The sequence below is a fragment of the Salmo salar genome, chromosome 01 (assembly GCF_965601325.2).
Source record: "Salmo salar chromosome 01, fSalSal1, whole genome shotgun sequence".
Lineage (NCBI taxonomy): Eukaryota > Metazoa > Chordata > Actinopteri > Salmoniformes > Salmonidae > Salmo > Salmo salar.
The window spans coordinates 95798058-95853033 of NC_138291.1; the positions used below are offsets into that span (position 1 = coordinate 95798058).

General features: G+C 43.3%; 2 protein-coding genes and 1 non-coding gene across 3 annotated transcripts; 1 reads left to right on the top strand and 2 right to left on the bottom strand.

The window, feature by feature from the left end:
• Positions 1–5876: 5876 nt before the first annotated feature.
• On the bottom strand, positions 5877–5947 carry trnag-ccc (transfer RNA glycine (anticodon CCC)). The gene has a single exon. It is a non-coding gene; the product is annotated as a tRNA-Gly (tRNA).
• Positions 5948–6144: 197 nt separating this feature from the next.
• LOC106610521 (histone-lysine N-methyltransferase PRDM9) lies at positions 6145–13757 on the top strand. Its single transcript, XM_014209909.3, has 7 exons — positions 6145–6297; positions 6613–6717; positions 6839–6937; positions 7132–7403; positions 10968–11035; positions 11134–11324; positions 11491–13757. Exons 2-7 carry the CDS (start codon positions 6624–6626, stop codon positions 13101–13103), a joined length of 2337 nt encoding a protein of 778 aa, XP_014065384.1. The 5' UTR covers positions 6145–6297; positions 6613–6623; the 3' UTR covers positions 13104–13757.
• Positions 13758–15639: 1882 nt separating this feature from the next.
• On the bottom strand, positions 15640–47431 carry LOC106610511 (neurabin-2). Its single transcript, XM_014209897.3, has 10 exons — positions 45300–47431; positions 23436–23568; positions 22554–22674; positions 21303–21407; positions 19639–19771; positions 17729–17881; positions 17496–17549; positions 17126–17355; positions 16792–16885; positions 15640–16453 (listed from the first exon to the last, which is right to left on the bottom strand). The coding sequence occupies exons 1-10, from the start codon at positions 46761–46763 to the stop codon at positions 16403–16405; spliced, it is 2538 nt and encodes an 845-aa protein (XP_014065372.1). The 5' UTR covers positions 46764–47431; the 3' UTR covers positions 15640–16402.
• Between the last annotated feature and the right edge of the window lie 7545 nt (positions 47432–54976).

Here is a 54976-nt window from a genome sequence, read left to right on the forward strand (position 1 = left end):
CATAGAAAATGCTTATTGAAATTCTCAATTATAGTGGGTTTATCGGTGGTGACAGAGTTTCCTATCCTCATTGCAGTGGGCAGTTGGGAGGAGGTGTTCTTATTCTCCATGGACTTTACAGTGTCCCAGAACTTTTTTGAGTTTGTGATGCAGGAAGCAAATTTCTGCTTGAAAAAGCTAGCCTTGGCTTTTCTAACTGCCTGTGTACATTGGTTTCCAACTTCCCTGAAAAGCTGCATATCACGGGGGCTGTTCGATGCTAATGCAGAACGCCACAGGATGTTTTTGTGTTGGTTAAAGGCAGTCAGCTCTGGAAAGAACCTAGGGCTATATCTGTTCATGTTTCTAAATTTCTTGAATGGGACATGCTTATTTAAGATGGTGAGGAAGGCATTTTTTTTAAATAACCAGGCATCCTCTACTGACGGGATGAGGTCAATATCCTTCCAGGATACCCGGGCCAGGTCGATTAGAAAGGCTTACTCGCTGAAATGTTTCAGGGAGCGTTTGACAGTGATGAGTGGAGGTCGTTTGACCGCTGACCCATTACAGATGCAGGCAATGAGGCAGTGATCGCTGAGATCTTGGTTGAAAACAGCAGAGGTGTATTTAGAGGGCAAGTTGGTTAGGATGATATCTATGAGGGTGCCCGTGTTTACGGCTTTGGGGTGGTACCTGGTGGCTTCATTAATAATTTGTGTGAGATTGAGGGCATCGAGCTTGGATTGTAGGATGGCTGGGGTGTTAAGCATGTCCCAGTTTAGGTCACCTAGCAGCACGAGCTCTGAAAATAGATGGGGGGCAATCAGTTCACATATGGTGTCCAGAGCACAGCTGGGGGCAGAGGGTGGTCTATAGCAGGCGGCAACGGTGAGAGACTTGTTTTTAGAGAGATGGATTTTTAAAAGTAGAAGTTCAAATTGTTTGGGTACAGACCTGGATAGTAGGACAGAACTCTGCAGGTTCTCTCTGCAGTAGATTGCAACACCACTCCCTTTGGCCATTATATCTTGTCTGAAAATGTTGTAGTTAGGGATGAAGATTTCAGAGTTTTTGGTGGACTTCCTAAGCCAGGATTCAGACACGGCTAGGACATCCGGGTTGGCAGAGTGTGCTAAAGCAGTGAATAAAAGAAACTTAGGGAGGAGGCTTCTAATGTTAACATGCATGAAACCAAGGCTATTACGGTTACAAAAGTCATCAAAAGAGAGCGCCTGGGGAATAGGAGTGGGGCTAGGCACTGCAGGGCCTGGATTCACCTCTACATCACCAGAGGAACAGAAGAGGATAAGGGTACGGCTAAAAGCTATGAGAATTGGTCGTTTATGACGTCCGGAATAGAGAGTAAAAGGAGCAGGTTTCTGGGGGCGATAAAATAGCTTCAAGGCATAATGTACAGACAAAGGTATGGTAGGATGTGAGTACAGTGGAGGTAAACCTAGGCATTGAGTGATAAGAGAGATATTGTCTCTAGAAACATCATTGAAACCAGAAGATGTCATAGCATGTGTGGGTGGTGGAACTGAAAGGTTGGATAAGGTATAATGAGCAGGGCTAGAGGCTCTACAGTGAAATAAGCCAATAAACACTAACCAGAAGAGCAATGGACAAGGCATATTGACATTAAGGAGAGGCATGCTTAGCCGAGTGAACATAAATGTCCAAGTGAGATTCAGACAGGTAGCAGGGCCATAGGTAGCAAGCTGGCAGAAGATGGAGGGAGGTCTGTTTTTAGCCACCTCGTACGTTTCCATCTGTGGGTTAGTGGGGTTCCGTGTGGTAGGGGGGGACCAGTCCAGTTGGCAAAAATAGTTATAGTTATAGTGGCCCAAGAAAACTGTCCGATAGACCTATTAAGATAGCAGCCGATTAGACAGCTAATGATTAGCGGGCCGCAGATGGGCGTTCAGGTTACGTCGCGACGGAGGGGCCAGTTGGATAACTCCCTCGGGCAGGTAACGTCGGTAGTCCAGTCGTGAAGGCCCGATGGGGCTCCGCATCGGCAATAAAACGGGTCCGGATAGGTGATTGTAGCCCAGGAGGGGCTGATGGAACTCTTCAGCTGGCTAGCTTGAACAGCTAGCTCCGGAATAATTGATGTTAGCTCCGGGACCGACATTAGCCAATAGTCACTCGGGTAGCAGCTAGCTAGCTGCAAGATCCAGGTGTAAATGTCCAGAGCCTGCGGTAGAAATCCGGGGATATGGAGAGAAAAATAGGTCCGGTATGCTCTGGTCTGAGTCGCGCTGTACAAAACTGGCGATAGCTTTTCGAGCTAAGGGATAGCTGATGACCGCCAACCGTGGCTAGCTGAACTCCAACGCTAGCCAGTGAACTGGCCAGCCTCTGGCTAACCTCTGGCTAGCTTCTGTTGTAGATTTCAGATTTTAGGTAAATAATATTTTTATTTTTTTAATTGGTGAGGCGGGTTGCAGGAGAGTGTTTTGAGGTTGAGTTTTTAGAAAAAAATATATAAAAAGATATGTGAAGAAAATATGTAAATATATATATATACGGGACACGACAAGAGGAGGACAATGGACGTCTGACTGCTATGCCATCTTGGAAAAACTATCATGGTCCAATCACACCAAGAAAGTAGTGAAGAGGGCACTACAACACCTTTTCCCCCTCAGGAGACTGTAAAGATTTGGCATGGGTCCCCAGATCCTCAAAAAAGCTTCTACCCCCAAGCCATAACACTCCTGAACAATTAATAAAATGGCCATCTGGACTATTTGCATTGACACCCCCCACTCCCCTTTGTTTTTACACAGCTGCTACTCACTGTTTATTATCTATGCATAATCACTTTACCCCTACCTACATGTACAAATTACCTCGACTAACCTGTACCCCAGCACATTGACTCGGTACCCCTAACCCCTGTATATAGCCTAATTATTGTTATTTTATTGTGTGTTTTTTTAAGGGCTTGTAAGTAAGCATTTCACGGTAAAGTTTACACCTGTTGCATGTGACAAATCAAATTTGATGTGATTTGATACCCTACAAGACATGCCACCAGAACAGACTATGGGAGGCGCACAGTACTACATAGAGCCATGACTACATGGAACTCTATTCCACATCAAGTAACTAATGCAAGCAGTAGAATCAGATTTAAAAAACAGATAAAAATACACCTCACAGCGGGGACTGTGAAGCAACACAAACATTCACACTATACACACACGTACACATAGATTTTGTGTTGCAGGTCCGGGAAGGACTGCATGTTGCACATAAATAGCATGGGCTTATTGTAGACCCACCCTGCTTTTCAGAATGGGAGAGTGTGAGAGTTTAGACACCTACCAATTTGCTGTAAGTCGTTCTAGATACGAGTGTCTGCTAAATGATTCAAATGTAAATGTTATGTAAGTGATGATCACTGCAGACTACATGAATGTCAGTTGTGACACACCTGTACATGTAATGAAGCTTTAAATTAAATAATGTGAAGAAATTAACATCAACATTTATCTGTTCATTGGGAATGCATTACATTGTTGCTATTGGTCAATCATTAAAGGTCTAATCACAAACTTCAGGTTCTGCTGTTTTTAAAGAGGTGACTTAATCTCCGCCTTACCATTGTGTTTCAGGAAGGGTTCAAATTCATTCTGGACTGTCTTTCTCTGCAACTGGAACACAAACCACTGCCACATGGGCATAATACTGTGTACAAGTAGATAGGAAAACAAGCACCAAAGGATATCACTATTTGATAGGTTACATTTACATGAGGTTATAAATAACATGGAACTCGGGCAGTGAACTGATTTGCACTTGAACAACGTGTCCACACCACTACTCAGCCTCATGGCATACAATACACTTGACATAGCTGCTGAAATTATATTTACAGTCATTTCACATACTGTTATCTGACATCAAAATAGCATATATATATACTGGCAGCACAATATTCCTCCTCTTACTATAAAACTATTTAATCACTGGTAAGTTCTCTAAAATATTTATTATAAAACTAAAATTACAATTTTCTATAGGATAAGTGATCAATGTAAATAAAAAACAGCTTGTTGTCAAATTGACAGGAAGCATTGCGAGCGATCAAGATGATTGTGACTCAGTGTGAGAGAGATTGCAAGAAGCCGCTCAGCTTGTCTTTGTTTCTTTTGGATTAACTTTAGTTGGGCCTTTTTCTAGTGTGGTTTATGTACATATTTATTTAGTCACCATGAACATATGAACAACCTGCTTGGACTGGCTGACCATGGGAGTCATAACTGAGCTGGCCCTGGACCTAAAGTAAGGTGTCTCCTGGGTACATGCTCATTCAACACCTGGTCACATACGCATCCTTCTCACATTAAGGCACACATTAAACCAGGTGGTCAAGAACATGTTTAGGGAATAGGGTGCCATTTGGGATGCACACCCAGACTTTACACTATAGGCCTTGTTACTGTATTAATTGCTAGCAGCGGGTGCTGCAACGTTACAAAGACACTGTGGTTACTGTTACTGACCTATCCAGAAGCAGCAAAACGTTGTACACTCCACAGTAGACATTCCGCTCTTCCATCTGCATGGCTGCAAACCTAGGGCTGGGACCCACCGCTACCCATGGAGCTGCATGGAGTTGGCAGCTATTGGCTGAAAAAAGGAGCGGACTGGAAATGGTGAACTTTGAAAAGTGCACAAAGTTGAGACCAACCAAAATGTCAATAATCTGATTGAGAGGGGGTCAAATACTTATTTCCCTCATTAAAATGCAAATCATTTCATAACATTTTTTACATGCGTTTTTTCTGGATTTTTTTGTTGTTATTCTGTCTCTCACTGTTCAAATAAACCTACTATTAAAATTATAGACTGATCATTTCTTTGTAAGTTGGAAAACGTACAAAATCAGCAGGGGATCAAATACTTTTTTCCCTCACTGTAGGTACTTTTTTCACCACTAGATGTCAGTCTCATTGTGCATGTTGACAGCCTCATAGAAGTAGCTGGCTTGGATGAGAAAGTCCAGGTCTGGATGATCCTCCTGGGAGCTGAAAGGGGGACCAGTATGAAACATTTATGAAAAATGTATGCACTCACTACTGTAAGTCGCTCTGGATAAGAGCGTCTGCTAAATGACTAAAATGTAATGTAAAATGAAAGAGTAGGTTGATTCTGGAATAGAGGTGTCAACCTCAGGATCATCATTCTCCAGCATTGAAGATAAACTATAATAAACTCTAAAACAACATCAGTTATTACTATTACTATTAGCATGATCAAATCTAACACAGCGGATGCATGCACACATCAAACTGCAAAACTGCTCATTTACATTTCCCCTTGACCTTCAACCTCAACAGTGACACTGATTGACTCTAAAATACAAGGGAGTTATGGACTGTCATTAAATGTGTATAGCTCTATATATTATGGGGGACACTTATCTTTTCAAGTTTCCAAGGATGTGAAGAAGCTCTGTATTGCATAGACAAAGAATTCCTAAAATATAGTTGGATTTTTGGCCAGATTTTTGGCCATCAACCATCTCAGTCGCAAATTTGGTGTTAAGTAGTCATATCTTCTGGAACACTTGGCTTCTGTCATGACCTGGTATAGGTGACGTCTTTCTCAAATGTCACTTGCAGTACATTTTGGATAGTTTCGATAATCTCGACACTATGGCACCGCACGAGAATGCCAGTGAGTAAAAGTTGTTTCCGACTGGCTCCACTGCAACCTGTATGGAACTTCAGTGTGTCTCTGTTGCTTGGTTGTTTCCATGAGACACAAGCGACAACTACTGAGGTAAAATGTTGCCTACTTGGTTGCTGAAAAGGAAACGCGAAAACAGAGATTATTAATAATGCTACTGCAGTTTTGTGTCAAGATTGCAAAAACAGTGCGCCGCCCGGGAATCGAACCCGGGTCGAAAGAATGGGAATCTTCCATGATACCATTACACCAGCGGCGCAGTTAAATATGGGACAGATTGTTGATTATATAAAGAAAGTGTAAATCAGTTTCGACATTATATGCATGTTTTATAGCGTATGAATAATACTCTGGTCATTAAAGCGTCATCGATAATTTAAAAAATCTATAATAATTGTAAAAAGTTCACATTTAGAGGCGATCGTTTGCAAGGTTTTCACTTCCGGTTCATGAAAAGGGCAACAAACATCCGAACATTTGTTACAAGCTACCCATTAACTTTTACCACAAAAGTCAAATCAGTTTTCCAAAAGTAACAAACACACTAGTACCTTAACAGATTATTACCAAGTAATTAGATACAGGTTTCAGGTGGATTCATTTGTACAGGTTTGTCCTAACATCATTGTAAACACAATATTATGATAAAAATGCTAGCGAGCAATGTGGAATTAGCATTAACTAGCATGTTTTTCTGTAGCTAGCTAGCTAACAATGTGTATTATGACAGTCAGATATATTTTGTTTTCGTTAGTAGCTAATGTTCATTACACAATTAAATTAATACGTCAATTGGTATAGAATCAGGACAAAATGGCTGTTGCCATAGCTTAACACACAGGGTGACGGGTTTTGTCCAGATACATGGCTGTTGTGTTGTGCTTGCTGACTCTGTCATGTTGCTACCCTACTAACCGACTACAGAGCCTGCAGTCATGTCTGAAGAAGTGATCATCGTGGAGTGGGCAGAGACTGGTGCATCAGAAGAGGGATGTCAAGCCCAACTCATTACAGACAACGCCTCTGCAGGTGTGGTACTCAGGCTACAGTAGCCTAATTCAATCAGTTTCATATTGTGTTTGACATGTACTCCTGTGTCAGGAATGTTTGTCATGTACTCCTGTTTCTCACTGGATCTGTGTTGTCACAGTGTTGCCCGACAGCCTGGTCCAGAATATATTGGTGAACACTGTGGTACAAGGCCAAGAGGAGGATCATCCACTACCAAATGACAACGGCAATGACCTCTGTGAGTGACAACAGATTCTGTGTACTCTGACTATCTTGAATTCAAAGGCCGTCAATGGTTTTTGCATGCATCTTTCAAATCATAGTTGCTTAGATCTACGGTTAGTAAGTGTAAGGCCTTGTTATGTCCAGTTTAGTTTACCACATGATTGTGTCATCTTACTTAGTTAGGCCTATCACTTTGTATTTTTACAGATTGTGAGGAGTGTCATGCCTCCTACAAAGACCAGTGTGATATCCAAGGTGGTCTGTCCTTCATGCTGGACTCTCCCACTCCAGTGGGCTTACCCCAGAGGGCCCTCCTCACCCTACCCCACGGGCTGGTGGTGGGCAGGTCCAGTATCCCTGGGGCTGGTCTGGGGGTTCTAAACCAAGGAGCAATTGTGTCCCCAGGAATGCACTTTGGCCCCTGTGAGGGGGAGGTGACTACCAGGGACAGCGCAGTAACAAGTGACTACTCCTGGGAGGTGAGTACTGATGGATGCTTTTTTCAAATTGTATTTATTTAAGATTTATTTAACCAGGCAAGTCAGCTAAGAACAAATTCTTATTTACAATGACGGCCTACCAAAAGGCCTCCTGTGGGGACGAGGGCTGGGATTAAAAATAAAATAAAAATATAGGACAAAACACACATCCACGACAAGAGAGACACCACAACACTACATGAATGGTTGAGTCGTGCTTAAGAAAAACCCTTAGCCGTGTATATAGGCCATATACCACACCCCCTCTGGTCTTATTGCTTAAGTATATTGAGTGAGTTAACTTCAACTGTGCCTCCAAATCTTTTTGAAAATCGGAGCATATGTACCTGCAATTCTACATCACAAACATTGTAATATCGGCAGCTTCACCCGGGACATCCATCATCTTTCTGCCACAGCACTGTGAACTACAGCAGATTGAAGCTTGTGATTGGTTTAGTAAGGGACCGGGACCAAGGCGATTGGATGCGTTTGTAAAGAAATGCCCCTTATGATTAGAGTGGACTGCAGACTGGACAGCCACGTTCATTCTACGCGCTGATCAAAGTCTATGAACTCAATTGTCAAAAGAGCATCACGGCAACTTGAGTGCTGTTTTGTAAACATAAACGTCAAGAAATACATTTGGTTCACACCTGTCCCAGAATGCTTCCTTATGACAGCATGTGATAATAGGCTATAGCATACTACTACTGATTTTAATATAGGGTTGGGTGGTATCCAAGAGATCCTGAGTGGCGCAGCAGTCTAAAGCACTAGAGGCGTCACTACAGACCCGGGTTCGATATTTGTTCTTAACTGACTTGCCTAGTTAAATAAAGGTTAAAAAAATTTAATAAATCCAGATTTTCATATCGTCATACCGTCCTTGTCTTATGCCGGGATTTATGGTATGAGACAAAAAAAGGGATATTGGGCGTCTATTACCAGAACGCTACCAAACTTATCACAAGTAATAGCACATTTCCAAGGAGGCTGCTAGCTAAATATGCTAAAGAATGAAAACGAAAATAAACAAATTGCAAAAACAGGCAATCCAGCTACCGAATGTCATTTTTGATGAGTCTGGACATTTTACAAGCAAAATGGGAATGAGAGACACTGCAAATGAACGAAGGTTTTGACGCATGCTGGTCTGAAGGAAGAACAGTACTGGCTCTGGAGCAGCATATGTACAAGCTGTGTCTGTGTGTAGTCTAGAGTTGCTAGGGTAACTGGCCTGCCTGCTCTGCTCGAAGATGGGGGAGGAGCAGACCAGCCAAGAACTGAGAGGAGAAGATGGGGGAGGAGCAAACAGGGCGAGAACTGAGAAGAAAAAAAACGCTAGGAAATCAAGATAACTCATCCAAAGGGCTTTGACTTCTCAAACATTGCAGAAAGCTAACACAATATGATGCCCCATCACCTTATTAATTCAGCCACTTATTTAGATACAGTGAGGGAAAAAAGTATTTGATCCCCTGCTGATTTTGTACGTTTGCCCACTGACAAAGAAATAATCAGTCAATAATTTAAATGGTAGGTTTATTTCAACAGTGAGAGACAGAATAAAAACCAAAAAATCCAGAAAAACGCATGTCAAAAATGTTATAAATTGATTTGCATTTCAATGAGGGAAATAAGTATTTGACCCCTCTGCAAAACATGACTTAGTTCTTGGTGGCAAAACCCTTGTTGGCAATCACAGAGGACAGAGGTTTCTTGTAGTTGGCCACCAGGTTTGTACACATCTCAGGAGGGATTTTGTCCCACTCCTCTTTGCAGATCTTCTCCAAGTCATTAAGGTTTCGAGGCTGATGTTTGGCAACTCGAACCTTCAGCTCCCTCCACAGATTTTCTATGGGATTAAGGTCTGGAGACTGGCTAGGCCACTGTGCTTCTTCTTGAGCCACTCCTTTGTTGCCTTGGCCGTGTGTTTTGGGTCATTGTCATGCTGGAATACCCATCCACGACCCATTTTCAATGCCCTGGCTGAGGGAGGTTCTCACCCAAGATTTGACGGTACATGGTCCCTTTGATGCGGTGAAGTTGTCCTGTCCCCTTAGCAGAAAAACACCCCCAAAGCATAATGTTTCCACCTCCATGTTTGACGGTGGGGATGGTGTTCTTGGGGTCATAGGCAGCATTCCTCCTCCTCCAAACACGGCGAGTTGAGTTGATGCCAAAGAGCTCCATTTTGATCTCATCTGACCACAACACTTTCACCCAGTGGTCCTCTGAATCATTCAGATGTTCATTGGCAAACTTCAGACGGGCATGTGTAAGTGCTTTCTTGAGCAGGGGTGCTGCAGGATTTCAGTCCTTCACGGCGTAGTGTGTTACCGATTGTTTTCTTGGTGACTATGGTCCCAGCTGCCTTGAGATCATTGACAAGATCCTCCTGTGTAGTTCTGGGCTGATTCCTCACCGTTCTCATGATCATTGCAACTCCACGAGGTGAGATCTTGCATGGAGCCCCAGGCCGAGGGAGATTGACAGTTCTTTTGTGTTTCTTCCATTTGCGAATAATCGCACCAACTGTTGTCACCTTTTCACCAAGCTGCTTGGCGATGGTCTTGTAGCCCTTTCCAGCCTTGTGTAGGTCTACAATCTTGTCCCTGACATCCTTGGATAGCTCTTTGGTCTTGGCCATAGTGGAGAGTTTGGAATCTGATTGATTGATTGCTTCTGTGGACAGGTGTCTTTTATACAGGTAACAAACTGAGATTAGGAGCACTCCCTTTAAGAGTGCGCTCCTAATCTCAGCTCGTTACCTGTATAAAAGACACCTGGGAGCCAGAAATCTTTCTGATTGAGAGGGGGTCAAATGCTTATTTCCCTCATTAAAATGTAAATTAATTCATAACATTTTTGAAATGTGTTTTTCTGGATTTTTTTGTTGTTATTCTGTCTCTCACTGTTCAAATAAACCTACCATTGAAATTATAGACTGATCATTTCTTTGTCAGTGGGCAAACGTACAAAATCAGCAGGGGATCAAATACTTTTTTCCCTCACTGTAACTAGCCAGTTAAACTTAGGGGTTAATGCACAATTCTTAATTTTTTACAGAGGACAAAAATTCAATGCATAACATATATCTTGCTGTGTTTTGTAAACGCAGATGTAAAATGCTTTTATTGTAATTTCTCCTCAGCATCAGACTAATTTTGTGCTTAAGTTGCACTTCTCCACTCAGATGAGAGTTCACGACCATGCTCTGACTGATGTATATCTACTTTTCTCCAGTGCTTTTCTCAGTCTAGCCAGCTTACATTTCTCTGATAAAATGCAAGATTACCTTTTAAGAAAAACATTAGAAAATGTACCTTACATTGTTTTCTATGATAAACATTAGAAATATGATGGCCATGCATCGTTTTTGCCCCAAAAAAGACCTTGCTTTTTAATTGTATGCTCACTTAGTGCCTATGTAGGGAATGCGGTGCCATTTGGGACACAACACTGTTCTGGAGCATTGTCTCTATGCTCTATCTATCGGAGCATGGTCAGCTGACATTTTTTGTCCGTATTGTTCTGTTTAAAGCGCTTGTCTCTTTTCAGGTCTGGAACAGTAAGGGTGAATCTGAGTACATTGATTCTGCAAGAGACACTCATTCCAATTGGATGAGGTAACTTGTGTTGTAGAACGTACCTTATTTTACACTGCATCTGTCTGTCTGTTATGGAGTGCTTAGTCCCATTGCACTCTCTCTCATCTCTCTTTTAGGTATGTTAATTGTGCTCGTAATGTAGAGGAGGGTAATCTCATAGCACTCCAGTACAGGGGGACTGTTTTCTTCCACTGCTGCCGCTCCATCCTCCCAGGAGATGAGCTCCTGTTTTGGCCTGGGGGGCGATTCATCGACAGGTTTAGGGACCCTTCTGACCAAATCTGGCTCCGAAAGAGCACCCCTTCAGGTACTTATCCCTAGTCTCTTTTTACAACCTTGCTCTGGCATTAGGTGTCTAGAAGGCTTCTGTGAGGGTGTATAAGGGATAATAATACATTTCTCCAAAAAGTTGAAAGAACGTCACTTTAGTTTAATAAGACCTAACTTTTCTTCTTCTTTTCTCTCCGTTTTAGAGGTTAATACAGATTTATCGTCTCAGGTTTTCCTCTGCTGTCAGTGCCAGCTTTCTTTCACCACTGAGACCTACATCCAAAGACATAAAGAGCAATTACACCCTCTGGACCTATCACCTGCGTCTGCACTGAGTGAGCTTGAAAATCACCTTTCTAACAGTAACATGAACCCAGACCCTATGTCGTCCTCTGTCCGTGAGTTGGGCTACCGGTGCCCTCAGCGTCCTAAGAGTTTTAAGCAGAAAGGCCACGTCCAGAGAACCATGCGAGCTGTCCACTCCAACGTCAGACCCTACTGCTGCCCCCAGTGCAGGAAGTGTTTCACTCAGGGGTACGACCTGGCAAGTCACCAGCTACGAGTTCACGGAAGGAAGAAGAAGCCTGGAGTGGTAGAGGTCAGCGGTGAGAGTTCGCTCCCGCCTCCTTCTGACAGCACCTGGGAACCCGAGCCTCTGTCCAATGATCAACCTACAGAGACCCAGACAGGAAGAGCTTCCTCACAGAGACTGAGGAACCTCAGGGTAAAGTTCACCAGGAACTCTAAAGCCAAAACTAAGGCAAACACACCGAAACAAAGAGAAACCAGTACCAAGAAGAGGTTCCATTCAGATCCCAATCCAGATGCTCTGGACATGGAGGAGGAGAGCAGAGAGGCTGTAGGAGAGGCCCAGTACAGCTGCACTGATTGTCAGAGAACCTTCGGCAACCCAGAGTCCCTTAAAGCCCATCAGTGCATCCGGGTCGTGGTGGGGCCACCTCCGTACTCTTGCTCTACATGCAGGGTTACCTTCAAACGGTACACCACCCTGAAGAAGCACAAGGTCAACAAGCACCCGAAGGAAAATATGCTTTATTGCTGCACCCACTGTGGAAGGTTCTTCAGTCAGGCTGCTGGTCTACAGCACCACCTGGATGCAGAAGTATGTAAGGACATCCAGCTGAGCTCTAAAGAAGCTGTCCCTTGCTCCTACTGCCAGTTCTCCTTCACCGAGGAGAGGTACCTCCGGAAGCACGTTAAGAGACACCACCCTGATGAGCATGTCTCTCAGGCCACAGGCCTAGGCTCAGGGATAATTCAGTCGGAGCAGAAGGCCGGAGAGGCAGGAGAAGTCCACCTGTGCTTGCAGTGTGGAAAGAGCTACGAGCACGTTCAGAGGTTCAAAGCTCACCGGTGTTTCCAGTCAGACGCAGCCAAACTGCACTTGTGCAATGACTGTGGGAAAGGTTTCTCTTGTTTCTACAGCCTTAAGCAGCATCAGCGGATTCACACGGGAGAGAAGCCATACCGCTGCTCTTACTGTGAGAAGTGTTTTAGCCACTCTGGACATCTGAATGTGCACGTGAGGATACACACAGGGGAGAAATCTTTCCTGTGTACTGAGTGTGGAGAGAGTTTTCGTCAGTCTGGGGATCTGAAGCGCCATGAGAGAAAACACACTGGGGTGAAACCATGTACCTGTCCTGAATGTGGGAAAAGCTTCAGTCGACCTCAGAGTCTGAAAGCTCACCTGATGCTGCACAACGGAGAGAGACAGTACAAGTGTGATCAGTGTGGGAAAAGTTTTTCACGAAATTATCACCTGACGAGACACCATGAAAAGACACACTCATAATTTGGTTGCACCACACACACACTATTGACTATTGTGTTTCTTTGAAAACACTTGGTTAAGTTGATACATACCCATTTCAACATTCACAGCTGAGAATACCAGTACATTTTACAACACTTCATGTAAAATAATGTGATTGTTGTTCATACTTTGGTTTTCAAAGAAAATGTGTTAAAAAACAGTACAAATCCTTACACCATGGCAACCCTGCCTCCCTACAAGCTATGAGTATTGATCATGTTCCGGCCTCAATTAGCTATGTTTAGACTGTTGTGGTCCATTTTTGCTGTGTTCTAGTGTACTATAAAATAGATGGCTCTCCTATTCTTAACACCTAGCCCAGTCATATTCAAGGTTAGAACTACCTTTCTAGGGGTTCTAATGATTCTAGCCTTGAGATGCATTTTTGATAGCATATCTACAGTATTTCACTTTTTATTGTGTATAGTATTGTTTACTAGGTGTTGTCCAATGAATTCTGTAACAACTCCCTCTTCAAATCAGGGTTGATTGGAAAAAGCTGTTCAAAATTGGACATTGTATTGACATATCTTTGTACTCCCTGACGAAGGCTATGCAGCCGAATGGCGTCAGAGTTTGTAAACTGTTTCCATTGAACATGCCATACAAATAAAGGCTTTTTAATTAATTATATGAGGAGTGCCTTGGTCTTCCTTTCTTTTTGATGACCAATGTGTTTATTATTCATAATATGCCATTTCCAATTTAGAGTAGAATATATCTCTATTGTCCCTGGAGTATAATTCAGTTTGTGATCTGAAGATGAGGGAAATGTAAAATGGAAGTTATAAAAAAATAACTGACTTCAGTATCACAGTTCACCATTTATTGCACAAAACAATGCAAAGCATGTGCCCTGTCCAAGCCTAAAATCTGATAAACACTCGAAACATGCCCATGAGATACAGTATGTGTTCATTTGATAACATTATCTAACACTGTCTTCATGAAATCCCCCCGGTCTAGCCTCTGAAATTCATTCCTGCTTTCATCAACACTTGTTTCTTTGCATTGCTTTTCTCCAATACCTCACATATGTTTACAGGGAGGAATGTTTCATCACCTTCAAAGTCCATGGTTGTGTTCACGATGGACAAGTTCAGTTATGCCTCGTCCCTCTGTTTCAGTCCATCAGTCACCAGTTCTTGTGTCTGCCATTCAGTCGGTGTTGAATACATCTTTGATAATATTCACAATAAAAAATAAAAAAACGATAAGATTCCAATCATGTCATGTCCCTTTGTGGTACAGCACATATGGAGGATTTCTCTCCTTTTTATAAGGAGTTATGTAAGTTTAGTTAGTTAAATAAGAAAGGGGTTATTACTGAAGGTTTAGTATACTCTTACTGAATCCCATCAGTAGCCATTACTGCGTAGCGGAGTTGACTAACAATACACATACTGTATGGCTGTGGCAGCAGTTGACTGAAGTCTCAAACTCCTGCAAAAGTTGGTCTCCTGATGTAATTGTAGGAGATAGCCCACCTCTTGCCACTTTCATTCCAGTGAAGCACCAAACGTTCAATCAAGCTACACTACTGGTTCAAATGTTTGGGATGACTTAGAAATGTCGTTTTTGAAAGAAAAGCTATTTTTTTTGTCTATTAAAATAACATCAAATTGATCCGAAATACAGTGTAGACATTGTTAATGTTGTAAATGACTATTGTAGCTGGAAACGGCAGATTTTTTATGGAATATTTTCATAGGCGTACAGAGGCCCATTATCAGCAACCTGTGTTCCAATGGCACGTTGTGTTAGCTAGGCAGAGTTGCAAAGAAAAAGCCATATCTCAGACTGGCCAATATAAATAAAAGATTAAGATGGGCAAATGAACAGACACTGGACAGAGGAACTCTGCCTAGAAGGCAAGCATCCCGGAGTCGCCTCTTCACTGTTGATGTTGAGACTGGTGTTTTGTGGGCACTATTTAATGAAGCTGCCAGTTAAGGACTTGTGAGGCGTCTGTTTCTCAAGCTAGACACTCTAATGTACTTGTCCTCTTGCTCAGTTGTGCACCGGGGCCTCCCACTCCTCTTTCTATTCTGGTAAGAGACAGTTTGTGCTGTTCTGTGAAGGGAGTAGTACACAACGTTGTACGAGATCTTCAGTTTCTTGGCAATTTCTCGCATGGAACAGCCTTAATTTCTTAGAAGACGAATAGACTGATGAGTTTCAGAAGAAAGTTATTTGTTTCTGGCCATTTTGAGCTTCTAATCGAACCCACAAATTCTGATGCTCCAGATACTCAACTAGTCTAAAGAAGCCCAGTTGTATTGCTTCTTTAATCAGCACAACAATTTTCAGCTGTGCTAACATAATTGCAAAAGGGTTTTCTAATGATCAATTAGCCTTTTAAAATGATAAACCTGGATTAGCTAACACAACGTGCCATTGGAACACAGGAGTGATGGTTGCTGATAATGGGCCTCTGTACGCCTATGCAGATATTCCATTAACAATCAGCTGTTTCCAGCTACAATAGTAATTTACAACATTAGCAATGTCTACACTGCATTTCTGATCAATTTGATGTTATTTTAATGGACCAAAAAAAATTGCTCTTCTTTCAAAAACAAGGACATTTCTAAGTGACCCCCAACTTTTCAACGGTAGTGTATATCTTCTCCAGTGTGGACATTTGACTAGTTACACATCTTCCTCAGTCACATAAGCACCAACTGTTGACTCCATTATGTCATACTGTATATGTTAAATGTTATACATATATTAATAAAAATACAAAGCAAACTTTTGTTTTATAAACCACATACAGTATTACAGCTGTACAATGACAATCCAGAAAATGAAACGGCACTTACAAAATAGGCAAATAAAAGAAAGAAATTTGATTTGTTTTGGCAATTGAAATCAAAAGCCCGGTCTTCTAATTCACCCAAAAACACGATTTGTGATCAAATTGTAAAATACTGAACACTGGGAATGAAAAGTTAGGAACAGCAACGGTTAGAGTTCCATGGACGTTCTTGTCAGTATTTTGGAATGTTAAGAAAATGGTTGATTAAACTGTCAGACAAACCAGTAGTTATTGACAATATTACCAGCTGGGAAATCTAAAAACAAAACGGGATTGAAAGAGTTGTTACATAAAGAGATTACATAAAGAAATACAAAGCCTGAGGGTACCTGTATTCGACCGCAAACCAGGCTAAAGTTTGAGACAAGAAATACCATGGGTCCACTGCAAGTACAATAACACTATCCTCGTATTCACTTCTGGAAATTCTTGAAGAGACTCTTAGAAAACAAGGCTTTTATAAAGGTTCAGATTTCAGTACCTCAACCCTGCATTCCAGATCTGCTATCTGCAAACAAACACAGAAAGTTATGGTTACATTTGTGTACTATAGATGATGGACTACTAGAAACTTGAATTGTTACCATAATACATTCAATCAAGTTTCTCAATCACAAAGTTGTCTGCAACTACCAACGTTCTGTGTAATCAATGGTCTCCCTGATGGCTGCACACGATGACATTTATAATATAATAATAATAATAATAATAATAATATATGCCATTTAACAGACAGTTTTATCCAAAGCAACTTACAGTCATGCGTGCATATATTTTTCATATCGGTGACCCCAGCGGGAATCAAACCCAGGAACCACACATACAACCATCAGTCTCCACTATTACCTGTTCATGGAGCTGTCCTGACTCCTCCCTCAGTGATGCCTCGGCCCCGTCCTGAAGACAGCGCTGAGTCTCCTTCTTCAGGTACTCAATCTCTCTGGAGAAGAGCCATCACAGAGACACCAATCACACCACTCTAAAACCACTTGTATTTCCACTGTAATGAATGAGCTCTGAGAAAAGCCTTGGGGCTGAAACATTGGAAACATTGCCGCAGACTGAACAAGTTCTACTTTCTTTTCTATTATTCACTGTAATTAACATACTTTTATATTGACCTCTTATGTACAACCTTACCACACTCTCAATGCAATGTGTGTGTGTGTCCCGGCCTTACTTCTGCTGGTACTCCTTGATGAGGCGCTTGGCCTTGCTGTACTTGCGCTCCAGAGCCTGGTACTGGGCCTGGGTCTCCTTCAGGTGCTCGTCCACAGCCTGACACAGACTCTGGGCCTCCATCCAGTAACCCTCCAGCTTCTCCATGCGCTCCTTGTTCTCCTGCAGGGTCTGCTCCAACTGGGTCTTGTCCACACGCCAGCGCTGCTTGTCCTGCTTTGCATGGTTCAGCTGGGAGTGTGGAGAAGCACACAAACACATGTACACAAACAGACAGGCAGGGGATGAAAACTGTAAAGGCCACTGTATATCAACTGCCCATATTTACAATTAAACATTAGGACATAATAAGAATGACATAATATAACAACCTTTTTTTTCAGCTGTTGGATCTCTGCCTGTGTTACAGCATGCTTTATGTGAAGCTGAGGAGAGCGAGAGAGAGAGAGACAGGGAGAGACAGAAAGAGAGCGAGAGAGACAGACAGAGGGAGAGAAAGAAAGAGAGGTGGAGAGAGAGAGTAAGTGAGTAAGTAAGTAGTGCACTACATAAGGAATAGAGTGACGCAGGCCTTTGTCTTTAACTTGTCTTTGTCTTCTCTCACTTCCTGGTACTTATGGGCCAGCTTCTCAGGGTCCGTCTCCAGTGGAGAGATGTCCTCGTTCTCAGCCAGTTCAAACACCTCGATGGCAGAGGGATGCGTGGGGCTGACCTCCTCCTCATCATCCTCCTCCTCATCAGTACCATATTCGCCACCCTGGGGGAAGAGCGGACAGGTGAGCCTGAAGTCTCGATTGGGTCTGGGGTTTTCCACAATGCCTCCAGGTTTTAACTGAGACGGCCAAAGTGTCTGCATATTTGAAAAGGTTCAATATAGTTCCATCTGTCCATCCATCCATCCATCCATCCATCCCACAGCATTTTTATAATTGCCTGTGACTGCTGCCTCTACAAGAGCTTCATGGTTGGTTCTCTATTGGTATCCAGACTGGCCACTAGATGGCATATAACACCAGTAAAGCGGGTCCCTAGATAGGGGGTGAGAACACACCAGAACTAAACCTCAGCCATAATGCTATCATTCTGCATGTCATTGTAATAAGATGGAGAATATAAGAATGTCCTGCATCCTCATAGGATTTTGATTGCATAGAGGTCATCCTCGTTGTGATAGGTGATGACATTTACAATTGAGTCATTTAGCAGACACTCTTATCCAGAGCAACTTAGTGATTCATCTTAAGATAGCTAGGTGAGACATCAACACATCACAAGCGTATCAAGTACATTTTCCCTCAACAAAGTACTCATCAGCAAAGTCAGAGCTAGTAGGAAAAGACAACTGCCTTTTTTGTGGGGGAAGTGGGCATCTGGGGCACCGTGAAAGTTATTTAAGATACTCTTCAATAAGGTTTCAGACATTTTCAGAAGATGGACAGGGGAAGCTTTAGTGGGAAGCTGGTTTCACGATTGGGGTGCAAGGATAGAGAAGAGCTTGACTTTAGGGGGAAGCTGCTATTGGGGTGCCAGGACAGAGAAGGGCTTGCCTTTAGGGAGAAGCTTTTTCAACCAATAAGGTGCCAGGACAGAGAAGAGCTTGACTGTAGGGGGAAGCTGGTATTAGGGTGCCAGGACAGAGAAGAGATAGACTTTATGAAGAAGCTGGTTCCACCATTGGGGTGCCAGGACAGAGAAGAGATAGACTGTAGGAGGAAGCTGGTATTGGGGTGCCAGGACAGAGAAGCGCTTGACTTTAGGGGGAAGCTGGTATTGGGATGCCAGGACAGAGAAGCGCCTGAAGTCCTATAAAATGTCTACCCCAACAACCCAGAGAGGAAGTGGCCAGAACGTTATAAACAGATTCAAAAAGGAGTCCTAGGGGGACATCATTTCATTTATCTTATTTGACCTAGGCTCTCTGAACTGACCTGTTGGCGTGCATCACAAATGGCACCCTATTGTCTATATAGTGTACTACTTTTGACCAGAGTCCATAGGAAGAATAGAGTATTTTGGGAAGCAGACTTGTGTTTATACTGTCTGCAGGCTACACTGAACAGTAACAGCGTACCTATGGACACACGCCCATTCAGCTCACTCAATACAGGCACCGGCTTTGGGTCCCTTCTGACAAAGATGCGATTGGCACACATATCTTAATCCTAAAGCTGAGGGGAAAAGAGAACACACAAAGGCAACGATTGACCTAAAAAGCTTCATAGTCATTTGAAAAATTCAAATAGTGACCAGGCTTCCATTTCTGTCTCTAAACTGGCCGTGTTCAGGGTCGTGTTCTTTTGGGCACACAGTAGCAAAATCTTTTTCAACATAAAACAACATCTGTTTTCTTATTGGACTAGTCTTTCTGTCCATCTGTACTGTACCTCTTGGTTGTCCGTTCAACGGCTAATTTGGTTGTAGACCTACCTATGCTGGATGTAGACTGGTTGGAGACTGGTTGGAGACTGGTTGGAGACTGATTGTAGACTGGTTGGAGACTGGTTGGAGACTTACCTCTTGGTCCTCCATGTACTGGCTGTAGCGTTGTTCCATCACCTCTCTCTGCCAGCGCTCCTGTTCCAGGGTCTGTTGGATCAGCTGGGCCACCTCACTCTGTTCGCCCGGCTTCTCTCGACCAATCAGAAACCTGCATTACATTACACAGCTTTTGAAAATGTCTTCCTATGTGGACTGCAATAAGAGGAACCTCTATGATATGGTCCCTTAGCAAGAGGTTAAATAATTATACAGCCTGTTTCAACATTTAGATTATTTTGACTCAATATATGCTCTGTTTTTCAGTGTAATACCCTCCTCAGCTATGTAAAAAGAATCTGAGCAGTGCAGTTCAGAATGAGTAGCCATAGTCAGTCAGTTATCAAGACCACCATAACAGACTTACAATTCCCTCTGCTAACTATCATGTAATTAAATGCTAACCAACACAGTTCCCATCCTCAGCCATCCATCCATTCCTCTGGCTGACATTTTTATGAATAGGACTGACCGACTGACCACCTGCCTCAGCCCTTCCTTCCACGTCTACCCTGTTCTATAATTCATGAGCAATCTCTGAAGAGGGCTCTGATCTTCGACAAGTCACACAACACTAACAATTACACACGCACACACACGCGCACACAGAAACACACACACACAGGAACACACACACACCACACGTTAACAATTACCCCCATAGCTCCACTGACGACTAGTTCCTGAATAATTAATGAATGAGCCTATAGGACGACAAAGGAGTGTTGGGGATTGGGGAACTCTGGTGCCCCATTCAGTCAGCCACAAATAGACCCCTCTGGCATTTCGGAATGATAATTGTGTTGATGACTGCTGTGAGGATGATGGTGATGTTTTTATGCTCTGCTATGGTCCAAATGTAGAGTTTCAGCTTTGTCTGTGGTTCTGCTGTGGTTCTGTTGCTATATCTATGAAGGGAAGTGTTGGCTCTTCATCATACTATCATCATGGCCCTATTTGGCTTCTGATGACTACTCTGCGTGACCTGATCTATGCAGTACGTATGTGGGAGGATGTGATAACTGACTGACTAAGGGTACTAGATTGAATATGGGTACTAGACTATGGGTACTAGATCAGCTGCTAGATCGAATCCCCGAGCTGACAAGGTAAAAATATGTTGTTCTGTCCCTAAACAAGGCAGTTAACCAACTGTTAACTGCCGTCATTGTAAATAAATATGTGTTCTTAACTGACTTGCCTAGTTAAATAAAGGTTAAAAAAATTATATTCTGAACTGCAGATTCTTCTTACATAGCTGAGGAGGGTAATACACTGAAAAACATGTCTCTCTCAGAGCATATAATGAGTCATTTTGACAGTCTCTCTAGAGTCTAAAGCTGCTGCAAACTAAGAAGAACATGTCTCCAGAAAACCTTAATGGTGTCTGACATCACGCTGTACAACACAAAGAAGAGATCAGACTTGATGAGCCCAACTTCATACAGGGCCAAGCAATTTAACCTGTCTGTCTGTATTCAAGTGTTTGAGAGTGACATCCATCAAAACAACTCTATTCTTTTTCATTAGCTCATTGTTTTAAAATTGCTTTAAAAGGTGCAGTAGTTGGGCCCTGGTCAAAAGTCGTGCACTATAAAGGGAATAGGGTCATTTGGGATGAATCCCCAAAACCGTATCCTCACTTGACGGTGCCTGTGGTGTTCCTGAGGACGGAGGCAGCGAAGGTCTGGGTGACCCCCACCAGACTGGTCCCATCCACCTCCACTATCAGGTCATTCACCTGGATCCTGGATGGAGAAACACAAAGTAGCACAACAGCCTCAGTCAGGACTCGTATAACATGCTTACTTTTTCAGACATCTTTTATTCAACTTTTATTTTATACAGGTTTGTCTCATTGAGATAGAAATCTATCTTGCAAGCGAGACATGTTCACACAAGGAACCATATCAAATCAGCTAGCTAGACCAAGATGTGAATACTACTACTAGATACACTAGTCTGGCTCATCTCAGATGGTTGATTGCTTCTTACATTATTAAATCATCATTAATCATTCAATTCAAGGACTAGCATTTCGCCCAATTATAAATTGGTTTAGACATGACTCTTCTGCTCCCTGGCTGAGAATAGAGATAAATATTATGGCTCCCATTGCCCTGGAAGAAGTGGTATTCATTTATCTCTTAAACCAGGGTTTCTCAATATTTCCTAAATTGGCTCACCTGATTCAATTCATCAACTGGGTGGGAGGGGGACTGATAAGCAACCTCAGTTGCTGGGCGGGATGGGAAGGGGTGGGTGGCATGCTTTCTTCGGGTCAGGGAGGTGGGGTAGGGTAGATGAAGATGCGGGAGGAGGGGGGCTTGGCGGGGTGGGAAGGGCTGGAAAACATGGTTTCCAGTGGGTAGGGAGGATGCAGGCGTGTGGATGGGGACTGAGGGGGTTAAGGGAATGGGTTGGGGAGGGGGACTGAGGGTTTTGAGGGAATGGGTTGGGGAGGGGGACTGAGGGTGTTGAAGCAATGGGTTGGGGAGGGGGATTGAGGAGGTTAAGGGAATGGGTAAGGGGAGGGGGACTGAGGGGGTTGGGGGAATGGATTCGGGAGGGGGAGACTTTTTTTCTTTATCTGTGTATGCATTATTTTTGTGTTTTTTGTTTTTGTGGCAGCCCACAGGTACAATAAATACTGTTTGTGAATATATGAAATGCAAATATGATAACTGAATATATGGATATAACTGAATTAAAATGACTTTCAATGTTAAACCTGTACCTGTAACCCCCTTCTGAATAAATGACTAACTAAATTAAAAGTTGGTCACAAAAAAACTAAAAAAGATGATTAAATCATGCAGAACTTGTTCAGGTAAATCTGCCAAGAGTATAGATGGACAAGCCGTAGATGGAAAGGACACCATTTTGTGACATACCTGCCGTCCCGGTGCGCTGCTCCTTTATCGGTAACCGTCTTGACAAAGATGCCCAGTTTCTCCAGGCCCATGTCTGCCCCCGCCCCCATCCCAATGATACTGATACCTAGCCCATCACCATCTGAAGACACAGTGGATATAGGAGAAATACTGTGAGAAGAAAATACAATCATAGTTATCTTAATCCATGATGAAAATGAAATGCTCTTTTGTTTCATAATAGCTTTTCAAATCAATGTTTTCCTGTGACAGTCATTTTACCCTATGTTAACATCCTGTCAATGTGAAGATGGAGTGATTTAGAATTCCCTCTTCGGAGGAGGGATAACTGGAAGCCAGATGGAATGATTGAGAATTCCCATTTAGGAGGAGCGATAACTGGTTGGCAGATGGAGGGATTGAGAATTCCCTCTTGGGAGGAGGGATAACTGGAGGGAAGATGGAGTGATTGAGAATTCCCAACTTGGGGGAGGGATAACTGGAGGGAAAATGGAGGGATGATGGAGAAATGATGGATGGGTGCTAATGGGGATTGATTGTCTGATTGTCTCAAGAGAATGGAGATGGAGAACTCTTCTTTAGAGTACTGTGAAATATAAGTACTGTGAATGAGTTTTCTTGAATGGGCAATCTGGGAATGATCGTTGTTGTTATTCGAATCCCAGATTGACACATTAAGGTTATGGGGATTACTGAATCCCAGATTGACACATTAAGGTTATGGGGATAACTGAATCCCAGATTGACACATTACGGTTATGGGGATAACTGAATCCCAGATTGCCACATTAAGGTTATGGGGATAACTGAATCCCAGATTAAAGTTATGAAGGTAACTGAATCCCAGATGAAGGTTATGGGGGTAATTTGGCTGAGGTGTACCTTTCTCCAGCGCAACGGGGAACAGATCGAGCCTCTCCACCCTCTTCTCCAGCTCGTACTCGGCAGATGCAGCCATGGGGTCCACGTCCTCGTTCCGACGGTCATAGTCCTCGTTGGGGTAGGTGGCAAACACCTGAGAGATGGACCGTTCACAATGAAGTTTATTACAAAACAGTTTATTCAGACTGATTTTACTTAGGCTAGGTGTCTGATTGACTGATTGATTGACTGATTGAGAAGTAGTTGCATGTTTATAATTCAGGATGTCTCTATCCATGTTGGAAGAAGGCCTTAGATCCAATATGTTCAGATGGGTGGGTGGAGGTGGGACAGAGGTGACAACATAGTGTTGTCTTTAGTGCATTACACTGACACGTCATTCACCTCTAATAATGAATACAAACCATTTCCATCACCAAATTTGCCTCAGTCAGAGCTTGCTTTAACTACCAAAGTGCTACTATATTTCGGTAACAGGCCTCAAATCAACCACAGTATAAAACAAAGCACCTCTCAAAGAATAGATAGTGGCCCATTTCAGAGCAGAGATTCCCACATTGGCCCAGCTCCAACAGCATGGGTCCATCCCAGATGACACACTATTCCTTACATAGTGCACTGCTTTTGACCAGAGCCCTATAGGTGTACACTTTATAGGGAATACGGTGCTATTTGGGACGTAGACCATGACAGTTTACATAAGCACCTTCAGCATGCTAATGCAGGCCTGACCACTGCAGCTGCTACACACACACACAAGGAGAGTTGGAGCTGCCAACATGGCTTAACTGTAAAAGCCTCCTCTCCTTCACGGCCACTGCCACTCTCCTCTTTGGTCTTCCAGGGAGGGTTAATATCCCTCTTCCTCCATGTTAAACTGTCTTTCTGTTAATATCCCTCTTCCTCTCTGTTAACCTGTCTTTACGTTAATATCCCTCTCTGTTAAACTATCTTTATGTTAATATCCCTCTTCCTCTCTGGTAAACTGTCTTTATGTTAATATCCCTCTTCCTCCATGTTAAACTGTCTTTATACTAATATCCCTCTTCTTCTCTGGTAAACTGTCTTGATGTTAATATCCCTCTTCCTCCATGTTAAACTGTCTTGATGTTAATATCCCTCTTCCTCCATTTTAAACTGTCTTTATGCTAATATCCCTCTTCCTCCATGTTAAACTGTCTTTATGTTAATATCCCTCTTCCTCCATTTTAAACTGTCTTTATGCTAATATCCCTCTTCCTCCATGTTAAACTGTCTTTATGTTAATATCCCTCTTCCTCCATTTTAAACTGTCTTTATGTTAATATCCCTCTTCCTCCATTTTAAACTGTCTTTATGTATGCCAGCTTTTCTCATTTTCTTACTCTAGATCTGTTTGTGCCTCAGAGTAGTCAGTACGGACATATACAATAGCATCTCTTTGCTTGATCAGCGCTGTCTAAATCACATGGTCTCTGTCTCCGTAGCAACCGCACAGTGAAGTGCTTGTCAGATTTGACATTGCCCCTATGATTCAATCAACCTCCCCATGAGAGAAGTAGATAAGAGTATTATCTGTGTTTCCATACATCATTGAATACTGGGAAGGTTGAGGTGAGGCACATTTCTTTGACTGTGTTAAACTGTACCTAGGTCTGTGCCGTTGGATCAAACATTTTCCAATAGAACACTAGGAAGAGAAGGCCTTGCATCAAAGCAGCCATCGTACAGTACATACACTGTTGATGACACTTCCCATGGCCATATAAATGCCAGCTCAGAACTATACAGTCATGCGCACGCACGCGCACACACACACACGGTCTTAATGGGTTGTGTGATTTAGGTTGCCTTTGTATTTAGGCGGATTAGGATAATATGGATTATAGGCAGACAAAAAATATGTTTCTCCTTCGTCTGAATGGATGTAGCCTGGCATTAGCACAGGGGTATTCAAATCTTACCCTACGAGGTCCGGACTGGTATTCTGTTCTACCTGATAATTAACTACACCCCACCTGGTGTCCCAGGTCTAAATCCCTGATTAGAGGGGGAAAATAAAATAAACTAGTGGAACTGGCTTCGAGGTCCAGAGCTGAGTTTGAGGGCATTAGCACATCAACAGTTAAAACAACTGAAAGTGGTCCTACAAATCTGTCTTACTCTCTGTCACTGTGTGTCCAAAATAGCACCCTATTCCCTATATAGTGCACAACTTTTGACCAGAGCCCTGTCTGTTTGCGTCTGTAGCACCACCATAGCACTAGCAGACTTGGCACAAATGGAGTTCTCAATTGAATTCAAAAGTAGTGCACTACATAAGAAGTAGGTTGTAATTTGTGACTGTCTCACATGGAAGTTCGCTCCTTGAGTTTAATGATCAAGAGGCCACAGCTGGTGCACCTTCCTGCCCCATTTCATGGCCTTGTGAACAGAGACCAGTGTATTAAAACATGTAGGAAACCCTACATCCAGATGTGTCTGTAATACCTGTCTGTGTTGGGCTTCAGCTTTGCACACTGACTGACAAGGCAAACACACACGCACACACACACACTGACTGACAAGGCAAACACACACACACACACACAGACGAGGCAAACACACACACAAACACACAGGCCAATACTTTCTTCTCCAAAATCAAGAGATTTACTTCTTCCTTATATGGATTATCCCACTAAGGGTCAGACACACACTGATTATCTAACATGATGCCCTCATATCCTCCCTGCCTCCCTCCATCTCCCTCCATTCATCCATCCTGCCCTCTCTCTTCCTCCGTCCCTTCCTCCCTCCATCTCCCTCCATTCATCCATTCTGCCTGCTATCTCTTCCTCCGTCCCTTCCTCCCTCCATCTCCCTCCATTCATCCATCCTGCCCTCTCTCTTCCTCCGTCCCTTCCTCCCTCCATCTCCCTCCATTCATCCATTCTGCCTGCTATCTCTTCCTCCGTCCCTTCCTCCCTCCATCTCCCTCCATTCATCCATCCTGCCCTCTCTCTCTTCCTCCCTCCATTCAATCAACCATCCATACCTCTCTCTCTTCCTCCGTCCCTTCCTCCCTCCATCTCCATCCATTCATCCATCCTGCCCTCTCTCTCTTCCTCCCTCCATCTCCATCCATTCATCCATCCTGCCCTCTCTCTCTTCCTCCCTCCATTCAATCAACCATCCATACCTCTCTCTCTTCCTCCGTCCCTTCCTCCCTACATCTCCCTTCCATCCTCTCTCCCTCCTGTACTGTAAGTAAGACCACAGCAGATGAACGCTGACTGGGCGGGGCGGATAAGCTGGCACTGTGGCAATCAATGGGCTTGTTTGAGTGGTAAGGCTGACACAACCGACTGCAGACGAAAGTCAAGGAATGAAGTCAGGGGAGGTGCATCTGCAACAGCCGAAAGTCAGACACTGATGTAGTTTTCCAACGGCAAGGCTCAGTGCAACACGACAGTGTGTTGCCATTGTTTCTAGAAGTTTTTCTTTGTAATGTCGAAATAAACATGTCTCCAGCTCCCATATCACACAGTCACAGACTGAAAATATACACTGAGTTCACAAAACATACACATATGCTAATATTGATTTGAGCAGAACAGTCTCAATTTGTCAGGGCGTGGATTCTACAAGGTTTCGAAAGTGTTGCACAGGGATGCTGACTCCAATGCTTCCCACAGTTGTTTCAAGTTGGCTGAATGTCCTTTAGATGGTGGACCATTCTTGATACACACAGGAAATTGTTGAGTGTGAAAAACCCAGCAGCGATGCAGTTCTTGACACAAACCGGTGTCCTTGGCACCTACTACCATACCCAGTTCAAAAGCACTTAACATTTTTGTCTCAAGGCTTCAAAATCCTCCTTTAACCTGTCTCCTCCCCTTCATCTACACAGATTGAAGTGGATTTAACAAGTGACATCAATAAGGGATCATAGTTTTCACCTGGATTCACCTGGTCAGTCTATGTCATGGAAAGACCAGCTGTTCCTAATGTTTTGTACACTCAGTGGATGTGTGTACATTTTACAAAAAATTGGTTAGAGAGACAAAGTTGGTTCCTGTTTCAGTCATGTCTTTGGTCACGTTCACGTGGGTCAACCAACAATAACCTCCCACAATGCAGGCAGGACATTTCACGTTTACATTTTAGTCATTTAGCAGACACTTTTATCCAGAGTGACTTACAGGAGCAATTAGGGTTAAGTGCCTTGCTCAAGGTCATAGACAGATTTTTCACCTAGTCAGCTCTAGGATTTGAACCAGCAATATTTCGGTTACTGGCCCAACACTCTTAACCGCTAGACTACCTTACGAAGATGATGAAGAACAACTGCAGAAACTTACAGTTGACTGGGGAGGCTGGGGCAGGGCTGGGGCAGGGCTGAGGGAGGCTAGGAGAGGCTGGGGAAGCTGGGGCAGGGCTGAGGGAGGCTAGGAGAGGCTGGGGAAGCTGGGGCAGGGCTGAGGGAGGCTAGGGGAGGCTGGGGATGCTGGGGCAGGGCTGAGGGCAACTAGGGGAGGCTGGGGAAGCTGGGGCAGGGCTGAGGGCAACTAGGGGAGGCTGGCGCTGGGGAGGCTGGGGAGGCCGGGGCAGGGCTGGGGGAGGATACATGCAGCACTGCACTCTCCTGCTGCTCCAGTTGTGACAGATAGTAGGTCACAGTGGCTAACAGATGGCCAGGAACACCCGTCCCTCTGTCCCTGCCTCCCTCTCTGCCACCAGCTGACTGACTGGGATGCCCTATAAAAGCTCTGTGTAGCTAGTAGCTAAACGGGAAACCACGTATTCAAATTCCACAGCAAGTGACAACCACCTTTTTTTTTTACAATGTAGTTTGCCTACCGTGAGTTACTGACAAAATCACACTAATGACTAGGTTGGCACTACAGAGGTATATAGAGGCATGCCTTCTGCCATTTTTTTCCAACAATTACCACAATGGCTCCTTGGCAGCGCCCCAAATGGCACCCTATTCCCTATGGGCCCTGGTCAAAAATAGAGAACTATCTAAGGGATAGGGTGGCATTTGGGACACAGCCCTTGGCTGGGAGGGATGTGGTTGGATAACAGTGTGGGCAAGTGGTTACATCCTCCCAGTAGAAAGCAGTTTACCCTGTTCCTCCTCTTCTTGCTTTCCCAAAAAACAAATGGTGGTGGTGACGGGTTCTATGGTTTCACACAACAGGAGGTGTGGAGGTGGTGGTGACGGGTTCTACGGTTTCACACAACAGGAGGTGTAGAGGTGGTGGTGACGGGTTCTATGGTTTCACACAACAGGAGGTGTGGAGGTGGTGGTGACGGGTTCTATGGTTTCACACAACAGGAGGTGTGGAGGTGGTGGTGACGGGTTCTACGGTTTCACACAACAGGAGGTGTGGAGGTGGTGGTGACGGGTTCTACGGTTTCACAAGTGGTTACATCCTCCCAGTAGAAAGCAGTTTACCCTGTTCCTCCTCTTCTTGCTTTCCCAAAAAACAAATGGTGGTGGTGACGGGTTCTATGGTTTCACACAACAGGAGGTGTGGAGGTGGTGGTGACGGGTTCTACGGTTTCACACAACAGGAGGTGTAGAGGTGGTGGTGACGGGTTCTACGGTTTCACACAACAGGAGGTGTGGAGGTGGTGGTGACTGGTTCTACAGTTTCACACAACAGGAGGTGTGGAGGTGGTGGTGACGGGTTCTACGGTTTCACACAACAGGAGGTGTGGAGGTGGTGGTGACGGGTTCTATGGTTTAACTCAACAGGAGGTGTGGAGGTGGTGGTGACAGGTTCTATGGTTTCACTCAACAGAAATAGCATGCTCCTCTCCACACAGTCTCTCCACAAGCTCTGCTGCTAACCTGTTAACATAACCACAGGGGCTTTTCACACACTTTTATAACACTCTCACTCTCTTCCTATTATATTGATTTTGTTCCATTTAAAAAAATCTTCACTCTCTATACTATTTGCTCTCCCGCATGGGAGAATCAACGGTCCTGACTTCCTGCTCCAGAGGTTCTCCCCTTTGACCTTCTCCTCCAGTGAGTTTTGAAAAGGAGGTGAGAGGACACAAGGAATCAAGGCAATGCAACTGAGATTCTCCCCATGTCAAATTGAAATGGCACTTTGGTAGTTGAAGAAAGCTCAGACTGAACTAAAATTATGGGGTGGAAAGTGGTACCCCATTGGTGAGATGGGGTTGAAAGTGGTACCCCATTGGTGAGATGGGGTGGAAAGTGGTACCCCATTGGTGAGATGGGGTTGAAAGTGGTGCCCCATTGTGAGATGGGTTGAAAGTGGTACCCCATTGGTGAGATGGGGTGGAAAGTGAATCCCCATTGGTGAGGTGGTTGTCCCATTGCCATCTTTGCAATAGACTGCCTGTTCTGAACAATCTGCTACTCTCAGTCTCAGAGCGTTTCATGTCATCTGTTGCAATTAACCCACTCAATGTGGGCTAAATTGGTTTCAGAGAGCTGGCATGTGGCATAATGAAACTGCAGCAGCAACAAGCTTAGCACAAAAACAGAGACTTAACGTCCCTCCGAAAATCACTCAGGCTACCACCAACAAACACTCAATCTCCCACTAACTGTCTTGATGACAATCAAACCATAATCAAACTGCAACAAGCTCAGCATGTATAACAGAGACTTAATGTCCCTCCAAGAATTATATAGACTGTCCTTCTGAGGATATAGACGTAACTACAACAAACCCTCAATGCCACTAAGTCTCCTGTTGACAATTGAACCTTAATTAAGCTGCAGCAACAAGCTCAATGTAAGGAAGGGATACCTCCAACAAACACTCAATCACAGTCGGTAAGTATTCGATCGCCACCCCTTCCCCTTGGCCATAACACGTTGATGTGTGCAGATCTGAATGGTCTGGAAGGTATAAGCAGTGTAGTGGTGGAAGTTCCACCATATACAGTTCAAGTCAGAAGTTTACATACACTTTGGTTGGAGTCATTGAAACTCGTTGTTCAACATCTCCCCAAATTTCTTGTTAACAAACTATAGTTTGGCAAGTCGTGCATGACACAAGTAATTTTTCCAACAATTGTGTACAGACAGATTGTTTCACTTATAATTCACTGTATCACAATTCCAGTGGGTCAGAAGTTTAAATACACTAAGTTGGCTGTGCCTTTAAACAACTTGGAAAATTCCAGATAATTATGTCATGGCTTTAGAAGCTTCTGATAGGCTAATTGACATCATTTGAGTCAAATGGAGGTGTACCTATGGATGCATTTCAAGGCCTACCTTCAAACTCAGTGCCTCTTTGCTTGACATCATGGGAAAATCAAAAGAAATCAGCCAAGACCACAGAAATACAATTGTAGACCTCCACAAGTCTAGTTCATCCTTGGGAGCAATTTCCAAGCGCCTGAAGGTACCACGTTCATCTGTACAAACAATAGTACGTAAGCATAAACACCATGGGACCACGCAGCCGTCATACCGCTCAAATAACCTGAAAGGCGCTCAGCAAGGAAGAAGCCACTGCTCCAAACCCGCCATAAAAAAAGCCAGACTACGATTTGCAACTGCACATGGGGACAAAGATCGTACTTTTTGGAGAAATGTCCTCTGGTCTGATGAAACAAAAATAGAACTGTTTGACCATAATGGCCATCGTTATGTTTGGAGGAAAAAGGGGGAGACTTGCAAGCCGAAGAACACCATCCCAACCGTGAAGCACGGGTGTGGCAACATCATGTTGTGGGGGTGCTTTGCTGCAGGAGGGACTGGTGCACTACACAAAATAGATGGCATCATGAGGGAGGAAAATTATGTGGCTATATTGAAGCAACATCTCAAGACATCAGTCAGGAAGTTTAAGCTTGGTCGCAAATGGGTCTTCCAAATGGACAATGACCCCAAGCACACTTCCAAAGTTGTGGCAAATTGCCTTAAGGACAACAAAGTTGAGGTATTGGAGTGGCCATAACAAAGCCCTGACCTCAATCCTATAGAACATTTTTGGGCAGAACTGAAAAAGTGTGTGCGAGCAAGGAGGCCTACAAACCTGACTCCGTTACACCAGCTCTGTCAGGAGGAATGGGCCAAAATTCACACAACTTATTGTGGGAAGCTTGTGGAAGGCTACTCGAAACGTTTGACCCAAGTTAAACAATTTAAAGGCAATGCTACCAAATACTAATTGAGTGTATGTAAACTTCTGACCCACTGGGAATGTGATGAAAGAAATAAAATCTTAAATAAATCATTCTCTCTACAATTATTCTGAGATTTCACATTCTTAAAATAAAGTGATGATCCTAACTGACCTAAGACAGGACATTTTTACTACGACTAAATGTCAGGAATTGCGAAATGTATTTTTTAAATGTATTTGGCTAAGGTGTATGTAAACTCCGACTTCAACTGTAGATCTGCACACATTGAAAGGCCAAAAGTAATGGGTAGGAGTCAATTGGGACTGGACAACCACAAGGCTCCAGACTACAGTGTAAACAGGTTAGACTGACTGGTCTCAGGCCAAAGGGGGAGGTGGATAATTATTCCGAATCCTCTTAATGAAAATGAATCCCAGTTCCAGAAGAGAGTCCTGTCCTGCCTGGTCGTGCAGCCATGATGAACGGAGACAGAACCCTGGGATGCATGTGGCCCTACCAGTGGCGACCAGTCAATGAGCCCCACCTGTTTTGAGCCACACCTTAACAAAAAATATATTTTTTGTTATGTTATTTCGGCTTTAATACGTGTCACATATCAGTTTGCAAACAATGTAAAATAAATGTGAGTTAATAAAGCTGCATACAAACATGGTCTCTTTTTTGCTTTCTTAAGTAAGGCAGCTCCAAAATGCAGGTGTTTCAGCCTAGCTCTGTGCTTTTTGTGGTGGTGGGGCAGCCAGCAGAAAATACAGAGCATAGTGGTTGGTAATGTTCTCTAGCTGCACTGTGATTGGCTCAGTGTGCTGTCACTCATGTGGACACTACGTCACCGCAAAATCTACAGGGAGAGCTCAAAAATGCAAGCACCTTGGGAGCTGCAATAGCTTTACATTAGACGTGCATATCCAAAAAGCCTCTAGGTCATTGGCCACAGATACAATTATAATGGACTAATCATGTCAACATCAAACTTAAAAAATCTTAGCTAGCAAGCTAGACAAGCAGTCATCATCATGAATCAAGTCGACAATCTACTGGCAAATCCTTTTCATATGAAAATGAATTAGATATAAAACGTATCGGGGCTCCTCGGCCATTGGATATAAACAATAGACAACAAGTTGGAAATCGCAAATTCAACTAGGAGTGGTTTGGAAGGAATCAGTGGCTAACTTCAAGCGTTCCAAAGCAATCACTAGCCTGCTATTCAGTAGAGAGAGTGTGTGGTCCAAGTCTGGGTTTAAGGGTCTCTTTTCCAAGTTTAAAAGGATAAACATTCACATGCAACACCATGGGCCAGAAATGGTTGAATACATTGGCATGCTGTCAATCCATCATGACTTCTGCTGCATTCACAACAGCTGGAAACTCTGAATTGGGAAATCTCAGACTTCAGTGAGTTCAAGACAACTGGGAACTCGGGAAAAAAACGAGCTCCGAATGGGGAAAATACATTTTGAATGGTCATTCAAATCGGAATTCCAAGTCGGGAACTCAGGCCTCTTTTTATAGCCCCAACCTGAAGATCACTGACATCATAATTCTATCTTGTTTTTTTTCCAGAGTTCCCAGTTGTCTTGAAAGCACCATAAATCCAGAGAATGCTGGACTTTGATGACAGAGTTTCATGACAAAATTTGCCCACAAGAAGGGCCACCGCGCCACCTTCCTGTTCAAGCAAGCACAGCACAACAAGGTGAGTCAAAAAATGTATTGTATGCTGCTGCATAAATTATGTAATATGCCAGGGAGATACAGTTGAAGTCGGAAGTTTACATACACCTTAGCCAAATACATTTAAACTCCGTTTTTCACAATTCCTGACATTTAATCAGAGTAAAAATTCCCTGTCTTAGGTCAGTTAGGATCACCACTTTATTTTAAGAATATGAAAAGTCAGAATAATAGTAGAGAGAATGATTTATTTCAGATTTTATTTCTTTCATCACATTCCCAGTGGGTCAGAAGTTTACATACACTCAATTAGTATTTGGTAGCATTGCATTTAAATTGTTTAACTTGGGTCAAACGTTTTGGGTAGCCTTCCACAAGCTTCCTAACAATAAGTTGTGTGAATTTTGGCCCATTCCTCCTGACAGAGCTGGTGTAACTGAGTCAGGATTGTAGGCCTCCTTGCTCGCACACACTTTTTCAGTTCTGCCCACAAATTTTCTATAGGATTCAGGTCTTGGCTTTGTGATGGCCACTCCAATACCTTGACTTTGTTGTCCTTAAGCCATTTCACCACAACTTTGGAAGTATCCCTGGGGTCTGTTTGAAGGTAGGCCTTGAAATACATCCACAGTTACACCTCCAATTGACTCAAATTATGTCAATTAGCCTAGTCTGTAAACAATTGTTGGAAATATTACTTGTGTCATGCAGAGAGTAGATGTCTTAACCGACTTGCCAAAACTATAGTTTGTTAACATGAAATTTGTGGAGTGGTTGAAAAACAAGTTTTAATGACTCCAACCTAAGTGTATGTAAACTTCCAACTTCAACTGTATGTACAGTATACTTTAGCTCAGAAAGTAATACTGGGTGTATGTTGTGTAGCAAGCTGTTAGTAGCCCATGTGCCTCACCCTAATAATTTGGTCCCTTTCCCCTACTGTTCTGACTTGGTGGTGCACATGTCATCATCAAATATTGTAAGAGCTTTCATTGTGTACTTATCTTCATTCAAAGACTCAATCATGGACACTCTTAATGACAGTTGTGGCTGCTTTGCGTGATGTATTGTTGTCTCTACCTTCTTGCCCTTTGTGCTGTTGTCTTTGCCCAATAATGTTTGTACCATGTTGTGTTGCTACCATGTTGTGTTGCTACCATCCTGTCTTGAGCACCGACCATCAAACCAACCATCTCTCCACCCTACCATCCCTCCCTCTGTCCTACTACCCCTTCACCCTTTTATTTTAGCATTATTTTATTTAACCTTTATTTAACTAGGCAAGTCAGTTAAGAACAAATTCTTATTTACAATGACAGCCTAGGAACAGTGGGTTAACTGTCTTGTTCAGGGGCAGAACGACAGATTTTTACCTTGTCAGCTCGGGGATTTGATCTAGCAACCTTTCGGCTACTGGCCCAACGCTCTAACCTCTAGGCTACCCTACTATCCCTCCCTCCTACCATGCCTCCCTTCATCCTACCATTCCACCATCCTACCATCCCTCCCTCCCTCCATCCTATCATTCCTCCATCATACTATCCCTCCATCCTACCATCCAGCCATCCTACCATCCCTACCTTCTACCATCCCTCCATTACACCATCCCTCCATCCTGTCATCCTCCCTCCATCCTACCATCCCTCCATTCTACCATCCCTCCACCCTACCATCCATCCACCCTACCATCCCTCCATCCCTTTATTCTGCCACCCCTCCATTATTCCACCACTCCATTATGCCACCCCTCCATTATTCCATCCCTCCATAATTCCACCCCTCCATTATGCCCACCCTCCATTATTCCACCCCTCCATTATGCCACCCCTCCATTATTCCACCCCTCCATTATGGCAACCCTCCATTATTCCACCCCTCCATTATGCCAACCCTCCATTATTCCACCCCTCCATCCTGTCATCCCTCCATTATTCCACCCCTCCCATTATGCCACCCCTCCATTATTCTACCCCTCCATCCTGTCATCCCTCCATTCTGCCACCCCTCCATTATTCCACCCCTCCATTATGGCAACCCTCCATTATTCCAACCCTCCATTATGCCAACCCTCCATTATGTCAACCCTCCATCCTGTCATCCCTCCATTATTCCACCCCTCCATTATGCCACCCCTCCATTATTCTACCCCTCCATCCTGTCATCCCTCCATTCTGCCACCCCTCCATTATTCCACCCCTCCATTATGGCAACCCTCCATTATTCCACCCCTCCATTATGCCACCCCTCCATTATTCCACCCCTCCATTATGGCAACCCTCCATTATTCCACCCCTCCATTATGCCAACCCTCCATTATTCCACCCCTCCATCCTGTCATCCCTCCATTATTCCACCCCTCCCATTATGCCACCCCTCCATTATTCTACCCCTCCATCCTGTCATCCCTCCATTCTGCCACCCCTCCATTATTCCACCCCTCCATTATGGCAACCCTCCATTATTCCAACCCTCCATTATGCCAACCCTCCATTATGTCAACCCTCCATCCTGTCATCCCTCCATTATTCCACCCCTCCATTATGCCACCCCTCCATTATTCCACCCCTCCATTATTACACCCCTCCATCCTGTCATCCCTCTATTCTGCCACCCCTCCATTATTCCACCCCTCCATCCTGCCACCTCTCCATCCAGCCATCCCTCCTCCAGCCAAGAAAGTGGATGCCTTTGTCATGGTAACGGTTAGGAGCAGAGCATGTGTTTTTGCTGGCAGTGCTGGCTTGGTCAGCACTGTGTCACATTGAGCTTAGCCAAGCCGAGGTGACCCTGGGTGGGCATTAGCACAGCATGATAACAAGGTCAGCCACAGAGCTGAATGACACTACGTATGCATCTCAAATGGCATAGGGAATAGGGTTCCATTTGAGACACAACTCCATATGGGTAAGGAAGGACAACACAGGCATTGGAGAACTGTATGAAGAAGACCAAATGAGGATGTAGCCTACCTGTTGTGCTTACATAAACTATTCCTACTGTACTATATTGGTATTGCACTTTGTCATGGACTAAATGAAGTTGTCAGAAAAGAGAAGTCATCTATTAGTGACTCATTCCCAGAAACCACCAGAAAGCACTAGTGTCCAGCATTACGTAACAAGGTCTGTAGATGCACTAATCTGAGGTAGTGCTCTTCACATATAGACACCACACACAGAGGCTGCATGCAGCAGGACTGTACTGTAGTGTGCATTGAGCTGCGTGGCGCAGCCCATAGAGGCATAGACTGTCTAATACGGTGCAGCCCATAGACTGTATAACAAGGTGCAGCCCATAGACTGTATAACACGGTGCAGCCCATAGACTGTATAACACGGTGCAGCCCATAGACTGTATAACACAGCCCATAGACTGTATTACATGGTGCAGCCCATAGACTGTATAACACGGTGCAGCCCATAGACTGTATAACACGGTGCAGCCCATAGACTGTATAACACGGTGCAGCCCATAGACTGTATAACACGGTGCAGCCCATAGACTGTATAACACGGTGCAGCCCATAGACTGTATAACACGGTGCAGCCCATAGACTGTATAACACGGTGCAGCCCATAGACTGTATAACACGGTGCAGCCCATAGACTGTATAACACGGTGCAGCCCATAGACTGTATAACACGGTGCAGCCCATAGACTGTATTACACGGTGCAGCCCATAGACTGTATTACACGGTGCAGCCCATAGACTGTATTACATGGTGCAGCCCATAGACTGTATAACACGGTGCAGCCCATAGACTGTATAACATGGTGCAGCCCATAGACTGTATAACACGGTGCAGCCCATAGACTGTATAACACGGTGCAGCCCATAGACTGTATAACATGGTGCAGCCCAGCCAGAAAAGAGGAACAGAATGACCTTGTTGATTATCTGCCTGGACCCCATTTCCCCCCCTTCTCGTGGGCAGTGTCTAAGATATGACTGGACAATAGATTCACAGGATAGTACAGTGTGTAAGATATGACTGGCCAATAGATTCATGGTATGGACAGTTTTAGGATAGCTGGCCACATTGTGCTGCATTACATCACCCTGGCATTCCAAGTAAAGACCCTCCATTTTACTAATGCTGCAAATATACTACAATTTCTACCTGCTAAATGGATTTTTAACACATTTCAATATCTAGTCAACAAAGTCTACTGGGCTATAATTGCATCAAATACTATTTTTGTATTCGTTATTTGTTTGAATTGCAGAGAGTGTAAAAAAACGGATGTGTATTTGTGACTGAAGCTAGCATTGACTATGATTATTATGTGCTGTCACTGTGTAGGCTGCAGATATTCATCAGTGAGAGAGGACTGGGGAAGGATGGTCGAGGTGGGACGATATTTGGAGAGGGAGCAAGCCAGGTGAATTCTGTCACTGGTTGACATAGTGGTACAAATTCAAATGAGATTATCTCAACAACAACAAATCTCCCAATCAATATTAGGCTCAATAATTCAAAGCATATTGTACCAGGAGAACAGGAGAGAACAGTTCTGAAATGCAGTGATGTATAAACAGGAAACAACCAAATAAATCAATCAATAAGAAATGAGGAGCTGGAGAGCAGCTTCCTGTGTTTAAAACAAGCAGACAGCCCAAAGGAGAGGCCTGTCTGGAGTGATCACAATGCTGCTATTTTTATCCACTTCTAAAAAAAAAAACAGGAGGAGAATGGTGGCAGATAGAGACAGGGAGTGTGAGAAGGAAAGCAGGGTGTTAAAAAGAGTGAACAAAGCCGGTAGTGTGAACTGAACTCTACCAGCGATGCTGTTTGTGCCAGTTTTAGAAGAGAAAAAATATATACATTTGACACAGACCCCAACGGTTGTCACCACAACAACCCCTGTGTGTGGGCGTCTGGGTGAGTGGGAGAGCATGGTTACAATGATGGGGAAGTATTCACAAAAATGGCCAAGCACGAGCACTTCCTTTACCACAGAGAGACAAAAAGAGAGAGAAAGGTACACAGAGATAGAGGTTCACTAGAATCAACACAATTAGACCCAACCAAATCATGAGAAAAACAAAAAGATAATTATTTCTAGTGTGGCAATTAGTTAACAAAAAAACTGAGCAAACTGGAATGTTATTCGGCCTCAAACCGAGAGTACACAGTGGCAGAATAAACTTAAGGAAAGCTTTGACTATGTTCACTTTTTAACTATTTCACTTGCTTTGGCAATGTAAGCATGTGTTTCCCATGCCAATAAAGCCCTTTGAATTGAGAGAGAGAGAGAGAGAGAGAGAGCAATACAATCCATGCTTCATCTAGATATGTTAGTGCCACTGAATGAATTTAAAATATTGATGGGAGACTGTCACAGAGGAGTGTAAATGCTTTTTTTTAGGCTGGATCATGTTGTGCTGTATTGTTGTATGTTTTAATTATGTCATGTATTGATTGTTGCTGCCTTCTTGGCCAGGTCTCCCTTGAAAAAGAGACTCTGGGTCTCAATGGGCTTTTTCTGGTTAAATAAAGGTAAAAAATGTATAATAAGTTTTCTGACCAGTCCTTGCAGTCATTAAAAACCATGAAATCTTAGCTGCCATATAAAAGGCCTCAATTTGACCTCCCTCCCCGACTCCCATGCATACGCACTATACCCCCAACCATCTAACAAAGGAGACTCTGATACAGTGTGAAGGACTGTGTCAGTGTGAGGGGAGGGGTTGTTCCTGATGACAGACACTGTAGGGTACAGTGTAATAGACAGAAAATATCAAAAAGACTGAGCGACAGTCAGCCGCAAAGCGCTTTGAAATGTATTTCTGTAATGAAAAGCACTATAGATTATTATTACTGTTGTGTCCAGTATTATAAGGAAAGCCCACAGCATAGCCCCACTCTGCGAGAGAGCGAGAGAGAGAGAGAGAGAGAGAGAGAGAGAGAGACAGAGAGAGAGAGAGACAGAGAGAGAGAGTGAGAGAGAGAGAGAGAGGGGAAACGTTCAACATGAATTGTCATGATAGAGGCCAGAAGTGTCTCATTCACTGCTTGAGCTGGCTTGCTGGCGCTGCATGTGTGACTGTGGGACCTAATAGTATCAAGGCAGGGCTTCTCTCTCTCCTTGTTAATTCTGGAGACCTCAGGGCAATGCAGTGAGACTGAGCTGGGATTGCAAAGAACAGGGTTACATCCCAAATGGCACCCTATTCCCTACATAGTGCACTACTTTTGACCAGAGGCCATTCCCTACACAGTACGCTACTTTTGAACTATGGGCCCTGGTCAAAAGTAATGCTCCCTATAGGGAATAGGTTACCATTTGGGACGCAGACCATGACAGAGCAGGGAGACTGAGACGGGCTAGCAGAGAATCGTACGCTGCTTCTCAGATCCTTACACTTCCCCGTCAGTAGAGAGACACTCTGAATCAACTTCTCTCCTCCTTGCCTGGTTATGGCTTGGCTGTAGTCTCCATCTGATTATGCTGTCTCCAATAGCGTTTGGTGTATGTCTATAATATATACGGATCTTTTTTTACTTGTATTTATTCGGAGCCCAATTAACACCAGGGTCTCATTCACAATGGTGCCCTGAGTACAAATATTTTCACAATCAATAAAACGAACATTCCAAATAAAACAATAATAATTTTTAAAAATACTACAATTTCTACAAATAAACCACTATGATCAATTGAAACAACTGCAATCCTAAATAGTGGATGTGGATTCTGAAATAATTTTTTGCTATATTCTGTCTGTATTATGCATACTCTGGATTGTCTTTACTATGGATTCTGTTTACTGTGAATTATGTATACTGTGGATTATGTATACTGTGGATTCTGCTTACTGTGGATTCTGCTTACTGTGGATTCTGCTTACTGTGGATTCTGCTTACTGTGGATTCTGCTTACTGTGGATTCTGCTTACTGTGGATTCTGTTTAATGTGGATTCTGTTTAATGTGGATTCTGCTTACTTTGGCAGCGCCATTTCACCTACCGTAAATTCCGGACTATAAGCCACAACTTTTTTCCCAGGCTTTGAACCTCGCGGCTTAAACAATGACGCGGCTAATATATGGATTTTTCCCGCTTTCAATTTTTTTTTCTCAAAAAAACACATTCTGTGACGTGCTCAGTTTTTTGGCGGCATGAAGCTTTCATTAGACCAATGAAATTGCCGAACGGGTTAAGGTCAAACAACTTTTTTGTTTACTGTTTAGATTAAATCGAGCGCTCTCAAACTTCCCATCATTCTGATTACGGTAGTCATTTTGTCACCCTCATTATGGCAAAGACACGGAGAAATGCATATGATGCAGCTTTCAAGTTGAAGGCGATTGATCTGGCTGTTGGAAAAGGAAATAGAGCTGCTGCACGGGAGCTTGGTCTTAATGAGTCGATGATAAGACGTTGGAAACAGCAGCGTGAGGAATTGACTCAGTGCAAAAAGACAACTAAAGCTTACTGCTAATTTTTTATTTTTTGTTAAAAGCCGTGTTTCGTTAAAGCCTATTTATTTTTGTTACAAGCCGTGTTTCGTTAAAGCCTATTTATTTTTGTTACAAGCCGTGTTTCGTTAAAGCCTGTGTAAAGTTCATTTGTTTCAATGTACCGGTAGGCACCTGCGGCTTATAGACATGTGCGGCTTATTTATGTTCAAAATAATATTTTTTTTAAAATTCAGTGGATGCGGCTTATATTCAGGTGCACTTAATAATCTGGAAATTACGGTAATCAAATTCTGGGTAAATGCATACACAGACCAAAATCCCACTAATTTATCTTGCCTGCATTTGTATACCCAAGGTTTTGGTATATCTGAAAGCGGTAGGAGGTTAAAAAAAACAACAACAAATAAAACATGGAAAAATAAAAGCCACCTAAAGACTTTGTCATGATTCCTGCATTTTCACAGACCTTGTAACCAAAATACAGGTGTCAGGTCAGTGTGAATGGTTGTCTCCTTCTCTATAGGTATCAGGTCAGTGTGAATGGTTGTCTCCTTCTCTATAGGTATCAGGTCAGTGTGAATGGTTGTCTCCTTCTCTATAGGTATCAGGTCAGTGTGAATGGTTGTCTCCTTCTCTATAGGTATCAGGTCAGTGTGAATGGTTGTCTCCTTCTCTATAGGTATCAGGTCAGTCTGAATGGTTGTCTCCTTCTCTATAGGTATCAGGTCAGTGTGAATGGTTGTCTCCTTCTCTATAGGTATCAGGTCAGTCTGAATGGTTGTCTCCTTCTCTATAGGTATCAGGTCAGTGTGAATGGTTGTCTCCTTCTCTATAGGTATCAGGTCAGTGTGAATGGTTGTCTCCTTCTCTATAGGTATCAGGTCAGTGTGAATGGTTGTCTCCTTCTCTATAGGTATCAGGTCAGTCTGAATGGTTGTCTCCTTCTCTATAGGTATCAGGTCAGTGTGAATGGTTCTCTGTTTTTTTGCAGGTAAATCATTAACACTTCCATTGTTCCACTTCCACTTCATTAACACCTCCCTATTTTGAACTGTAAACAGCCCCCATGGTTTAACAACAACCACCACCCTTCCAAATGTCCAAGTTACCCACTGATATGTAGAAAGGGGTCTACCTGCACATAAGTGGTAACTAAGGGGTTGTTTGAAAGATGGTCATGTAAAGATTGCCTTAGATTTTTTACAGGTAACATACCACACCTTCCGTTTGAAATGAGTATAAATGTCATTGGCAAATAAAGGTAATTATGCCAGGTGTGAATGTTCTAGCATATGCCTAGCTAACCAGATTGAATACAATGGGAACCCCATCCACAGTGGATAGCCCATCAGCAGGAAATGAAGCATGCTGGTTCTGGATAATGGAGGCTACAGCCATATCAGGGCTACTTCTCTACCATGCTGAGAGAAAAATCCTTAATATGACTTCTCCTCATCTAGTGATGTACATTAACTTACTTAAAGCACATGAGCATGAACCAACCACCAACCAGCCCATATAAACCAACCACTTATTCTTCTTTGGAGTTTAATGGCAGTTTGCAAAACATATTTGTAGGTGCATTACTGCCACCCATATAAAACCAACCACTGCACAACTGTTGACCTTTTATAAACCCAGACAGTCAGAATATGCCAACACACAATAAAAGAGCAGCTATGCTAATTATTCTGCCTCTTTGTTCCTCCCTAACAATTATTTACAGAGTAGAGAGAGTGTGTAAAGACAGCGAGTAGAGAGAGAGAAATAGTAGAGAGAGGGAGAATGAGAGTAAAGAGAGAGAGTAGATAGAGAGATAGAGAAAAAAAGTAGAGAGAGGGAGGGAGAGTAGATAGCGAGATAGAGAGAGAGATAGTAGAGAGAGAGAGAGATATATAGTAGAGAGAGAGACAGAGAGATAGTAGAGAGAGAGAGAGTAGAGAGAGATAGTAGAGAGAGAGAGAGATAGTAGAGAGAGAGAGATAGTAGAGAGAGAGAGTAGAGAGAGAGCGAGAGAGAGCGAGAGAGAGCGAGTCGAGCGAGAGAGCGAGAGAGAGATAGTAGAGCGAGAGAGCGAGAGAGAGATAGTAGAGCGAGAGAGCGAGAGAGAGATAGTAGAGCGAGAGAGCGAGAGAGAGATAGTAGAGCGAGAGAGCGAGAGAGAGATAGTAGAGCGAGAGAGAGAGAGAGAGAGAGAGAAGGACCTGGGCCCTGACAGTAAATCTCAATAAGACAAAATAATGGTGTTCCAAAAAAGGTCCAGTTGCCAGGACTACAAATACATATTCCATCGAGTTACCGTTGCCCTAGAGCACACAAAAAACTTTACATACCTCGGCCTAAACATCAGCGCCACAGGTAACTTCCACAAAGCAGTGAACGATCTCAGAGACAAGGCAAGAAGGGCCTTCTATGCCATCAAAAGGAACATACAATTTGACATACCAATTAGGATCTGGCAAAAAATACTTGAATCAGTTATAGAATCTATTGCCCTTTATGGTTGTGAGGTCTGGGGTCTGCTCACCAACCAAGAATTCACAAAATGGGAAAAACACTAAATTGAAACTCTACATGAAGAATTGTGCTAAAATAATGCATGCGGAGTAGAATTGGGACGATACTCGCTAATTATCCAAAATCCAGAAGAGAGCCGTTAGATTATACAACAACCTAAAAGGAAGCGAATAACCCACCCCTTCCATAACAAAGCCATCACTTACAGAGAGATGAACCTGGAGAAGAGTCCCCTAAGCTAGCTGGTCCTGGGGCTCTGTTCACAAACACAAACAGACCCCACAGAGCCCCAGGACGCAACCCAATTAGACCCAACAAAATTGAGAAAACAAAAAGAGAATTATTTGACACTTTGGAAAGAATTAACAAAAAAACAGAGCAAACTAGAATGCTATTTGGCCCTAAACAGAGAGTACACAGTGGCAGAATACCTGACCACTGTGACTGACTCAAACTTAAGGAAAGCTTTGACTATGTACAGACTCAGTGAGAATTGCTATTAAGGGAGGCCGCCGTAGGCAGACCTGGCTCTCAAGAGAAGACAGGCTATGTGCACACTGTGCACAAAATGAGGTGGAAACTGAGATGCATTTCCTAACCTCCTGCCCAATAGGGAAATAGGGGATACCTAGTCAGTTGTACAACTGAATGCCTTCAACTGAAATGTGTCTTCCGCATTTAACCCAACCCCTCTGAATTAGAGAGGTGCGGGGGCCTGCCGTAATCGATATCCATGTCTTCGGCGCCCGGGGAACAGTGGGTTAACTGCCTTGCTCAGGCAGAACGACAGATGTCTTGTCAGCTCGGGGATTCGATCCAGCAACCTTTCGGTTACTGGCCCAACATTCTAACCACTAAATGTATGACCATATTAGAGACACATATTTCCCTCAGATTACTTGGACCCACAAAGAATTCTAAATCAAATCCAATAATGATAAACTCTCATATCTACTGGGTGAAATACCACAGTGTGCCATCACAGCAGAAAGTTGTGTGACATGTTGCTACAAGAAAAGGGCAACCAGTGAAGAACAAACATCATCGTAAAAACAACCCATATTTATGTTGATATATTTTGCCTTTTGTACTTGAACATCGTTACAACACTGTATATAGACATAATATGACATTTGAAATGTCTTTTCTTATTTTGGAACTTTTGAGTGTAATGTTTATTGGCAGAGGGAGGGGAGTGGGGAAATTACTAGGCATATAATCTATGGCTTGAAGGAAATCTGTGGTAGGGCCACACTACATAAGGACTGGTTGTAAAGATGGAGACATATGAAATCTGTGGTAGGGCCACACTACATAAGGACTGGTTGTTAAGATGGAGACATATGAAATCTGTGGTAGGGCCACACTACATAAGGACTGGTTGTAAAGATGGAGACATATGAAATCTGTGGTAGGGCCACACTACATAAGGACTGGTTGTAAAGATGGAGACATATGAAATCTGTGGTAGGGCCACACTACATAAGGACTGGTTGTAAAGATGGAGACATATGAAATCTGTGGTAGGGCCACACTACATAAGGACTGGTTGTAAAGATGGAGACATATCAAATCTGTGGTAGGGCCACACTACATAAGGACTGGTTGTAAAGATGGAGACATATGAAATCTGTGGTAGGGCCACACTACATAAGGACTGGTTGTAAAGATGGAGACATATGAAATCTGTGGTAGGGCCACACTACATAAGGACTGGTTGTTAAGATGGAGACATATGAAATCTGTGGTAGGGCCACACTACATAAGGACTGGTTGTTAAGATGGAGACATATGAAATCTGTCGTAGGGCCACACTACATAAGGACTGGTTGTAAAGATGGAGACATATGAAGTACTAAATATAATTGAATACAGCGCGTGTGTGGATGTGTGCGTGTGTGTGTGTGTGCGTGTGTGTGGGTGCGTGTATGGGTGTGTGTGCGTGTGTGTATGGGTCCATGTGTGGGTGGGTGTGTGTGGGTGTGTGCCGGTGCGTGTGTGTTTGTATGTGTGTGTGTGTATGTATGTGTGTGTGTGTGTGTATATATATGTGTGTGTGTGTGTGTGTGTGTGTATATATGTGTATGTATGCAGGTGTGTGAGTGGGTGTTTATTCTATTAGAGTGTGAACTCACCTTGATAGGCCCCGTGCTGAAGCAGATCTTCCGGCTAGGTGGAGGGTCCTCCTCTTCAGGCAGCCCAGGTTTCTCATGACAGCTGGACTCGGGCTCGTATGGCTCATCTTCATCCTCCTCCTCTTCCTGCTGGCTCCCTCCAGAGTCCTCCCCCACTGCGCTGTACATTCTGATAGCCACCTGTTCTCCCACTGACTGATCCTCCTTTACAGTCCTCTCTTCCCCCTCCTCTGCTGTACCCCCCTGGCCCATCTCTCCATCTCCACCCTGCCTCCCCCTCTCACTGCTTGTGCCCTTGGGAGAGGTCTCCCTTACCTGGGCCTCTCTCTCTGTACTGTTCTCTCCATTCTCCAGAGAGAAGTGGTGGATGTCAGATTTAACTATGGTGCTGCTGGGCTCCAGGTCACCAGAACGATCCTCAGACTGGCCCTCAATTTTGGCCTGGGACCCAGAGTCTGGCCCAGTCTTATCCCGGCCCTCTCTGGGCTCAGGGAGTGTGGGGCCACTGTGCCCTCCATTCTTCCCTCCGCTTTGGCCATCGGAAGTGGAGGAGGATGAGGCCCTGAGGCTTCTGGGAGGTCCATCCTGGTCCCTCTGGCTGCGGCCCCAACCCCCTTCCTCCTCCTGACTGGTTGGTGGGAGGGCAGAAGCACGGTTCGCCCTCTTAGATATGATTTTGGAGTTGAGCTGCACCCCCACCTTGGTGCTGACCCCCCGGGAGGGCAGCGGAGGTGTGGAGGACAGGCGATGCAGGTTGTTGCGGAGCTCTGAGGCCCGTTCGAAGACAGCGCTGAGCTGGGAGACGGTGGGGGACACGGCCTCGGTGGTGTCCAGGCTGTCCAGGGACTCTGTGCTGCCATTGAACCGCGCCACCACGTCCAGCCTGCCATCCTGGATGCCCAGGCCCGAGGTCTGCTCTGTTTTCAGCAGGACCCGGTTGGTGGCAGCAGCCTGCTTCTCCCGCTCCAGCTGCTGGGCCGCCTTCTGTTGTTCGAAAATCTTCCGTGTCTCCTGCAACTTGGAGTAGCTGGGTGATGAAGCTTGGAGAGCCTGCCCATTCTCCGCTTTGGCATTAGGGTCGAACCGGTTAACCCGCTCTGAGACAGTGGATCCCAGCTTCAGCAAGGCGCTGTGGTCCACATTCTCATTCAGGCTACCGGCTCTGGGGAGGGAGAGACGCACCCTCTCAGTAGTCTTCTCTGGGTCCTCCCCTCCCTCCCTGCAGGGAGATGTGCTCCCTGGGCCTTGCATCTGCTGGAACATGTTCTTGATACGGTGAACATTGGAGCCATAACTCCTGCGGCCGCGGTGCCCTTCCTGCATATGATCGCCTTTCGCAGCATTGTCCTTGGCAGGCCTCAGCGCCTGCATCCCCGCCTCGTATGCGTTCCGGTGCGGGGATGGGCTCCTCAGCGTCGAACCGGAGCCGGTGCTTTTAGAAGATGAGGAATCGGTCTTCATCATGATCAGTCAAGCATCACAACCGCTGCTCAGCAACGACATCTTTCCCTTTCCTTTCCTCGGTTGTCAGCACAAATTGGTCCGTTCTCACCGACAGTCAATTATGTTGGGGAGTCGGTGAGCCTATGTGCCGTGCCGACTAGAACTGAATAGCAGAAGAGAATTTAAAAAACGACGGTATTGTTTTAGGCTGCGTGCATCCAGTGTTTTCCCATGGAAATTGAAAACGATTCATTAGTCATTAAAACGCCAACCTGACCAAAAACCCGGATAAAATGCGCTGGTTACAAAAACATCACTGCAGAAAACTGGAACAGTAACCTAATGAACGATGGATTTGCCACTGACGAAAGATTTATTCCGTTTAATCCCTTTTCACAAGCAGCAGCATCATTTTGATCTCTTGATTTTCTGAGCTGCTGATTAATGCCACTGTGTCCTCTTCGCTCGCATAAAACGGTCCGTGCTATCCGGGTTCCTTGGGACGTCCCAACTCTGGAATTACATCGTTGAAGTTTACATTTTAAATGGTAAGGGTTAGGTAAGGGTTATGGTTAAATTAGGGTTTAGGGAATGGACGTCTCAAGGATCCCGTATAGCATTTACCAACGTTAACGCTGCTGAGAATCGGGCGCAACGGGGTCATAGCGCCGGTCGTTTTCACTGGTCCTCTACATTTTAATTCCTACACCTGGAATATTAACCTAGTGATAATCAATATATTTGTGAGGCCTACTTCATACACACGTTTTATATCATTAAAATTATGATATCAAATAGACGAGCCAAATAAACATAAATCTACTTGATTCTAAAAATTAGGGCACTTTAGGACTCTGAGGAAATCAAAACCCGAGTGCGTCAGGTTAGTGTCCGTTTAAGATCGTCGCATCCTGCTTCCACTACCTGTCTGGCCTACAAGTTTGATAATACAATGTTATACAATGTTTTAGCAGTGAGAGACATTGTGACATTCTTGTGAGGGCGTAGGGTAGACTATTTCCTCAGCTTCACCATAAAACCTTACCATGTTGGTTTGTAGGCTCTTCAATTGTAGGCTATGTCGCCTAGTCTGGTTCTGCATCTCATGCGCTCCATACCGTGTCCATCCAATGCGTTTTCCCTAGCTACGAATAAAGACTGTAAATTAGCTATATCTCAGAATATGTAGGCAGATAAGGTTTAACATAACGATCAGAAAAAAAATATAACATATAATATAAAATCCCAGTGATGGGGCAGACATTTTGATCGAGAGACCTTTAGAAAATATGTACTTTTTCTCTAACACTAAACATACAAATATGTATTTTACAGTTATAAGGAAGGTGAAATCTTACAGTTAGTCGTTTTATAAATTGATTATACTATATTTACAAAAAAATAGAAGTCATTTCAAGCCTCATTCATGCCGTTTAGTTGAATAGGAAATACATCATCATGAGTACTTGAGTTTGGGTCCTAAAAAATGACTACACCTCCGCTTGTTTACAACTGTTTTTTACAAGAAAGGTGAGATTTGAACCTTTCTTGGAGTATGCTTTGGTTGTGTTTCAGATTATTTTGTTCCCAATAGATAATGAAATGGTAAATAATGTATTGTGACATTTTGAAGTGACTTTTTTTGTAAGTAGTAATATATGTTTCTAAACACTAATACATCATGTGGATGCTACCATGATTACGGATAGTCCTGAATGAATCGTGAATAAGGATGAGTGAGAAACTTAGAGTCACAAATATCATACCCCTGCAAAAATGCTAACCTCCCCTGTTATTGTAATGTTTAGATGTAATCACACCTCAAAACAAGATGGCAGACTGGACAGGCTGATTTATTTTAACAGTCAAGTTTAGTCAATGACAACAAGCTGATTTTTATTTACATTGATCACTTATCCTATATATATCAAATGATCATTTGTGTTTTACAATAGATATTTTAGAGAACTTACCAGTGATTAAATAGTTTTATAGTAAGAACAATATTGTGCTGCCAGTATATATGCTGATGTCAGATGGCAGTATGTATGTCAAGTGTATTATATGCCATAAGGCTGAGTAGTGGTGTGGACACGGTGTTTAAGTGCCAATCAGTTCACTGCCCGAGTTCCATGTTATTTGTAACCTCATGTAAATGTAGCCTATCAAATAGTGATATCCTTTGGTGCTTGTGTTCCTATCTACTTGTACACAGTGTGTGTGGCCAGTGTGCTGGTGGTCAAGGCAGATATCAAGGATTATGCCCTTGTGGGAGCTATTTGTGTTCCAGCTGTAGAGAGAGATTGTCCAGAATGAATTTGAACCCTTCCTGAAACACTATGGTTAGGCGGAGATTAAGTCGCCTCTTTAAAAACAGCAGAACCTGAAGTTTGTGATTAGACCTTTAATGATTGACCAACAGCAACAACGTAATGCATTCCCAATGAACAGATAAATGTTGATTTTAATTTCTTCACATTATTTAATTTAAAGCTTCATTACATGTACAGGTGTGTCACAACTGACATTCATGCAGACTGCAGTGATCATCACTTACATAACATTTACATTTGAATCATTTAGCAGACACTCGTATCTAGAACGACTTACAGCAAATTGGTAGGTGTCTAAACTCTCTCACTCTCCCATTCTGAAAAGCAGGGTGGGTCTACAATAATCCCATGCTATTTATGTGCAACATGCAGTCCTTCCCAGCTGGCTTCGTTTTACCCAGAGGCACCCCATGATAATGGCTTCCTCTACGGCACCCCGCTGACCCAGGGAGAGAGTATGATAGAAGTACAGAGTACAGACTCATCAACTAGGGGCCCCATATAGCACCCTATTCCCTACATAGTGCACTACTTTTGACCGTAGCCAGGCTGAGGAATAGGGTGCCATTTGGGACACAGACACTGTGTCATGAGGATCTAGTTTAAAACTTAACTCAGTTGAAATATGATTCTGCACTAAAACATGTGAAACATATTTGAAGCATGAATTGCATAAAGGATATTTCTGGGCACAGTATGGAACCTGTAACTGTGTAAGGATAAGGGTAAAACATCTCTCCATTTCTCTTTCCATTTCAGATCACAGTGACTAACAAACAGAGCTATGACACATTCAGAGGCAGACTGTTCATAATGATTGGCCCTCCAGGTATTTGTATTTATTATGGATCCCCATTAGTTCCTGCCAGGGCAGCAGCTACTCTTCCAGCAGATACTCTTCCAGCAGATACTCTTCCAGGGGTGAAGGCAGTTATACAATGAAGGCAGTTATACAATTTTAAAAACATTACAATATATTCATAACAGATTTCACAACACACTAAGTGTGTGCCCTCAGGCCCCTACTCCAGTACCACTTAGCTACATCCCAAAATCCATGTGTACGTGTGTGTATAGTGCGTATGTTATCGTGTGTGTATGCGCCTATGTTTGTGTTGCTTCACAGTCCCCACTGTTCCATAAGGTGTATTTTTATGTTTTTTAAAATCTGATTCTACTGCTTGCATTAGTTACTTGATGTGGAATAGAGTTCCATGTAGTCATACTGTGCGCCTCCCATATTCTGTTCTGGACATGGGGTGTGTGAAGAGACCTCTGGTGGTATGTCTTGTGGGGTATGCATGGGTGTCTGAGCTGTGTGCTAGTCGTTTAAACAGACAGCTAGGTGTTTTCAACTTATTTCCCTCATTAAAATGCAAATCAATTTATAACATTTTTGACATGCATTTTTCTGGATTTTTTGTTGTTGTTGTTATTCTGTCTCGCACTGTTCAAATAAACCTACCATTAAAATGATAGACTGATCATTTCTTTGTCAGTGGGCAAACGTACAAAATCAGCAGGGGATCAAATACTTTTTCCCCTCACTGTATGTGCACACTGCCACCAAAATGAGGTGGAAACTGAGCTGCACTTCCTAATCTCATGCCCTATGTATGACCATATTAGAGACACATATTTCCCTCAGATTACACAGATCCAAAGAATTAGAAAACAAACCCAATTTTGAAAAACTCCCATATCTACTGGGTGAAATACCACAGTGTGCCATCACAGCAGCAAGATGTGTGACCTGTTGCAACCAGATAAGGGCAAACAGTGAAGAACAAACTACATTGTAAATACAACCCATATTTATGTTTATTTATTTCCCCTATTTGCACATCGTTACAAAACTGTATATAGACATAATGACATGTTAAGATGTGTTTCCCATGCCAATAAAGCCATTAAATTGGAGAGAGAGAGAGAGAGAAAGACAAAGTGAGAAAGAGAGAAAAAGAGAAAGGAGAGAGGAAGACAGGAAGAGAGAGCACAATATTCCACTTGGATTATGATATTTGGTCTATACCACCACCTAGTGGATCAACTTCAAAGTGTACCACTAAATTCCAAGTCAGGTATACAGTGCATTCAGACCCCTTGACTTTTTTCACATTTTGCTACGTTAATCCTTATTCTAAAATGGATTAAATATATTTTCCCTCGTCAATCTACACACAATACCCCATTATAACAAAGTAAAAACTTGCACATTTATTTAAAATAAATACAACTGAAAATCACATTTACATAATTATTCAGACCCTTTACTCAGTACTTTGTTGAAACACCTTTGGCAGTGATTACAGGCTCGAGTCTTCTTGGGTATGATGCTACAAGCTTGGCTCACCTGTATTTCAGGAGTTTCTCCCATTCTTCTCTGCAGATCCTCTCAAGCTCTGTCACGTTGGATGAGGAGGGTTGCTACACAGCTATTTTCAGGTCTCTCCAGAGATATTCGATTGGGTTCAAGTCCAGACTCTGGCTGAGCCACTCAAGGACATTCAAGACTTGTCCCGAAGCCACTCCTGCGTTGTCTTGGCAGTGTGCTTAGGGTCGTTGTCCTGTTGGAAGGTGAACCTTTGCCCAGTCTATGGTCCTGAGATCTCTTGAGCAGGTTTTCATCAAGGATCTCTCTGTACTTTGTGCCATTCATCTTTCCCTAAACCCTGACTAGTCTTCCAGTTCCTGCCGCTGAAAAACAAAAACAAAGCATGATGCTGCCACCACCATGCTTCAACATAGGGATGGTGCCAGGTTTCCTCCAGACGTGAAGCTTGCCATTCAGTGACGCTTGCCAAAGAGTTCAATCTTGGTTTCATCAGACCAGAGAATATTGTTTCTCATGGTCTGAGAGTCTTTAGATGCCTTTTGGAAAACTCCAAACTGGCTGTCCTGTGCCTTTTACTGAGGAGTGACTTCCGTCTGGCCACTACCATAACGGCCTGATTGGTGGAGTGCTGCAGAGATGGTTGTCCTTCTGGAAGGTTCTCCCATCTCCACAGAGGAACTCTGGAGCTCTGTCAGAGTGACCATTGGGTTCTTTGTCATCTCCCTGACAAAGGCCCTTCTTCCCTGATTCCTTAGTTTGGCTGGGCGGCCAGCTCTAGGATGAGTCTCGGTGGTTCCAAATTTCTTCCATTTAAGAATGATGGAGGCCACTGTGTCCTTGGGGACCTTCAATGCTGCAGAAATATATTGGTACCCTTCCCCAAATCTGTGCCAATCCTGTCTTTGAGCTCTACGGACAATTCCTTCAACCTCATGGCTTGGTTTTTGCTCTGACATGCTTTGTCAACTGGGGGACCTTATATAGACAGGTGTGTGCTTTCCAAATTATTTCCAATCAATTGAATTTACCACAGGTGGACTGCAATCAAGTTGTAGAAACATCTCAAGAATGATCAATGGAAACAGTATGCACCTGAGCTCAATTTCGAGTCTCATAGCAAATGGTTTGAATACTTATGTAAATAAGGTGTTTCTGTTTTTCATTTTATTATACATTTTCAAACATTTGTAAAAAACTGTTTTCGCTTTGCATTTATAGGGTATTGTGTGTAGATTGATGAGGAAAACATGTAATTTAATTCGCTATTCTATCTCACACGGTCACACACAGTATCTGCGCATGTGAATGCATTCGCTTCAGCGTGGTAGCCAGGGCACCAAAACAGCTGAGAGGTTGATCCTTGCACTTCAACATTCTTATGGGGGAATTAATCGCCATTTTATGCACTTTTCTCTCTATATGTATTCTGATGCAAGGAAACGATGAATAAGGTCATGCGAACCTGCCGGTTACAAGAGGGAAAATCATCTACTTCACTTTTTCCTATAGAAATAACACAATTCTCCATGCACTGTAATTTACAACTTGTTTAGAGCTATTGATAAGAGCTAGGTAAATGAGTAATCCGTTTGGATAAGGGAATTGTAAATATAAATGACCATTGTTTTTTAAAATCTATTTTACCTTATAATTGCTGGAGACAAATGTGAAACCAGTCATATGGCAGAAAAACTGAATCATATCAACATATCAACGTTCCCATTGTAAAGTTGATGAAATGCTGTGCCATTGTGTATAATTTAAATTGTACAGCCCTTTAACTTGCAGTGTTGGGCACTCTCGAATGTCTTAATTATAATCTACCCCCACGTTCTCCGTTTCCTGTTTCTATCATGTTAAATATTAGCCACTATCATTATCGACTGTCAGTAGACTTAATAACCACACATACTCAACTACCAACTACCAGTTCCCTTCAGATGGTGTAGCCTACATTATCATTCCATTTAATTACATTGTATTGTTAACCTTCATTTGCATCCTCTGTAAACGCCGTCACGGCCGTGTGGTTGTTGCTGAGGATCATTAGTAACACTTGATAATAAAAAATAAAAAAAGACATGTAGGCTAACTGAATGTTATAAAGCAGAGTGGAGACCAAGCCTTAACCGCTTGATCCCGACCCGACGAATGTCGTACTACTTGGCTGTCATCACTCAGTCCCATGGATAGTGCAGGCAATAGACCAGGGTATATCCTACTATTGTACACTATTCTCCCTCTTTATAATTCTTTTACACTTATCTTCCAACATTATTAACATGGGTTAAAGAACTGAATGTGGCGATTTTCAGAATGAATCGTTTTTTTCTCCTTTGGTGTGTAAAGGCTCTCCAGACCTGTTTTTTAAATGATTCATAAATACTTTCCTAAACCTTTTCTCATTGCTATTAAATTCAACCATAATGGTCAATTCTTAATTTGTTTTAGCAGGGAAAGCATTTTTTTTAACCATATCATTGGTAGGCATATAGCCTACATGTAGTGGTAGAATGTTTCTTAAATAATATATTCCATGTTTTTTTCTAACTAAAACCCCTAACCGACTCCATTATTGTTTTAATGGTAATCTCTATCACCAAATAGCCTGTGTAATAATTATGTAATTACCAAGTAATAACATTTGTCCAAAGATTTCTGATTAATTAGAGGAGCGCTGCCAATGACGTGCCTAGTACTTAACATACTACTATCAAAGAGAAGCAATTTAGGAACACAATAAAAAAAAGAAAAGCACAATAAATAGCCTACTAATTACAGGGTAACCACACAGAGGCATCATCGACTTTTATCCACTTCATCCACGTCGTCTTTAGGAAGATCTTTAGGAAGTAAAATAGCAGAATAAAAACTCCGCGTGTCATCTGCGCTTAATTTCCCCCCAAAAAAATACGTAAGATCTATAAAAGGACATTGTAAATTTAGTAGAATCGCATCCACATAATCCACACGTTTCAGCATGTCTTCTTTTTGTGACTGGATTTGTGGATGTGTAGCGCCAAGCCTGGTTTGGAGGATATCCTTCTGGAATGGAACTGGCCGGAAGTCTACTGCCTGAAACGAAAACACGTAGACCTGCAGTGGGTAGACCACAGACCCGTGTGAGGTAGACAGACAGTAGCCCTCACAGTAGCCTAGTCTAATTCAGAACTGTTCCACCGAAAACCTCCAGGGTTCAGTACAAGGCTACATTACTAATTCTAGGATCCCAACAAAACGGTGACAAGGCTCAGATGCTCCAATCAAAATGTGTGACTGGAGATGGTCATGTATATTATGGTCAACTCATATGTATTTTTGCAATTACTGTGTCATTGGAAATTAGGACCACTGGACATTTAGAAAATGATTTGTTTTTTTCAACCAAACCAACTAGAGTGTTTGTACTATGTTTTGTGCTGCTACAATGTTGTGTTGCTGCCATGTTGTGTTGCTAACATGCTCTGTTTTTATCTGTTGCTGCCATGCTGTGTTGTTGTCTTAGGTCTCTCTTTATGTAGTGTTGTGGTGTCTCTCTTGTCGAGATGTGTGTTTTGTCCTATATT

Excerpts from the sequence above, each read along its gene's own strand:
- LOC106610511 (XM_014209897.3), bottom strand. The coding sequence starts at position 46,763 with ATGATGAAGACCGATTCCTCATCTTCTAAAAGCACCGGCTCCGGTTCG. Across the intron at positions 17,356-17,495 it reads TCCAACAGCTGAAAAAAAAG|CTGAACCATGCAAAGCAGGA; the intron begins GTTGTTATATTA and ends CCACACTCCCAG. Across the intron at positions 16,454-16,791 it reads CAGGACAGCTCCATGAACAG|ATAGCAGATCTGGAATGCAG; the intron begins GTAATAGTGGAG and ends GTTTGTTTGCAG.
- LOC106610521 (XM_014209909.3), top strand. The coding sequence starts at position 6,624 with ATGTCTGAAGAAGTGATCATCGTGGAGTGGGCAGAGACTGGTGCATCA. Across the intron at positions 11,036-11,133 it reads ACTCATTCCAATTGGATGAG|GTATGTTAATTGTGCTCGTA; the intron begins GTAACTTGTGTT and ends TCTCTCTTTTAG. Across the intron at positions 11,325-11,490 it reads CCGAAAGAGCACCCCTTCAG|AGGTTAATACAGATTTATCG; the intron begins GTACTTATCCCT and ends TCTCCGTTTTAG.